General features: G+C 40.6%; 2 protein-coding genes across 15 annotated transcripts in view; both read right to left on the reverse strand.

Moving 5' to 3' along the window:
* Positions 1-3,281: 3,281 nt before the first annotated feature.
* On the reverse strand, positions 3,282-41,531 carry LOC119745701 (vesicular inhibitory amino acid transporter-like). 2 transcript variants are annotated; one of them, XM_038222252.1, is made up of 5 exons: positions 40,827-41,531; positions 25,437-25,529; positions 8,473-8,856; positions 6,709-6,860; positions 3,282-5,986 (listed from the first exon to the last, which is right to left on the reverse strand). In XM_038222252.1, exons 3-5 carry the CDS (start codon positions 8,681-8,683, stop codon positions 4,910-4,912), a joined length of 1,440 nt encoding a protein of 479 aa, XP_038078180.1. In that variant the 5' UTR covers positions 8,684-8,856; positions 25,437-25,529; positions 40,827-41,531; the 3' UTR covers positions 3,282-4,909. The 2 variants fall into 2 exon arrangements, with proteins under 2 accessions (XP_038078180.1, XP_038078173.1); XM_038222245.1 differs by having other exon boundaries at positions 25,437-25,532.
* A 3,894-nt stretch (positions 41,532-45,425) lies between these two features.
* The window catches only part of LOC119745717 (FH1/FH2 domain-containing protein 3-like), a 122,558-nt gene continuing 95,894 nt past the window's right edge, over positions 45,426-72,089 (reverse strand). For all 13 annotated transcript variants that reach the window (XM_038222264.1, XM_038222290.1, XM_038222318.1 and 10 more), the window contains 2 exons: positions 52,864-53,013; positions 45,426-50,695 (listed from right to left, as the gene is read on the reverse strand). In XM_038222264.1, coding sequence (XP_038078192.1) covers positions 50,604-50,695; positions 52,864-53,013 — 242 coding nt within the window. In that variant the 3' untranslated portion in view covers positions 45,426-50,603. The remainder of the gene's footprint in view (positions 50,696-52,863; positions 53,014-72,089) is intronic.

Raw genomic sequence — 72,089 nt, forward strand, 5'->3', positions numbered from 1 at the left:
ATAGAGGTTCGTGAGCTTTACACTTCGCTGGCAGATTGTTATGATCACGTAAACAACTTGTTGAACTGGTGAACGGGTACAAATCTGTCAAACAACAAAGATAATTATATATTTTTTTGGAGAAATAGGGCCGTGTCAATCCCTGTAGATTGCATCATTACATCAGCAGGCCCTTTAGATCAGAAGAATGAAAGCCACCGTGAATTATGTATGTGCGCTTTCTCTTGCACCTATATTGGCATGCGCATACTCGGGTATAAAGGGGTTTACATAATTGTGGATTTATATGTTTGTAAATTCATGATTAATTAGGGAACCAGATCCCATATAAACCATTACATTTCGCCTGATATCCGCCATTCATCAAGATAGTAATTTCTCAAAAATATAATATCTGCGTATGATTGATTGTGTTATGACAATTCAATACAAGCTGATTGCAGGTGTTGAGTTTTCGAGTTTTGACGACGGAAATGTGAGCCCCGAAATTCCTTCGGCATATTTATTACACGACAGTTTTCAAGGTGGAATTGTGTGCACTTTCATTTTTTACTTTTAAGTGGTATATTCAACAACTACAAGCTCGTTTTCAAGACGCAAGATTACCAATCCCAAATCTTTTGTAAAGACTGTCCTTTTGTATTAAAGTGCCTTTTTTTTCACCAGCGTTCTCCCCCCCCCAAATATTTATAGAGTGCCTTTTTTTTTTTATAACAAGTGCCCTTTAAGCGCACAAAAAATAATAATAAGATAGGGAGACTTTTGTATTCTTTGAAACTTACGGAACACACTGTACGTGTTCTCTTAATACGGAAAATGAGGTCCCTTCACGTGTCCCCCCCTCCCCTGCAAATGGGACACCCGCAATATGCTACTGCGCATGGGATGTGTCCATATGCCTGTGCAAACTCAACTTGCGACGTCAACATATACTTGTGCCTGGACATTTCAGATGGGTACAAGAGATATCTTGGTCTGTGATGGTCAACAAAAATCAGCCGACAAAAGGAATTAGGCCTATCTCTCCAACTAATCGTATATCTGATAACAGGCTCACGTACGTTTCCAGGGAAGCAAGCGGAAGTGCATATCGACCTTCCAGGGGTTGTATTTGATTGTGTAAAGAGACAGACTGTACTACCAGGGCAGGCACGTACCGGTACACCACAACCACACCCACGACACGAGCACTTAACATGGACAAGCAAGGAACCGTTGATATTGGCCCATGCACTTGTGGTGTATTGTAGATATATCTGTCCTTTCACTTTGTCTGAATTGAGTCTTTTACACACATAAGTATCATTCCGGGGTCCTTTTGTTTGAGGGAGGATCCACGCGAAAAGTGGGTCGGGTGCCAAAAGCAAGCTGGTTGTAGAGAACGTCTTAAGGTATCCTGCCATCATCCATGCGGTGCGTATGATGACCAAGTCATCGCAGGCGTCGCTGACCAAGGAGGACGTACATGCTGGGGATGTTTGCCTCTTCAAGGACCTTGTGGCTTGGATGCAAGGTCTTGCCATGCACGTGATGCCAAGGATACGTCAAAGGCAGAGCAGGTGAAGCCTGCTGGGTGTAAATTGTCCATGTCTCACTGCCATCTGAGTTCTGATTCTGTTGGTACTTCGTCCAGTTCTTCAAGGACAGGTAGGGATCAGTGGCATTCAGTGCAGTACTGGTGACAGTGGTCTGCCTGGAACAGAGTCCAAACTAATGCTCCACCCAGCAGTCCATTTGCAGTTGTTTTTTTGTCCGTAATGGTTTCCCAAGATTTAGACTTGAGCAGGGCAGTTCTCTTGATGCATGAGCCGAGCGCCAGGGCTTTCTTGATACCATCATACACTCCCCTGATGTTTCCGGTTGTTGCCAGTACATTGTAGTGGTTTGGGACTGCAAGTGTTTTTACTGGGATGTTCTTGTACATTTCAAAAGTACAGTTCGTTTTACAGGATATAACTGGTTCCATCACCTCTAAATGGGCTACAAACCAGTCTGCATAATGTTGTCTTTCACATTTGCCAACGACTACCATTGCCGTGTTGTAGATGGAATCTTTAATGCGGCTCCATTTGGTCGCAGCGTCCCCTTCAGGTGTGCTGTCACTGGAGGGCTTTGTCAAGCAAACTCCTGTTGCGAGGATGACTTTTTCGGCTTGGAGTGATGATGGACCTTCTTAACCCGTAGTTTGACCTTACAGTCCTTACTGCATACTGGTGGTCAGAGTCGCAGTCTGTGTTGTAGTAGCTGCGTGTGATAAGAACGCTGTTGATGGAGGTTTGTTTTTATAGTGTTGACGAGGTCAAACAGGCGCCACAGTGCTTAGATCGTGAGTGACGCCATTGTGGCAGGGTTTTTGTGCGAAAGAAGGTGTTGCTGATGCACAGATCATGATAAGCGCACAGTTCCAGTAGTCGCTGTTTCTTTCTCATTCCTTTTCAGGTAACTTTATACTAGTAATTTTTTTTTTTGGGGGGTAGGTCAATATTGCTATTACATGTAGCCTATACCTGCAATGCTTTGTGACGCCTGCGTTTCCTTCACAATATTTTGCGGAGCGGTCAGGGCCGGGCGTCATGGATAGGGGACTGCATGGGTCAAGCGAAATCAACTGAGACGCCTCTTTTATGAGCAGGCGCAATTCAACTTTAGAGGTGAGCCACCTCTCCCTTGCAAAAAAGACCTAAATTAGGCTTTTTAGAGAAAGCCCTATTTCGGGTAGTTTCTACGAAGTCACAACGGTTGGAAAGATCGTTTATCAAAGTAGAATGCGATCTTGAAAATGTGCTGTTTTTGTGTAATTACAGCTCGACGGAATTTCAGTGTAGAGCTGTAGGAGCTCAAGTAGCCATTCCAGCCACACATTATATGTGACGTTTCTTTTCAAAACGTTCCTCTGACGCTAGGTGTATGACAATCATCTGAAGCTAGCGTGGGACCTGATATCTCACAATGACTTGTTACGTACAGATGCGGCACCAGTCTTTTGTTGACACTTTGGTTCAAAATTCGATGCTTGAAGAAATTATGCCTGTAGACAAGGCCAAAAGTGCTGCCACGTCAAAAGTAAACAAACGCCGGGGTTTTAAACATTTTCTTAGATTTTCTGTGGCCCATACACCTTTGAAATGAGGCAAGCAAACAATCGAAACAACAAAACTATTGCGAAATAGGTAATGTACACCTAAACCATGCAGTAGCTAGGGTTTCAGTTCCTCCCAAAACAAGTGCTAGTCCTTGGTAAACTGATACCTTAACCCATAAATCACAAGGGAATTCTCATGTGCAGCTGCAAAGCTAAACGTTTTATTGAGATATAATTTAGATAAACTGCTATCATCAATAGCCTCTATTTGTCTTACGTTAGTTAAATAAATCTTCTAAAGAAAACTATGTTAAAAGACTTCTTTTTTTTCAAATTACAAAAATGATCGAACTCTCCACATCATATTTTAAAAGCCTCAAGAAATACACACAGGCTACAGTAAACAGTGACTTGTGAATAAATTGAACTTAAGAACACTGCACTGGACATCGAATTTCTCTGAAGAAAACACACTGGACAATACGCATTGTTTCATAATTTCTGAACTGAGTGGACCTATACTTATTAAACTGGTTGAATTCCTGAGCTGTGGGGGTTTCTTAATTAAAGCGCCCTCTGTTGACTTCACTCGGGTTTCAGTTTACAGTATTAGACTGTTTGCCGGCCCCTAAAAATATGGGACCGGTAGATAGCTCCCATTTATAGCCACTGATTGGATAACCTCTGCGCGCGCGCAGCACGATTGTTTATTTTTGAATCACTTCTCAGCGTTGTGCATGGACGATACTTTAACACATGGTATCAAAAAACTGACTTTTGTCTTACCACAAAAAGTAGGCGAAATCGCCAGTGTCTCTATGAAGGCAACTTTCAAGCATTTCAACTGCATAGGTTTTAAAATACTGAACAGTAGACCCCTAATGCCTCTCTCTATATTGATATTTGCCAGAGACACTTTTGACATCAGCAAAAATTGAAGCTCATCACCTCCGAAATTGCACATTCGTGGCCCATGGCCATTTTGCAATAGACTGGTTGCGCGCAAACGTTACTGTTCTGATTTTGAATTCATATCAGGGAGGCCGAATTCAGACCTATAGGCCTACACGTGATGCATATAACTTGCATACATTTGGAGGAAAGCAAAGCCTCCTTATGCATTCTGGATTCACTGCTAGCTACCTGTCACCAATATTTGAAGTCCGAAGGACAATGGGACAGGGAACCAGACTATAACAGCATGACTCTCGAATATAAAGCAATACATAGAAATTATTAACTCTTTGCGGCCATCTCTACTCACTGATTATTTACAACGGCAAGATAATAGGATTATTTACCAAAATAGGAACAATTTAAAATATGATTACATACCGTACGCACAAAAATGACGAATTCAGCCTCTCACTGGTGAATGGAGAAGGGCATCCTAGGATTGGCATGAACAAACAATATAGGACTTTGGCACATAAACATGATCATAAAATACGGTATGCTACCTGACAAAAATGTAATGATATTGCACAACAAAAATCTGACTATTATGAAAATATAGGTTTTCCCGACCAATTTTGCAACTTGTTCAATCAATCGGACAAAATGTGCATTCCATTTCATGAAGTTTATAAGGAAGTCGGTCAGATTGTCAGGTTCTAAATTGCAGTTATAATATTTGATCTCCTTTTTTTTTTAGTGTTTTCAAAGTAGTGTACGTTCAACTTTTTGTGTGTGTTTCAATTCGTTTATTGATTTTCAACTTTCGCTAAATTGAACCGAGTGTGCGAATTTGAATAAACATTATGTTTGATTGAACGAAAAAGTTGTAAAATTGGACTGGAAAACTTACAGCTAATATGATAATTTCATCTAGCTGAAATCCTCTGCGTAGGCATGAACTAATGCCTTCATTGAATAAATCAAACCGACAACCCCACCTAAGACCCCTACTCCTATAATGAGATAATTTATGACAACCTCCCAGCATTTAAGCGAGTTCCTCCTTAACTTCAGGTAGAATAAACAGGGGAAGATAAAATCAAGCCAGGGGCTGGTCAGGCTTCCAGTAACGCCCATCAGCAGCGTGAAGTGTGGTATGATCACGGCCAGCAACAACGTGAAGAGGACCAAGAGCGCGCGAAATATCATGGCCCAGACCGGCGGCATGCGATCGGGGTTCGGCCCGCTGCAAGGCGGTAAACAGGACAGCTTCATGGAATCTACGGAGTTGACGATCAGAAACAACATCAAGGGATAGGATAGGAGGGACTTGATGACAAACAGCATACTGACCGCTGCCTGGAGCGGTCCCAAGGGCATGTTGTACGTGATGAACTCCTTGGTCTCCATACCGAACGAGAGGTAGGCGAAGAGCGCGTAGGCGATATTCAACACGCCGGTGATCAGGTAGGTGCAGTTGACCATGCGATTGAAACGGGATCGGTTCTTCATGCTATCCTCCACTCCAGGCATGATGAACTGGGTGCCAAAGTTGAACAGGATGATGGAGGCGCTGACCGAGTATGTCTGGAGATTGAAGGCGGGTACACTTTTGATATCCCACACTATGCTCTTGCCGAGGCTATACCACACCACGCTAAAGAACATGATGATGAGGGACAGCACCGCGATGCAGCTCAGCCACGAGATCTTGGTCAGGTTCCTGAAGAAAATGGTCGGCAGTAAAAACACCGCGCACAGGACGGTCCACGTGAGTTTCGAAAGTCCCGCCAGGGAGAATGTGTCCACGAGGAGCGAGCCCGCCAACTCCAGGTAGAGCGCCGCCACGGCTATGACGTCAACAATTTGCATAACGTTCAAGACGGTGCCGCCAGATTTATAACAGGCGTCTGCTACGTCCGCATACGTGTTGCGCACGCGCACCAGGTAGGGTTTGCCGTCAGACTCCAGGTTCAGACGATCTTCATAGAGACAGTACACTAAAACCTGAGATGAGAGACAAAATATTATGTTCACAAAGCAATAAAGAAGTTTACTTTTAACTTCACGGTACTCATACACAAATGCATGCATGAGCTGGTCTCAACCGGCATTATGGCAGTAAAGTCGGAATAATGCCGGCTTTTTCACGAACCATAATCTTCAAAACGATAACCACTCGGAGTTATTTCAAACGCAACATACATGACGTCCGCTACCTTTAAGCGTTCACGATAGGCTCCCATTTACGTAGTGACAAAATTCCATATTCCTTGCTCTATGCCTATACAATTGGTCCCAACTGAAGTTGGGACCGTCCGAACTTAAGTGTTCCAGGTTGGTCGGCCCAACCTTAGTTGTCCTGGACTCAGCATGCTTTTCACAAATTATCAAAAAACGTGTCTCTTTGCCATTTTATCCAAGATGAAAAAAACCAAAAAAGTAACTAAATCCAAGTTGGTTACTCTGGTACTTTGAAGCACATGTGATGACCGACGTGTACGTATGGCATGGTTTGCAAAATGCGCGTCCTCCAAGGAGCCATCCGAAGTAGCAGAGTCCTAACTATAGGCCTAGTTTGGAATAGTCCAACTGCACCACTTCAGTTGGGACGGTCATAACTTAAGTTGGGACCGGCGGTACAGTTGGGGCGTAACATCGGCGTTAAATCACAGGCTTCCTCTGATAAAATACATTATCGAGAAAATAGGTGTCTTAAATTTCAATACCTTACTGGTGTAGTTTCCGATGATAAGCACCACGGCCATTGTAATGAGAGCAGCTAGCCCGCCCTCTCTCACCATGTACGGCAAGCTCAGCATGCCGATGCCTTGCATACAGTTGCCCACGTTCCAACCTGCCTGCCAAACCGAACTCGTCCCTGAAAAGTCCAAAAAAGGTCGAAAGTGCTAAATGTTAGACTTTTATTGCAAATAAATGCTGAAAACATACTGGATAAACTCGTCTAGGATTTTAAACTTTACCAGCCAACCGGTTCTACATTGAAGGCGTTATATTGTGCTTGGCCGGTTTTAAACAAGTCCGTTTAAGACCGACTGGGGGAATGGACGCTGATAATAGCCCGAGCCAAAGGCGAGGGATATTATTGGCGACCAGGCCCCCAGCCGGTCTTAAACAGACTTGTTTAATACCGGCTAAGTACATATTTACTCCCATTCATAAATACTTTTTTCAGTCAAAGAATCGAAACAAGCCAAACAAAATATACATTTCAACGATACTATTCAACAATTTACTTCATGTTTTAAACACCCCTCTAACCATGTTATGGTATGCGCCTCTCGCGAGCAGTCGTAAACAACTCCTTATATGGAAATTGGCGCGCACGTGGCACGTACTGGGCGATGTGACTCATTGGTAGTATTGTGCATGCGTTAGTGTGGATTGTGAACGTTCAACCAATAAAAGGGTAAACGGGACCAGATCCCATGGGATCCAAATTGTATGTGACACTGGAAAAGTCTTTAAGACCAGCCAGCCGGTGTTTCATTAAACGTTTAAGACCGGCCACGTGACGGGCTCTCGACCAATAGGAATGGGTTTGGTCTTAGGTATTGATGAATATCATTTAAAATATATTCTTTGAAGAATCAACAGTCACTTTATATTAAACGTGAAGCTCACGTGATTCAATTGACACTACTTTTTACGCTAATCATCTTTGTATACTGCACAGGGCTGTAACATACTTTGGGCTGTGAGAACTGTGTAACATTATTGAGAATTGCTCGAGTTTTAAAACTCACCGTGGCTTTCCCTATTCATTGAAGGGTTTATCAGAAATTATTCACGTCAGAGATAAGCTTGCTAATATTAAACTGACCATGTGATGTGCATCTGAATCCCCTAATCTACTGTTCAGTTAGCCAAACCAAGCGTGTAAGTTTTCCACCACCAACCATGCGAGCGAAGTTAAGTTCATATTCTTTAAGTTTGAGGAGTCAGGTACCTGGTTGGCGCAGCAGTTCTTTCCTCGCCTTCCACCGCTGTGCCCGGGTTCGATTCCTGCCCTAGTCACATGTGGATTGAATTTTCAGTCCCTACCTGATTCCGTGGGTTTCCCCAATCTTCTGAGATTTTCCTTCCACCTCTAAAACTCATTGTCCTCTCTCTATACACAGGTTTCTTCAGGCTCGCGAGCTACAGTGCCTATTTTGAGGAATCCTTGGTTTCATTACCAGAAATCAATAATAAAAATAATAATCTCTATATTTCCAAAGTAAAAAATTTCTCTATGGCCTATTCGAGGAGAATTCGGTCCATTCGATTAAAAGTAGGGACACGCCTATTTACGGTGAAATTATTTCAATTAAATTGTATAAGGGCCTATATGTAGATTAAGTTATCATCGAGTTTTCACAAGACTGGCTCTTTTCAAAGCATTTCAGTTTTACATTAGAGTCATTTTTACTCTAAATATCTGGTCATCCCTATAGTTTCATTCTTTAAGAAAAAGAGAAAATCTGATGTACCTCCGCTTTGCATATCTTGACTCGGTGGCACCCCATCGCTCTTCGCTTCCACCAGTGTGATGTGGCCGTTCGGCTGTAGACTCCCAAGAGTAGTCTCGCTGGCCGCGGAGTTACACAGCTCTATGTCCTCCCCTTTGGTCTCGTAGATGGGCACTCCGTAGCGCAGAATGGAGCTCCGGAGCTGGCTACCGAGGGAGCGGAGGTGGTCCATGGCGGAGGCGGAGGGGAGGTGAGGGGCTTGTGATGGGGGCTGAGAGAGCTTGGATGCCCGAAGATGCCTGCTGGGCCTTGGAGGAGACTATCAGGCAAGACGCTTACAACAGCTAAGGAAACACACTCCTTGACTTTAAAGATGATTACCGGTCCTGTGAAGGGCTGGTCAAACTGTGGGGTAACGATTATGAATAGAAGTAACATAAGAAATGGTTCAATTAAACGTATTATAGGCTACTGTCTGTACTTCTAATAAGCCTGACTGGGCACATCTCACGGCTACCGTGGCACTTTCATTTTTAGGCACTGCTATTCGACGATCTACGGAGCTTTTAAAGGGACATAGGTGAAAAAATAAAATTGAAAAAATCATCGTAAGAATGAAAAAAATCTGCGTTCGAACGAAAAAAATCTGCGTTCGAACGAAAAAAATCTGCGTTCGAACGAAAAAAATCTGCGTTCGAACGAAAAAAATCTGCGTTCGAACGAAAAAAATCTGCGTTCGAACGAAAAAAATCTGCGTTCGAACGAAAAAAATCTGCGTTCGAACGAAAAAAATCTGCGTTCGAACGAAAAAAATCTGCGTTCGAACGAAAAAAAATCTGCGTTCGAACGAAAAAAATCTGCGTTCGAACGAAAAAAATCTGCGTTCGAACGAAAAAAATCTGCGTTCGAACGAAAAAAATCTGCGTTCGAACGAAAAAAAAATCTGCGTTCGAACGAAAAAGCTGTTTCCTGTTTGCTGTAAGCTGTTTGCCCTCCCTGTGCTGCCCACCACTTATGTGGGTGATTTTTGTGGGTCAAAACATTCTTTGCCCTGAAAACTGTTGTACCAAACATGTAAAACGTATCAATCATGATGTGACTCATATCATGCTCTTGTAAATGCAACAGTTTCTCCACATTTAACTGGTTATCCATGGGCCACCAAAAAAACATGTCGGGCTAGCCATGGCTATCAGAATAGCCCGACATGTTTGTCAATTGCTATGAGTATGAGTAGGAATCAGCTAATTAGTGAATCCCGTATCTGAAAGTGAGGAAGCAGAAAGTACATGTACATGTACAAGTGTTAGACTAGTAAAATAGGCTTATTGAAAGCCAGAAATGATCAAACAATATATACATGTCAGTCGCTTCTAAAGTTTGGAACTATTACAAGGATTAGGAATGAACATTTATACTGTAAAGGATTTGTGGATAGACAAATTTTTGAAAATCACAATGACGACCAGTTATATTTTTTTATCTGAAAAACTTGAAAGATAATTATATAGCCTTTTTTAATTATTTTTTTGAACTTGCCTCACTTTATAAAAAGAAACCAAAAAGGCAAATTACTTTATAAAATGTCTCATAAGTGTGTTGCCTCAGCATAGCATAATGGGTGGGACTGATGGGGTGGGGGGGGGGGTTGTACCTAGTATTGTAACAGGATAGGGACTCTTAAAAAAAGAAGGACAATTAGCTAGAACTTCATTGCAATGGTCAAACGTCATGACCAACTAACAGCAAGCCCTAGTAAGACCGTTTGAAAGCTCATAGACTGCTTTAAGACCAGTTATTGAAATTCCTGTACTTGGGCCACGGACCTATATTGGGCACATATGTCATGCATGTTGGACCTGAAAAAACATGACCAAATCACCCACATAAGTGGTGGGGCAGCACAGGGAGGGCAAACAGCTTACAGCAAACAGCAAACAGCTTTTTCGTTCGAACGCAGATTTTTTTCGTTCGAACGCAGATTTTTTTCGTTCGAACGCAGATTTTTTTCGTTCGAACGCAGATTTTTTTTCGTTCGAACGCAGATTTTTTTCGTTCGAACGCAGATTTTTTTTCGTTCGAACGCAGATTTTTTTCGTTCGAACGCAGATTTTTTTCGTTCGAACGCAGATTTTTTTCGTTCGAACGCAGATTTTTTTCGTTCGAACGCAGATTTTTTTCGTTCGAACGCAGATTTTTTTCGTTCGAACGCAGATTTTTTTCGTTCGAACGCAGATTTTTTTCGTTCGAACGCAGATTTTTTTCGTTCGAACGCAGATTTTTTTCGTTCGAACGCAGATTTTTTTCGTTCGAACGCAGATTTTTTTCGTTCGAACGCAGATTTTTTTCGTTCGAACGCAGATTTTTTTCATTCTTACGATGATTTTTTCAATTTTTTTTTTTCACCTATGTCCCTTTAAAAGCTCCGTAACGATCCGATTTAGTTGTAGTACATTAAAATCCACAAGCATTACGAGCCAATGTTGATGCAGTATATAAAAATATTGCCAGATTGGCGTGCAAAGAAGTTTTAATATACAGAAAGACGGCCGTCTTGCATGGGATGTCAGTACAAGTGTTGTTTTAAATACAACTAAATTTATTTAATAAATGTTAAGGTTAATTGGAAGGCAATGTATCATCACTCATTCCGGCCGTGTAGCCCGTAGCCTTTACAAACAAAACAGTATCATCCAATATCCACTATAATTACATCTCGAAAACAGACAAGAGCATTTCTCAACGTGAATCCCATGATCATGCGTGGCCTACTTTCCAGCTGAAATGCTGAATAGACACCAACGCGTATAGTCTCCTCTCCAGAGGCATCAGCAGCGTAAATGGAGTGTGAAAACATCTCTCTCGTTGTCAGGTTACGGGAGGACATGTAGGCAGCCAGCTGTGCATTATTAAGAACCCACCAAGACGCCTGGTATCGACGCAGGCCATCGTGAATGATGAATTTAATATGGATCCCTACCCTGGTGGAAACAACGAATTTCACATTTATTTATTCATGAAGGACACTTGGTTTGCTTTTCAGCAAAGATCATGGGAGCAGAAAAACATGGAGACATAATTTCTCAATTTATGAGGCAGGAGTCGGTTCTTGTGTAGATGAATCCAAACAAAATATTAGCATTCACTTAAAATCTAACTTAAAAACCTCAACACCACCCCCTTTTTTGTTTGTTAAAATGCGAGCATTTTGTCGCAACATGATGTATGTTTTGCTATTCGACCATATAGCATTACCAACGGAGCGTAAACACCAAAGGAGCAATGAATGAATTCTATACTACACTTTGCTTAAACATCAATGTCCGTGTGCCTTATTAAAACTATGGGTCGCCCTTTTTAATTGAATTTTTTTAAAGTGCACCTTCCCCGACGATCAATATTCTTTCCCAGCACCTGGGGTATAGCTGTTGCTGTGATTTCACTCTAGGCATGATATGGATTACCATTTTCTGTACAAATTGTGAATCTAAATCTAAACAACGTTACTTTCTTCGTAAAGTTTGCCCAGGCACCAAATGTATACCCAGCACGATATGTGACAGAGGGGTTCCCCCACCCAACGGAATCAGGGACGGTCTGAAAACCCTATTCAAATATTGGCCCAGGCGGGATTCGAACCCGGGTCACAGCGGTGGAAGGCGAGGAAAGTACCGCTACGCCCTGACTCCCTCCAACCTGGCTTTATCAGCATTTTAAAGAATGAAGGTTAAAAGACCAAATCGTCGTTTTGCTTATGAATATATTAGATGTGAATAAGTATTAAAAACAAATACATATTGCATGCCCTTTATTAGGTTATGAGCCAACGAAGATCTCTTCAAGGCAAAAGGCAATGTTGCTAGCCGCGCGCTTTGCGTCCCAATAGCATTCTGGAATCATTGAAACAAAACAAAGGCAGCCCCAAAAGATTGCCTTTCTCGCGGCATCGAAAATAAATGATGTTTTCCGAAGATTTTGTTTTCTACTGGTAAATCAAATCTCGCATGAAAAGTGTCAGATGTTTTATTTACACAAGTGTGGGGCAGTATACCCTGAATGAAAAGCCCATGCATAAAGGTAACTCCAGGCCAAGTGAAAATAATACTATTGTATAAAGTACTCTTCATATTTATGAAAAGCACACAAACGGCTGATAAAATAACAAACAGAGCCAGGCAAGGAATCCCGTGAGGGTGGGGAATGAACTTCTACAAAAGAAACAAAACACCAGCTACAAGGAATTGACGGGAAAATATCTGCCATTTTCCTGTCAAAATTAATGGAAGACGCTCTTATCGAAAAGTACGGTTAAAATAGGTTTGCACGTGCATCAAAATTGCTCAATTCAATGAAAAGGTCCATCTGTTGAATTAACCAAGGTACAGCATTGACGTATGGAAAGTTACCTGTGCTATCATCATATTTTGAATAGTTTATGTTGCTGCTTTTATGGGGAAAGAAACATGTTTGTGTCACAAGTCGTGTGTACAGTCTACTGTTTGTGAGCGTTTCTTAGCGCGAAAGGTTGTCGAAAGAGTGAACAATTGCTCTTTCTGGCTGGAACCAGGGTAAAGACGTTTAGGGATAAATATATTTACTTAATTCGGGTAGGGCCTACATCGAGTTTCCATTGAAGTTATATACAGTGGCGCATGCAGGAATGTGCAGACGCAAAATTTAGAAAGCTTTTAATTTATTATTAACTCTTCCGAGGCACCACGCCCCCGTCCAATACTCAAGTGAAGTTATGTCTTTTTTTTCAATTTGCAAACAAGCATTGAAATAACATCTTAAACTAAAAAGTTCTTAGAGGTCGCAAACCTCCGCCAAGGCTGAACAATTCCCCGCCATATTGCCAGTACACCCAAAAGTGTGCATATTCACTGGACTATTTTATAGCACATTGAAAATGTCAACAGGATTGCTCATATTCTAAATTTATCGAAACATAGCAATGTTGGCCGCTAAGACAGTGTTAGTTGTTCAATAAAACAAATTCTTAAACTCAAACATTATATAGTCTGCATGTATATGCCTGTATCGGTATACCTCTCCACTCCCCCATTGTATAAAATGTTCTAGTCTATTGACCTGTGTGGTTAGATTACGTGGGTGATAAGGCATACAGGGTCACTGGTTTTGTACACAGAGGTTCATGGTCTAAAATGGCGAAGATTCCTTGATCCTGTACCAAGGACCACGCCTAAAAACTATTTCATGAAAATCCGTCCATAAGTTTTGGAGTTATCCTGTTCACAGACAAACAAACCAACCAACCAACAAACCAACACCGATGAAAACATTACCTCCCATTACGGAGGTAATAATTCATTTTATTCACTACACGCAGGTAGACCAAGGCATATTGGTTATTTTTCTCTTATACTATAAACATTTATGCTGTGAAAACGGGGACTTAAGCGAAGAGCCATGCTCTCGAATTCAAAGAAGTGAAACTTAAATCCATCTGAATGAAACTAGAAACCCAATAGAGTGCAATTCATCATCATCGACCAGATTGCATTTTCACTCGAGTTTCGACTGCAGTGATTGTTCATCACTCCAAACTTGAAGTGATTTTCACATTAAATCGTCTGCTCCCTGTTTTCACTGACAGAGTATACATCATACATGTATCTGTCACTTTACAGAAAGGCTTTTGATGTTGGGCAGGGAATGGGAAACGTGGGTGGAGAAGTTAATTTTAAAAAAAAATCGGACGTAGGGCCTAAGGTTGGAAGCAGATGCTTTGGAGGCAAGGGCCTCAAGGGTGGGCAGGGTGACTTCGTCCTTCGTTGCCATTTTCTAGTCGTTGCGTTGTTTGCGTCAATTTAAAATCTCACCAATTAACAGGTGTGCATGTAATTAGTACCGCACGTATAGGAATTCTTCCACATCAGAACACGTGTTGGCAATCAGAAATCATCACACTTGTCTCACATCAACACCGCCGTGCATGACGCTCAAACGTTGCTTCATGGAGCTAGCCACCCAAGGCCGGAAAAGATTACGAGTAAAAAGCACCAAGTTAACAATAGCGTCGTCATGGCAACAGGATGCTTGACTAGTGACAGGCAATCTTTTAGCAATTACGTTCCCGCCAATTTAGGAGTACATACTGTACTGATGAAGCGCTGAGTGCACGGACCGACACAAATGTGCGCTGGTATTAGCGTACGAGCGCAGATCACAATACAAATCGTGGACCTTATATGAATATTTACCTATTCAAGAAAAACTGGTAGATAAATCAGAATATAACTATACGGGCAATGTTTAAATTTAAGCTGTTTTTAAGCTCTGGCAGGAGCTTCTACATGTCACTTGGTGGTCGGTCGGTCTGTCCCCCGAATATTGGCCAAATGTATGGTGTTCCATATGTGCCTTCGGCGTCATATTTTTCGGCGTTACATTTGTAAGTTCTGGCAGGGATCATTGTGATCGATTTCATGCTAGACTTTCATGCAAGACTTCTTGCAACACGGCCAGAGCTTATTCTGCACTCGCACTTGCGCTGTACAACATCTTCAGGCCTCGAATAAGGTGGACGCCATTTTGTGTAGTGGGTTGGACGGTATCCAGAAGGAGGAAATGTCCCCAAAAGGTGGAAGGGGTGCGATTTTTAAGCTCTGGCAGAAGCTTCTACATGTCACTTGGTGGTTGGTCGGTCGGTCAGTCGGTCGGACGGTCTGTCTGTCCGTCCCGAAAATGGACCAAAAAGTATGGTGTTCCATATGTGCATCGGCGTCGCATTTTTCGCCACAGCTTATTGCGCACTCGCACTTGTTTTTAACGTGACCAGAAATGTTAATCTAACGATAGGGTGTCTCATTATGATCTTTTTTGGTGTTTGTGGGGGATATTGTGAAGGAAGGAATTTGAGTTATACAGTAAAAGCTGCATAATGTGGATTGTTTTTGAGGGGAGAAAAAAAAACTAGGAAATATTGCATGGCCGATATCAATTTACCGGTGAAACCATAACTCATCAGTTTCCGTTTTCTAGAGAGGTTGCAACAATATTTGCTCTTCGAAACAGGTGGTTCCCTTCACCATAAATTCGATCAAGAAAATAAGGGCGATTCCAAAATGAATCAAAACTCCGTTTAGGTAATTCCCAGTCAATATGCTACGTTCGAGGAAAACTCTCTCGACTGTGATGCGCAGTAATGACATGCGATTTGGAGAACCATTATCAATCATAACTGAAAGGAAGATAAAACCTAAAAGCCAAATCTTGGTGGAAAATTGATCAGGTGTACTTGGAGTAGCCGCACTCGACATGAGTACTGCCAACGGAGTATTGGCTCCACGTTGGAAATACAATCCCCGCAAATTGCTTACAAGAGGAACGGGACGGGGGCAACGCACCCAGCTTTATGCACGAGGCATGACCGGTGTTTTCGTTAGCTGCGTTGCCCGGGCTAACTTCGATCGGTCTTTCACCGATTTGCAAATACTCGTCCGGTCGTCCCATGCATAAATATGGCATTTTAACTTATACATCTTAAGCCTGGTTTATTCTTCGTGTGTATGCGCATGTGAAGAGAATTAGTGGCGTCAACGTAAAACACAAAATTCGAATTGGTCGCTAAGGTCCTGCTAAATATTCGATTTCGAAGAAACAATCAGCATAGACATAATGCATTTCGACAAAAATTGACCTTTGGAAACTTTTTTTTCGGGAAGGAATCCTGAAAGCTCAGACAGTTTAACAGCCTGATGCAATTAGAATCAGATATAAACTCAAGGTGGAGATACCAATCAATTATTTAATGACTCAACATCAGAAAAGCCTCTTCCTCCTGTGTGATTAAAAAATTAAAAAAAAAAGTATTTCGAGTACTCATTACGTGTTCAAGGACTTTCGAGTTGCGCCTCGTTTTGTGACGAAAAAGAAACAAATTTGTGAATTACTTGTCCTTTTGAAAAATACAAGTAGGACTGAGGCTTAGCATGTTAAAAGGAATTTGAGAGTTAAGTCAAAAGACTTCAATGATTTGGAGTATTTGCATCAGAACCTGAAAGATGACGGATACTACTGCAGCGGCGTTTTACGCGATATCGATGTCCGAAACACACTTCAAAAAAATATGAATAACTTGTCATGTGAATTTTCGATTAGCATCGATTTAACATCAGTCTTACAAGGATTCCGCATTATGACTAACGGAAATAACAATGAATGGCTTATTTGCGTTCAGTATTGTTGTGTACCCTAACGTGGTAGCGTCTAGCTAGAGCAAAAGTTTTAACTGAAATTTCACAGAAAGTTAAATTTTATCAAGTTCTAAACACTCCCGTTCATAAATCACGATTTTATCTACCCGTTACAAAGTTAGAAGAAAATTTTATATCGGCGTGATTTTCCCGAAGGAAATAGAAAATAATTTTCTGACAAACTTCTCTAATTAGGTATGTAAGTAGAGAAAATATTTGTTTATCAGAATTTATCAACTTTACAGAGATTCTTAAATGTTAATTTGGAATTTTCCGAAATTTATTCAAGTGCGCCACGTTGGGGAACACTCAGCCGATTTGTGCCTAATTTCCGGACGCCACCGTTGTTAAATTTCGGATTAAATCTCATGAAACCAAAATTGTTCACAGAGGTTAAATAGCAAGCATTAATAAGGTAAAAGTACCAGTATTTCACTGAATGAATTTGAAATTTGTCAACAAAGAAGTTTAGCAACACTGATGTGGAAAGTCGGGGTAAATGTCGAAGTGCGTCACGTTAGGGAACACCGCTATATTAAATCACTGTCATTGCCACTGAGTATTGCTTCCGTCACAAGCCAGGCAGTCAGAGAGCATGGGTTAGATGGACGATATTCCAGGACAAACGCATCAGCAACTTGCCCGAATTGATAGATTTGGAGGAATTTCCCTAACCCGATCAGTACTATCGATCGCGTGCTGGGTCATAAAACGAGGGTCGCCGACTGACGTGACTGCCACGAACCGGAGGGCGCTTTTGCAATGGTGATAACCGAGCAGGATGGGTGAATGGCATTAAGGGCTCTGGGAGGAACAGGTGTTGCAGATGGTACAGGTGGAATCGGCCAATCAGGGCCGCGGATTCCAGGCAATGGTTGATCCGTGTAGATACAGATCCATTATCCCTGTTGAGAATCTCTATGTGGAATTCCGCGCTGCGGATGATCGCATATAATCATTTCGTCATGGAGACGTACGTAAAGAATTAAGTCAAATGCGATTTTTTTTTTCTTGGTTTCTGCGTAAAAAGTGTCTTATTTACGCCCGATTTTGAGAGCTTTTCTCAACATTACACCCACCACAAAATGTTATAATAAACGCATCCTCGCTGGCCAGGGTAGTCATTATACTCTTGTACGTCACCGAGTCTACTTATTTACTATTTTGACACTCGTCGTCAGCCAATCAGATTGTCTGCGTAGACTATGGGCCTTATTCATGAGTCGGCCATATTGGATTGAGAGTGAGGTAAAATCTTGATTCTACGAACACGTGTAGAGAAATGAAAGCAAGTTAATTACTAATTAATTTCAGTCTGCTTCAATGAATTATTTCAAATTCGTAATTAAACGTTCCATAATGTTTAAAGCCAGATAAAAAAAATGACATTGAAATAAGGCTGTACTATGCCTGCATAAATAGTCTGGCGCCATCCCATTCAACAGTTAACAATTAGTGAATTACATTCAGGAACTCGACAAAAATGGCCAACTCGTAAATAAGGCCCATGTGAGGTTGCCAAACGAAGTGAGTACTCATGATTATACGAGGTGATTTATTTGTATGGAGCTTGTTAGCCAATAAGAGAGCCCGTAAAATGAGGCTTTGGTGCAATTTCTTTTAGTTTTGGGCAACAGGAATTTGGCGATCATTGTGTACGTACGAAACGAAATAAGCCTTATCGCAAATACACGTTGAATTTTTACAATGGATGTCAAGGATAAAGCTAGAAAGCACTCAGAGAGTGCACACTTCCTCCAAGGCTGAACAATTCCTTACCATATTGTTAGTACACCCATACAGCCTTGCATATCCATTGGACTTCCATATTTTATTGCACATGTAAAGCATCCTTAAACTCATTCATTTTGTATGTATATTCCTGTGTTGGTCTACTTTTCTACTCCCCCATTGTATAAAATGTTATAGTCCATTGACATGTATGGTTAGATTAGGTGGGTTACAGGTTGCCGTGAACTAATTCATGTGAGAATTTCTACGCCAGCTGATTAGCATAAAAAGTGACCCCACAGTTTCTTTTGAAAACGGAGACCGTTTGGCTTTAAAAACGGTGGAATTGTGTATAGCCAAGGATCAACTCCCTGGTTTGGGGCTTCCATCTGAGGGCAGGCTTGATAAAATTACGGTTGAAAAATGGGTCCTATTTGCCTGAGAAAGTGGAAGGATGCCACTTGTAAAACGGCTACATGCAGGCTTGGGAACTATCACTTTTCGGGAAGTGATTTTGTTTTGGTGTGAATATTTAAAAATGTAATCGGCTAGTCTACCCAAAACTGAAAAGAAATAAAAAAAGATGAAGTACAAGACAATAATCAAATTTTTGTTTGAGAAACCCCAGTGATGTCGGCTTGCGTGTTATTTGGCCCTGATCCTTGTTGATTTTACACTGTTTTTAATGGGGCTTGAATTGGTTCAGTGCACCCTACAAGGCATACAGGCTCATCGGGTCAGTGCCACGCACACGAACCTGTGCACAGAGCGATCTGGTGAAAGTTTTACGTGCATGTGGGTGAAAAATTCTTTTAAAAATCCCGTATCCACACGCAGATCCCGATCACTTCCAAAATCTAACCGATTTGTACTTGTACCAAGGACCACCCCTAAAACATTTTCATGAAAATCCGTCCAGAACTTTCTGAGTTATCCTGACACAGACAAACACACGAATGTTTACGTTACATACCTAGTGAACATTCCTTCGTTTTCGTGTAATTAAGAAAAACCTTTAAAAAAAAAATCATTTTACTCACACTGTAAAAACTCTTTCAACCCACTGTTGTTCTATGATTCCCTTGGGTATTTTTCGTCATTTTTCGACGGATAAACCTAACCCGCAAATTCCTCTAAACCTGTTTTCCAGAGAGGGGAAACCTTATGTGGAGGCTGGCTTAGTCCACACAAGGTTCACCCAACCTGTTTCGTGTGGACCTGTTTTGTTCACAAAGATGGCAAGGTTGGCACACTAACAAACCAACCAACCCACAAACCAACGCCGGTGAAAACATAACCTCATTGGCGGAGGTAATAAATGACGTCTACCTTCAGATATTTACGTGTATATGAACATGTATTATGGCTTCTTATCCCAAGCAAACATTATGGGCAAATGTCTTCTTTCATAACACATGTGTGTACCCACGACTTCCTGCGAACGTAATTTCTAATGACAACAAACGCTCTCTTTCCGTACGCTGCTCCTCTTCGTAATTCTTGCTCCCTGCGGGCATTCTAGGTGTTATGGTAGTATATAATATTCTGCACCTTACCTTACCTGGTGCAGTCTCTTTCATCTCTACCGACCAACACTGCTCACTAAGTATCAAGGCTAGTGGGGGCAAGTTAAAGGCATCCGCAAGAGCTCCTCCCCCACATTTTTTTCTCTTATACTTGCTTACTATGAAATTAAAAGCAACCACAATTTTTGAAGCAGTTCTTCATAGAAATTCCATAAATCTATTTTTATAAATTGTAAACCGTTGAATGGGATGGTGCCAGACAATTTTGCGCTCCAAAGCCTCAGTCAATTTGTTTTTTTTTAATGTGGCTTAAACATTAGGTAAAATTAATCACAAGTTTTAAATTATTCATAGAACAGACTGGTATTAATTTGTAATCAATCTTTATTTCATTGCTATCATTTCTATTCTCAAGTTTTAAAATGAAGAACTTACCTCGCTTTCAATTTAATATGGTCGACACGTGAGTAAGGTGTATTAACTACACTCTTGAAGAAAGCAAATAACTGAGTCACATAATGCTTGCCCTGAAAAGATGCCCAAGTATAAACACGATTCCTGCACTACAGTGTGTGAATGCAAGCGGGGCCAGCATCAGGTGGTTCGAAGATGAGGATGAAAATAAATGCAACATGGCAACAATTATAGTGCGGATTATACAACCAGCCTCCAGCATTCATAGTCATCATCATTCAGATCATGACAGAGTGGCATTTTAATTACATTCGAGCGGTGTTCGAGCAGAATTTGGCTTTCCAAACACCTTCGGGTTAAGCGGGTTGCCTGTGCGCCGGGGCAGCGAGTGTGCGAGCGGGCCACAGACCAATATATCTCCCCGGGAGGCAAAATGCGAAGAGCCGGCTCGAAACACCTTTTAAAAAAATGAAGAGATAATTGGGCGTGTATTCTGGGCAGTAAAAGATGACAGTACACCTTTTCATTACCGGTGTACTTTCGTCAGTGGCGTTTTTGTAGGCCTACAGGTGACAAGCTTCATCAGCCTTTTGTTGGTCATACTGTACTTGGATACATTATTGCAGCCAGGGTTTTATTGAATCAGGAAATAGCGGAGGTACTTCATCTTGTCTACACATCCTGCCCTTTCACTTTGATAACACGTCCGTACGGCGTTCGATGATGTTACATTAATTTCAGTAGCGTCAAAAGTTTGGTACCATGTTCCTGTCGAAGCAGATGGGTGCAATATCTAACAAGACAGGACACGGCAAGCCCAGAAGAGCTTGTCACAGAACTTACAACTTCAGGATGATCCAGCGAAAGCTGTATACTGGTAACGCAATGGAAACGAAAAAGACACTTTTGGCGTTCGCATGGAGACTTGACTTATTGCCTGCAAATGTATCGTGAAAGTGTGCTACGCAAGCGGCGCCAGACTAATGCGAATGCTACATGGCATACATGAATAGGCTCACAAGATAATTCACAAGTGACAGTCAGTCCGGGGAGTCAGTCAATTAGTCAGTCAGTTGAAGACACTATGACCATATCTGGGATCAGCAAACACGTGTATTGTTTGTTGCTGTAATAATTAGCTATCAAACTTACATAATCGATGATTTCGATTACATGTGAAATAAACAAGAACCACTGAACACAATGATGTTTAATTCCCCTAAGCAAGACCCAAATAAAATTTTGTCCTCGAGTCGTTGATAGTTATAATCCGACGCCATGTCAGAGTATCAACTACATACAGTAGAACTTTTCTACTATAAAACATATTCAGTCAGTTCACTTAGGAACCGAAACATACACTTGGAATCCTTCACCAATCATGATTTACCGTTGTTGTTTCTTAGAATATAGCAAGGAAAACAAATTAAATCTCAACGGGAACACCGAGGTCGCATTTCTGTTTGCATCCAAAACAGCTCTCGGCGTGTTCAGAAATCTGCCTCGTGTCTTTGTGGTCACCGAACATTGGAACTGCTGTTAGCAAACTTACAAGGACCGATACACTACATCCATGGAGATTCCGCGCACTTTCTGGCGTGATCGCATTTCACGTGTCTTGTGTTTTAAAGGTATACATCGGATCATTTGCATTGCATGCATTTTTTTTTAAAATAAAGTAACCAAATTGTTCGAACCCTGTTGAAATTTCAGATCAGTGAATATTATGCATCTTGAAAAAAAGAGAAAACCTATGCATGTCCTTGTTTGTTTGTTTGTTTGATTGATTTTCGTTTTGGGGGTGTCTCGTAGGTGAGATTGCGTTGCCAGCGCTACGATTCAAAGGATGCTGTTTGGTATTTTTAATAAGGTAATAAATGTGTGCTTGGCCGGTTTTAGACACTGTGCTTAAGACCGGTTGGAGTCTGGATGCTGATAATGAATCGAGCCGAAGTTAAAAATAAAAAATAAAACTTTTCGGTCTAAAGGTCAAAGCAATCCAAAAATGTGCGCATATGGAATACCATACCTTTGGTCAATTTTCGGGGACGGACACCCAGACCGACCGACACCCAGACCGACAGACAGACAGACAGAACGACCCCAAGCAACATGTAGAAGCTCCTGCCAGAGGATAATGCAAAAAGAATCTGAAAGAACTTACCATGACAGAAATAAATGTGCATGAGTGCACACACGTGAAAAAAATGTTTGCCAATCGATGAAATTGAATTCTTGACCAACCTCTCGCTGCCGGGCTTCGACAAAATTGAATGAACCATAACTTAACGACCATTTGAAAGTGAACGAACTCATTTGTCGAAAAAATGCTTACTAGTCAAATCGAATGACACCTTTAGACAATTGAATTCTGATGTAAGGCAGCATTCAATTTCAAATGAAATTTAATGGGCCTTGTATTAAATCGAAACACATTTTTAGTTGAAATTGAACGGAAACCTGATAGCAAAGTACTACGGACCATAAGACTTTCATGCGGGGGCGATGTAACAGGCAAGTTTACGAGCAAAGTGCACTTACACCTGCGAAAGACTGCTTCCGAAAGTCAACAGAATGGTTCATCATCACAGTGGATGCATGTCGTCGTTAATTAAGCGATCTAGATCTTTGCTATGGTGATGAAAAGGGCAAGGGAACTCGCGAATTAACTGGCTGCGTGGCCGATGGTTTTCGCGCCTTTTGCCCTGTCACTTATCACTGCAGCGTCCATGATTTTCCTCAACTTTTCAAGTTGGCGAGATGGATTGTGTTCGCTGCCTCTCAGGACTCGTATTTCCTGACATAATGGGGTTATTCACCCACAGACAGGTATTGATGTGACTGAACTCACATAATATGATACTAATGTGATGCTTACATAGCGCTTTATACCAAAGGTCTCAAAGCGTTTCACATCATGAAAAAAGCAATCTCGGAACCTTTTTTTTATTGTTGACCAAAACTAGACTGTAAATTTGAAAAAGAATTGTTCAAAATGTGAAGAAAAATGCAGAAATGATTCAAGACTCTCCTCGTACCATAGTCTTTGAAAGAGAGATTCGATTGATTTTTCGCTCACTGAAGTATTATAACGTCTTACAAGAACGCTTTTCAAACAAACCCACATTTTAACAGCCATTCAATAAAACTTAAAAATTTTCCTTGAATTGCACCTTTGAGTTCCATTCATTTAAAGTCTTCGTACGTGTATTTGCCAATTCTGAGGTATCTTAGGGCTTTCATTTTCTGAATAAAACAGTGATACATCTATCATGCTACTTTAAAGTTTTAGTGTTACTGCTGTCTAAACACAGAGAATTGCCGAATATTTAATTCGTGGTCAGTCGGTCAATTCTTTCCAAAAAAGATACTGGTAACGCTATTGCCTAAAGCGACATTATACAATAATGTAGAGCTTAAATTCGTCGGCCCTTCCCAGCGTCCTGTTTGCAGGGCGGGGGGTACGAGCGAACATTATACAACGACAGCGACTTTGGGTTTCTTGAAATCGCATGCATGAACATTGGAAATTGTACATTTCCAAGTATAAACCGCAAAAACAGTGGTTTGCATGCAGATGTGTGATAATTTGCACAAAATAATGTATGTCTGAGTGCATTTCAAAACCCCTTTGGCAATAAATTGCAAATAAGAACTGTGCAAGTCATATGATTTGGAGTAACAGTGAGACAATGGGTAACATTTAAAGCAAGCATGATCCCTGATACCATAGTATGCGTGATGATAGAGCAGTATTATTGGAAAATATTATGAAAGATTGCTGCACTTTTTTGTACAAAATACCGGGTTTAACGTTATGAACTTGTCGATGCCAGTTTGCTTGTATCGATACGGGTTTGTGTCATATCTGATAATGCCGACGGATTGCGTGAGATTTCTTCAAGAAGCCTGCCGATACCCTCAGATATTTTCTCTTTTGAAATGGATCATGAGTTATTAATGGGCGCATAACTGCAAGGGGGCATTTTAATAAACCCCACAATGTGCGGCCCAATTCAAACAGAGCGCTGACTAGCAGATAAACACGTTCTGAACGGGGTGCTATAATGTTGAACGGTACAGGAAGGCAAGCCCGGGGGAACATTATTCTCTGGGTAACCAATCGCTACACAACCCAATCGGGAATGGTTTTCACGGACAATAACTGCGCCCGCCCGGTTGCACAAACGAACTGTGAACGATCGGATGTGCCGCAGGCGCAGTGCGAATTCAATATTAACCTGCCAATTTGTTTTCGTTATCATAATCGCAAACAAAACAAAAATGCTGACGAAATGGTATTAAATGAGACATAATGTGGGTTTCGTTTGGGAGTTTCATTATTTAAAGGCTAGTGACGATCACCCAAAAATGCACTTTGTACAACAAACATGGCAATGACGTGACTTTACTCCTTGAAATGTCATTTTTTACGCTTGGTTGTCCATTTCCTTGTGGCAATATGTGGAATCATCCGTCTGTTTTGCTGTCATTTTGTAGAAGACGACATTCACGTATTTGATCAAATAAAAATCAGCTGAAATTATTATGCACTTTACGTTTTGTTGATAGTGTACCCAATTTAACTCGGCAAAATATTGTTTCGATCATTTCCGTCGAATACCGAAAAACTTTTTTTTTTTAACTCGGCCTTACTTGATACCTAAATTGGATGCTTCTGAAAAATGAAATGATGTGACAAATTTGACCCAATAAATAATCTATTGAACCACATTCTAAAATGTATTGAATTTGATTTGACTGACTTTTTGGTGCTATCCCAACTTCCCAAGTTATACCAAGGAATTGATGCAAACAAGTTTCCAGGTTTGGGGTCGGAGGGTCAGATTTTTTTTTTTCATAAAAGTGGCCCTTTCTTTCAAAAAATATTTATTAAATGTTAGAAGGTTGCTAGTAGCGGCTGTTATTAGAATGTCCAGCCCTTAAAAAGTAAGTCCGAAACAAGACTTGGCAGGTCTATAGGTAGTCATCTAAGTCATGTTTGGTTGTTGGGGGGGGGGGGGGGGGTAAAGGTGATGAGGCTCAGGACCGCTGAGTGGAAATGCAAGCTATTAGTTGGAAAATCTCATCTTACCTCAAACGAAGCACAATGATGCTCTTCAGTCTGCCTCACAGAATCCAGAGGCGAAGACAATCGGTGCACGAGGCATGCACGAAGCAACAATTGCTGCTATAAGAGAAATAGACAGAGATTGATGAGAAGTGCAACTTTAAAAGTGCAATATTTTTCTCATTCACCCGAGAGAAAAGACTTGATGTATAAACCAACGACACATATTCGACAGCTTTAGCAAGTGCACGTCGGGGCTAATGCATGTGTCACTTGAGCTCAATGACAAGTGCACATTAGCCATGTTGAAAGCGATTACGATGGATGCGATCTCTTGTCAAGGATGACCAGTCAGAGGACCAGGGAATGACCTCAGCCGTACATCCCGGCGAGCACTCACCATCGGATCTTACTTAGAATCTCTCAGAGGTCGCCTTTTACAAAGATGCTGAAACTAAATAAGGAGGATGGTCAAGGATTTCAATGGACATTGTAAGCAGGGAAATAGACTACGCATATTACTCACGGCACTTGTTCGGAAGTCACGTCAGTATCCAGAAAATCAATTACAGGAAAAAAGGTAGGCCTACGCCTGTACTGTCTAGGGTGATATTCTACTGGACGTACCAGTTGTTGGCATTTTGTCAAGGTAATGGCTAATGCTGCCCCATCGCATCAAGGATGTTTCTATCAGGAAAGATATACAAAGTTCATCTAATTTTGGAGTACACTGGCCACACCTTTCGAATTCACCACGCAAAGTGTTCCCCCGTCTTTCGTGTGCTGCATTTGTTTGCCATTATTTACAGAGAGTCTCGGGAACACTTCGTGGTCATAGACACGCTTGTAACATTATACAAGGTGAGGTTTTTGGTGTAAAAGTCTATCCCGGATTAGTTGAACCAAAATTAATAAACAGAGCCACGTACGTGCGATGATCTATAAAGGGATTCATGAACATCCCTTTGCTCATCCAATCTGCTAATTTTATCAAGCGCTCCTTCGCAGACAGTGACCAGTAAGACAAGCGTGACTTTCGAGCGGTCACGCCGGGTTGACTCCCCCGTCCTCTGTGGATTAGAAACGGTTCGCCCTCTCCTCGGGAAACACGGTGCACGTCTTTTTTTCTTTCCGGGAACCGGAAAATGGGGGTGTTCATATGAGAGAGGTAATCGATGGTGGGTAGGACTCGGCTTTCCGGCCAAGGAGGGCCAACCCGTGACTCGGAATTCCCTTTTCCAGCTCTCAGTGTTAAGTGTTGGGACTCCAGAGCTTAAAGCAGTTAAAGGGAAGTTTGCTTTATGTTAGGCCTACACTGAATTGGATTTAATGCAAAAGGCCCCTTGAACGCTGCGCCCTCAAGAAGACAGGTTGTGTCATTTAAATTAAGTGGCATGAAAGTTCTGTCTACGCATGCGTATCGCAGAGGAACAAAGATCTGCCCTCATGTGACTTCAGACGCAAGGGGTGTATAGAATTGCCTTATCCATGCACCAAGTGGCGTGGCCCGATTTTTTATTCCGGATTTGCGGCTGGGAATATAAAATGAGCGATGACCCAGAAAAATAAAATCAGATTTTTCAAAGGCCAGGGCAACAACATTTCCCAGCCCTTGAGCTATCCGGCTTTATGAGCGCAGGTGAGACATTTTGTGAGGCGACGTGAGAGGATTTTAGGAAGCACTTCACATTCTCTCGACTGTAGCTGTTCGCTCCAACAAGTGCTCTCCAAGATATAAATTGAGAGACGAAATGCGACATGTCCTTTTCCTTTTCGCACGGCAGACGCTCCCAGCGTCTATTGTCCGATCCGATATTTTGATCCTTGGCCATTTTATCTCGAAGACTTTTTAAGTAACGTCAACCTGCCAATACAGTGCCCCTAGAGCCGTCAAGCGATTCTTGGTCAACACTTTTCAACCAGATGCTAGATTTGAAAAAGTGGAAAAAAATAATCACTTCATTTTGTTGATTTTGTTTTATAAAATTTAGATTTTACAACCTCAGAATTTGCTTTTTACGAGCACTTGACAAGATTTGTAGGAGTTTTTGTAAAGAAGGTTTTTATAACAACTTTATACATTTCTTTTTAAATGCGCCAAATATGTCAGTTCATTCGTAAAACACGACTAATTCACAGGAAACTAAAACTGAAATTTCATCGATGATCCAAGCCCTTCGAGACATTTGTATCCACTTGGGTACCGCCGTATGCCTTGATTGAATCCTTCACAAGGTTAATATCTCTGACACGCTTTAAACACCTTCCAGGCTACACACATAATACAGTTGGCTAATGGTACAACACAATCCTATTAGCACGATGTCGCCCACGCCTTGATGTATCTAGGGGACTCCGTCATCATCGGTGGCACCTTTCTGTATGGAGTAACCGATGAGCGCATCAGAATGCAATTATTTGTTCTGCAACCAAGTATAGTCCCTGATCATAATATGCATGCGATAGTTGGGGAATAGTTCGTAGACTTATACCAGTTCGCGTCGGAGGACGTGATAACACGCACTGGCTGTTTTATACACAGGCAAGGCTGACGGTATGAAATGCCCTCTACTCGCCACCGGGTGACGTGTTAACACGTAAATCCCTCGTGTCTTTTGTGTACACACAAAGTCCATGAAATCTGTGGAGGCGGACCGCGTGTGGATCCTGAAATGGCCGTTGTGCACGGCCTATTGTTCTAAAATTTACTCTCCTATCCGGTGCACACCCCTGAGTATTGATACATATGAGCTTTCGGCAAGAAATTTCGTACAAATACTGTTGAAATGACTCATGCGAATCAGTATTTGTGGCCATTGGCTGTATATCAAAAGTTTGCTTTGTGCGAAACCGAAATTTTCGGCAAAAATAACCCCGGCGCGAAGTGGTTTTTAATTAACTGAATGTTAAAAAAGCCTCCATGATTCGGAAATGAAAGGGGATATGTATTTCATTGAAAAGTAGAACTTGTTCAAACATGATTATGGATTGAAAATGCAAATTTTCTGGGGAATTTGGATCTTTGCTCGAAATAGAATGGAAACCTTTGAAGTCATCTCAAATCACGTGACATCTTATTTAAATCACGTGATGTATTTCGCGCATGCGTCGTATATGGTAAGTGACTATACTTGGCTGCAGAAGAAAAATTTGCCAGCAGGTACTGCAGGTGGGACAACAATGACATGTCCGGAACAGATTTCACCTTTGCGGCATTCCACCGGACACAACTCCACCTGTCTTATCAAAGATTGACGCATTCTCTCGTGTCGCCGGCGTGTCATCGTCTTTTCTTTTCCCGGCAGAGCGTCTGTTACAAGAACGAGGCAACGCAACATTAATAATACAACTATAGAAGCAAAGAAATCAATGTTGCATATGGCAGAGAGCAAGGGTGACATGCAAGGATATGATAAAAAAAAAAAAATTAGAATTTCTCGCGCCGTGTTCGAACAGTGGCTTGAACCAACAAGAACTGCTGAATGAAAGGGAATATGACAGCTGCCACAACACTGCAAAAATGATGACACGATAGACAGAGATCGGCCGTAGGGCAAAGATTAATGAGAGATCGACACATCTGAAATATCAGTCGACCCGTCACACTGGCAACAGGAAGGAGTCTTATTAAACCCTACGCAATATGGTAAAACTTATTCCCAACACCATAATTCAACACCCACCCCCGTGTATGTATCTCGAAGTACAAACCCTCCTGGTGGGTTTGGCGTGGAAATAGGGAAGCCAAATTGTCCGGCACAGGCAGACGGAATTGGATCTTGGATCTTTTCCTCCTATACTCCACATGGAGTTTTAACTGGAGGTGATGGGTTTATTTTGAATTGATTGGTTATTTGCGTTGATTTGATTTTGTTATGAAACCAAGGGTTCCTCGAACTCATGAGTATCCGGTTCGTAAGTGACTTCGTCATACAAGCGCACGCACCACTGATTACGAGCGCCCATTGGATAAACACTCAAGTTGCGTTAACTTCCGGTTCCATTGGTGCCATGCTACACCATGTACAGTAAGTTGAGAAGACGTCACACTTACGAACCGGATAGGGGGCTGTACCTCGCAAGACTGAAGAAACTCAAAGGAGGTGAGGCAATGAAGGAAAGTTCAGTTTTAGAGGTAGCAGAAAAAAACAGAAAGATACTAAAAAGAAACCCCATGATAAAGGAATAAAAACCCTTTCAAAATGTGGGTCTGGGTCAACCTGAAATGCAGCATTGATTCGAGATATTTCATATACAATCTAATGCCAAGTGGCTCGTCGTTTCCGTGAACATGAGCCATTGATCCTGCAATAAAATCAAATGCTTTTCTGTCATATCTGAAAAGTAAGCATGGGTTGGGATTTCAAAAAATAGACATTCGATCGCTCTGGTAATTGAAAAGCTCACACAAAGCTTCCGGTTTTGGTAACTACACCTTGGTCTTACACGCCGTCTTGGTTTTCAACCACGCCGCAAAAAAGATATCCCGCTACCTGTCTATAAGACAGCACAAAGTCAATATTTTTCATTTGTGGCGGGAACCGATCTTATCAAAAACTTGCGTCCTCGCACATCATTGTGTCCAATGGATGCCTGGAACCCAATCGTAGCTCTTCAAAGCTACAGCCCCTGCTACTCCGTACAGACCTCACGGGGATGCCTTAGGAGGCCACACGTCCCCCTCAATTTATTAGCTCCGACATGGATAAATAGGGAAACTTGAAATTCTATATCGCCTGCCTGCCAGCGCTTTCCTTTATCGGCCGGGTCCCCCTTGCCAGTCGGGTCCAATATCCCTCTATATTCATCAAGAAGGACCGGGGAGAATGGAGACAGTCACGGGAGATGGGCTGGGATGAAAAGGGGTATGAATGCGGACGGGCTTTTGGGAGAGGATAGAGACAACAAAAGTGCCGACAATAAATGTCAGTTTTGGCGATAGAGACTTGGATGACGTCAGGAAATGAAGCGAGCAATCGAAGGAATTATCTAAACCTTATGACACCGGGAACTACAGAAAGATGACAGTATTGATGCATATTATATGGCATCATCAGATAAGAGCCCGCGTGGCGAACCTTTCAGAGAACATCACGTTATCTGGTTTTAGGTTATACCTGCGATCTGTCAGCTCGCTCTGTGTTTACCTCACACCAAATGGCAAGCAGGGTTAGTGGCCGCTTTTCGATGGCCGAGTTCTGCCGCTCATCTTCGTTTTAAACCACCGTCAAATGCAATCCAAAGCCTCGTTCACACCACAAGTATTTCCCAGGAACTTCCCAGGGAATTCGGTTGGTCTGTTCACACTGCCAAAGAAACTCCCTAAATAGCTTTTCCCCCGGTAAAAAAATTAACCCTGCTCGGAAGTAGAGTCAAGGGTGATAATGATCGCTTATCATTTTTTTCACAGGAAATTGTGAAGGAAACGCGGACGTTGCAAGGCATTGTGGGTAGCTTGTGCACATTCATTCCTATACCGGGGACATGACTTCATAACACATGTGTGTATATAACATGACAGAGAACGGTCTCATGCTCCTGCTATGTTATTGGTCGCTATGCGTCGTGGCTGTTTGATTGGCCTACTTCACCTGCACATCCCGGCACGCTTAAAGGGTCCATGAAATGAATTTTCTTGGGAACATATCTTTTACTCCTCTTAAATGTATGAAAACTATTTGAAATCCAGTTGTGGTTAAATTTATTGATAAGTGCTCCTTGTTAACATTTAAATTGTCCATGCTTTTCCGGACAACCGAGGGTGTTGTTGCTATGATGTCATTTCAGGAAGACTGTGTTCAATTTAGGGGCCTTTCTCATCAAATTGTGAACCCAAAACTTTGCTCATTGAAAACATCTGTGAGAACATTTTGCTCACTGGCTTAATTATTGCCATGTACTGACGAATCACCAAAGAACAAAAAAATTACGACCCACAGCAAAATATCCAGAATTCTGGCAACTTTTTGTGCTGAAATAACTGTAACATTGAGGTTTCTGCCTGAAATGTCATCACACTTTTGCTCATGAATATGGAAATGTGCATTAGCATAAAAACCAAAAAGGCAGCAAATACCCTAGAAAATGGCCAAACAAAACTCGAAAATAAGGTTAAATGAGATACAAAGGTGCATTTTCAAGGACCGCATTAAACAAATACATTGCATAGCCTTTAACGCAGCATCCTGTAGGCGCAGGCGGAATGACATCATCCGATGAAAACATCTATTCATTTAACACACCAATTTGTATCGGTTGCTATGTACTTGGTACTTGGTGGTTATCCTCTTCAGAACTCCTCCTATGTGATACCATTCAGCGCTCCAGACTCAATAACCATTGAGCTTCAAGAAAAGGGGTCTGGGAGCTAGACAAGCTGATGTAAAAAAAAATGGACGCAATGTTTGATTACTACCACAGTTTAATAACCTTAGAGGGAGAACTCTGAATAAGAGATAAAAGGACCTTTACTTTTCACTTACAAATCACACACAATAAGTCCCTGTTGTCAATAACGACTGTCACGTCAATGTATCCCACACGATCCAATAATTCTGTACCGACTTTTCCCGCCCCAAAACCTGTTGGTGTTTGCTGTACCGTACTGCATTTCACAATATAATGATGTCAGTGACGGGCGCGCAATTGGATTCCCGCCAAAATGGACTCCGCAGTGAGAGGCTTCTATTTGCGTCACCTTGTTCAAATTGACCGATGTCCCCATTTATCTGCGTGGATTCTCATTTTCTGAGCCCGGCGCGGTAGGGTCGAGAGGATCGAAATGGACGTTTATCGGTTAATTAATTATCGAACGAACGGGATCTTTTCCTACCTTCCATGACCAAACTGACAAACCTCGTGCACATTGAACGAGAAACCTATACGTGGTTCAAAAGATAGACATAAGGGATTTTTCATCATAATTTCTGCTACATGAATAAGGGTTAGACTTTCACTACGTTATGTGGAAGAATTTAAAATCTTCGCAGAAGCCCTTAAATTTAACCACAAAAGGACAAGGAAGAATACAATTTCCAGAAACAATAAATAACGGCACAAAACGAAGGTATTGAAAGGACGTAAGTGAATACGGTATTCAATGTAAAACACATTTGAAACATAGGGACATGAGTTAATTTTGAAGTAGGCCTATTCGGACCGTAAAAGGTTCTGGTAATTTATTTTTATCTTTATTTTCAAGATGTTCACGACCATTATGAATAAAACAAAAGAAAGTAGAATAGAATTAATTATCAAAACATACACAGACCCATTTACCTCTCAAGTAATCTGGGATTCCATTCACATTATAACCGCAATTCGTTCAGATGTTTCGTGTCCCTCTCTATCAAAACAACTGAATAAAATAAGTCCCGATTAATTCCAGTCAACTCTCGGTCTTGTCATTCAACTTGTCCCAACGAAGAAATTGTGCAAAGCCGTGTCCATAAACAAAGATCACCCAAGAAAGCCAATTTGTAATAATTAATTAGTTGATTGAGAAGTACCTGCAGTTGTTACATTTCTGTCGGGCACCTAAACGCAATAGCCGTAGGGTAAATGAACCCAAACGAACCCGATCGATCATAATGAACTGAAGCCAGGAGTAATACTAGACGACTGTTTCCCCCCTCACTATGCGTCCCCTACGGATGCCGCAAGCCAGATCTATTTTCATTATATCCTCCTTACTCAATCCAACGAAATACCCACAAGGCATTATTCATGATTAGTCAACGTATAGGAACCGTTCTATCTCCCTCTACCACATGTACTCTAGCGACAAATAATGCGCCCCAACAGATAGAGCACCTATTTTCCTATTCTAAAATAATCTCACAACCAAATGGTTGTGAAGGAAACCCAAAGCCTCCGAAAACTGCATTCACCATCGTTTTTATTTTTGGTACTCAGTTTTGGGGCTGTGTGAGAAGGGCTCCGATGTTTTGCCAACGGAACTCGGCTCATATACAGCACAGCTTAAAATGTGATTTCCTTTCGGAACAAACTCGCGCTCGGCGCCATCCCACAACACTCCAGAACGACGGACTCTTCCCCCGAAAAATGCATCGTTTCGAAAACTGTTTTCTCCATCTCGCGTTTCTTAGATTTTTTCCTCTCTTTTCATTTTGCAGTTGCAACACGACGCGTCCCTCCGGGCTGAACTCTTGACTATACATTCGAGAGGGCAACAGGTAGAGATGGAGAGAACCCCCCCCCCCCCCCCCGCCGCTTAGTGCCTGAAACGGAAAAACGTGCTCTGTTTTCTCTTCCTGGGTTACATCGAGTGAGGGTGACGTCAACCCCGATACAGGGAGAAGACGAATACGCTTTGTTTCAAAATACCTCGGCATGTTAAAAGACATGTGATATCTGTGAAATAAGTAAGCGACATAATTGCTGTAGGGCATCTTTCCTTCTTTCATTTCAAACTACACACTGCATGCACAGACGCAGTAATAATGACAATGATTTTTCTTTCAAATTCCGAACGATGCACTTGAAAAGACATTTTGATTCACGGCAATGTTTAATGTTAGCATGAATTTTACTTCAACTAGATACCGTACTTTCTCAATGGTAATCCTTCAATTAAACCATAACGTCGTTCATATCTCAGGCTCGGTACGCCAAGACAAGACAAGCCCAGTAAAGCTGGTCCCAGAGTGCACACAGTTCTATTCAATCGATTCCGCATGGCTATATTCACTGGAAGTTTTTTCATGCATCAGATGTGCATAATGGGTAGTATTTAGCTCTTTACGGAGTAATCCTATACAATGGTACTGCCCGGCTCTATAGAACCAGGTTAAGCACAGGTGACAGTCAGTCAGTCGCTCAGTCGCTCAGTCCGAGGTACAATATGATCTCTGGGCTGGCCTTCAATGGCACCAGCAAGATTGTCTGGTTAAGGGGCCATAGCACATTAAAACGTGCAAATGGCCTAAAAACAAGAGTCCAGCGAAGAACATATTAAGCACTTTATATCCGAAAAACAGGTGTCATATTAAAATCGGACTCCTATGAAAATCGGACTCCTTTACCCTATTATTGGTTGAACCCTCTCACGTGACCGGCCACTCTCCTAATTCACTTAGGCATGCGCATATTACCAATGAGTCCGTATTTCATAGAGTGCCAAATTCACGCTGTACACGGGTAAGTTATAGTCCCCGTTTTGGTAACTATACACTCTTTACCATCGTGGAAGTACTTGTTAAGATATAACCTGACAGACAGACTGAGGAGTACAGTTACACTTATACGAAATTTAGTACAAAAAATCAACAGAAATTGGATTGAAATAGAGCCTATGGGTTCCGGGTATCAGTGGCGTAGCCAGGAATATTTCAGTGGGGGGGGGGGGGGGGGGGGGGGGGGGGGGCTGGGGGGGCTGGAACATTTCATGGGGGGCGTCATGTAGATCAATGATAATTTTTTTAGAAACTCAAAATCTCAGTGGGGCGACTGGGGGGGGCGACAAGGTTTCATGGGGGGGGGGCTGTCGCCCCCACGCCCCCCGTGGCTACGCCACTGCGAGGTATATTCTGATTAACCCCAACCAGATGCAGAAAATGTTAAACTTCTGAGTACTAGGCCTGAGTACAGCTATCTCTTCACCACTTCAAAAGCTAGTGGATCCGATCCTGAACTAGTCTTATGGTAATGGTATATCTCATCAGAGTGTAAAACAGAAATAACTTAACTTAATATCATTCTCCACCACAGAAATAGCAAAACAGGTTTCTTTCTCATTTCAATGTTGGGCTCGTTTGATTATTCAAAATGCACTCCGTTCTCCCAAGATCTGAGTTATGAACATAACATAGGCCTGTAAGTTACTCCCTGCGTCAATGACATGCCGTATAAAACACAATCAAAACTGAATTATTCTTCTCATTATGACATGTCACGCATAGAAAATGGCCAAAGAATAGAGTCTGCGGCATTCCAAATCAAGTTTGGAAAGCGCTGGCTGCTGGCTGACAGCCCTTGAAACAACGCGGCACTTGCATTTCACTAATGGACCTGGCAAATTTTGAGCCTCTTCAAATGTGAATGACACGCGCATTATTCTATTAGAATCGCCCGAGTTGGTCCATTATATTCGGTTCATTTATCGTCTACCTGAGCCGACTGCGAGCCCATTGTCCTACGGCATAACTGCGGCACCAACGCCAGGGAGAACGCGCCCTTGAATGGCTACAAAAATATGAAGTATTTTTTTCAGGTCTTGATCACACTCGCCCTCCCCCCCAAAAAAATAATTACGCAAAGAATATTGACCGACTTGATACGTTGAATAAGATGCCTTTGTGATTCACGGTCAGATCAACCAGAAATAATACTTCCGGTTTGAAAGGAAATTGCCTCCAAATGAGACGTTAAAAAGCGCAAAGATACGGGGATGCTGCACGATGGGGATGTTATAAGCATCTGCACGAAATGGAAAGCCAATAAAACAAAGTCATTCACGGAAGAAGCGGTTGCGAAACGGTTCGTGTGCACTACTTTAGTGCCGTAGTTTATACCAACATTAAAACCAGAACTGAAATGCCAAATGTCTTTGTAATGGCTTATGTTTGTTTTATAGCTATATTTATAGCTATTTTCAATATCAATTAATATTTAAACAGTTCTTTGTTCAAATTTTAAACACATGAAACACGCACAATTGCACGGGCCACGCCAAGTAGTTCATGCGGTACAGTTTTCTCATCACCGTAGAAGAAAAAAAAATCGACTTTAGAACGCGCTTCGTCGTCTTTTTTTCGCCCCACAAAATTAATATAACCCAAAGTGAAATGAAGAAGATAAGAGAAAACAGGTCAATGCATAATATCGCGGAGGAAGGAGTAGTACATGTATATCGCACCGAGGATTTGTAAATCTGTATCTTTCATCTCCTGGCTTCTGACATTTGGCACATCGAAGCACTCTGAATGCACAACGGCATTTGTATTTTATTAAATTGTACCAGCAAACGCCAAAAGAGCCGTTATTGCGTGGTTATTGGATGTGGATGCGTGGCTTATCCTACAAAGAATCACCCGCATGTGTGTACACACTTTCCAGTTCAATAAACCCGAACGTTTACCTTATTAAGGATAACATTGATCTAACCTGGTTCAATTCAACGCAGCTGGCAATGATGATGAAGAAAGTGGTTGTATTGAGAGTTTTATAGGGTACACAAAATGTAGACTTTAATTTAAAACCTTGAAGTTGTATACAGCAATACATTAAAACCAATTGAAGAAGTAAACTTGTTGTTCATTGACTAGAACTATGTATTTGCTCTTTGCATGTAACCGCCATATTGAATCGACAGCGAGGCTGTACAAGCAGACAGACTCTTTCGCAGCGTTACCCAGTATGTGAAGCTATTACTTAATCAACAATTCAAGTGACTAAAGCTTGCAAGTAAGTGCAATCTCTCTTTCGACCCAACCGTTTCCATTTCGATGCATACAAAGCGTCATATGGCAATACTCCATTGGTTGAGTGGCTTGTCACGTCACGGCAAAAGGGACATTGCAACTACGTTATACAGACACAAACAGACGACCATATTAAAGATGTATTGTACAATGCCATTTCAAGGCATATGGAAATCATTTGCTTTTCAAGAATTGTGTTCGTTTTCAATAATACAACCACTCAAAATGCACAGAAGAATGTTGAAACCCAACCTGTTGAAGTTTCAGCTCAGTGGAAATTACGCTTTTCGAGGAAACAGTGAACAATCATGTACAACCTTTTGATCAGGAAACACGATTTCGTCGATATATAGCACTCCTTATTTCCAAAAATCAGTCAATTGACTGATCGTGGGAAAACACCTACGTTTCTTGATTTCTGATATTGTGACGTCATTTCCATCAGAAATGTGGACCAAGCTATTGATTGGTCAATTTGGCTGACATGTTTTTGTAATGCAACAACGGGTTACGGAAGACCCGACAGATCTAGAAGGCGCCCGCTGAATGGTCAGAATCTTCGGGTCAAAACGCAGCTCTCTTTTGCATAATTAATCGCCGAATCTACTCGCATAAATGTTCCATAGACTAGGAAGACACCTTTTTGTCTTAAATATTCAGGAAATAAATGAAAACCTTGCATATCCCCCTCGCAAGCCATAAGCTACACATACATTTTAGTTTTAACTTTACAATGTAGAAATAGCGCACGACACTATATATATACTTATAATTAATCCCCTCCCCTTCTTGAAAAACAAAATACTCGAGCCCTCTAATTGTCCCCCCCCCCCCGAAAATTAGGTTCTGGTTCCGTCCGGAATAAGTTCACGGGGTGTTTAGTGCCAGTAAAATCTTTTTAGTGCCAGTGCAATCCAAGTAAGCTTTTTGATTATAATTAGGTAGGTTACTTTAATTTGTGATAAATGCAAATGATCCTATGCAGCCTTTAAATCATAGTCGAGACGGGATTCCTTTGTTTTCAGTGTTTCAGATGTATTTTTCCAATGACATATATGACCTAGAAAAGGATGGTAGTGTTTACAAAAAAGTGTGATGGCGAAGTGCGGTCAAAGAGGTATTTTTTTTCGAATGCGGTTTTAGGGCACCTGGAAGACCGAAACGCAGAAGAAGCGTCCAAAAGAATCTGCAAGCTCGATCGAAACTTGAAGGAGGCAATTCCACCGAATCTTGATGCATCTTATCTCGTGTGTACCTTTCTGCGACTTAGAGTGGACAACCAAGTGCCCTCGACTAGCTTCCTTGGGGTCTTTTTGTTCCCCTTTCACCTCTTCAAATGTGACACAGCGCTGTGCTCGCGGGCATAAGATTCGGCAATGCCTGGGGGTCTCTCAGGGATAAAAACACCAGATCTGGGTCCGTTATTTACCGAGAGAAGAACGTCCCACGAGAGCTCCCGACCGATGAAGCCAATATAGCGGGTGAGCTGCAAACTATGGACGGGTGGAAAAGAGCATATGCTCCCACCATCATCACACAGCCCTCTCGCTGTCGCAGTCGATGGGACGGGAGCCATCTGTTTTGATTTACTCATTGGACCCAGGGGGAAACGGAGGGGAAAATGGTGAATAATTCTTTTGGTTTTAACTTGAGAATCGATCGAGTTTGACTGGAGTCATATATGATGGCGGAAAAGCAAAAATCACCTGACTTCATGGCTTATCTGCCTCAGTACAAGTAAACATAGGCTACTAATCTAAAACATCGTGTTAAGCCAAAACTGACTTATTTACCCGGACAATGCAGTAATGTCTTTTAGCCCGAGGATGTTTATCGAATCGAACCCATAACATCCCAGCCAGCCCTAAATCAGTATGTGCATTTCCATAGATAATTCCAATACGGCAATGAAACGAAACGTTTGATTGACTGCCACACCAATTTCTAACTTTGCTGACAGTACAGTGATGAATAAGTTTGTATCCCACACGAATGTTACGATTTGCAACTTATTTGTCGATGGTTGAAGAAGAAGACTCCATTTTATGGACAAAGAAAGAAACCCTATAATGCGCACAGGTTTACTCTAGTCAGACAGAGGCTGGAACAAAAAGAACCGAGAATTCCATTAGGAAAGACTAGTCAGAAAGAACACAAGTTATTCCGGATGCGATCCGCCAGTCACGGCCACCTGTTGCACATGACCCACGATATCTACTGGTCAAGTCTCTCCAAAGTTGCCGCGTGCATATTTTTTCCCCGTTTACTCTTGCAGCAAGATGTCATTCTAAGAAAGTAAAGACAGGTTTTCTCATTTATTGACCTGTAGACTTTTATGTCTACATTTAAAAAAAAGTTCGCTTGCATGATATTCGGGTGACTGACATTTGTAGGGAATGATGTCTCTGACACGAGAAACATTATCTTTGAACACATCTTTGCAGTCACTTAAACAGTCCCAAGGGGAAAGAGAAGCATGGGTCGTAAATATCAGTTAGGTAGAAGAGAAAAGTGAAGATGACTGAGTGAATGAACGGTATATCATTCTGGCAAATCCTCGAAGCTTTCTAGATGTTCCAACTCACAATTCTGACATTATACACTAATGAAATCAATCGATCCAACACTCATTTTTCTAATCATATTTTCAGCCTGCCGAAACAAAACCGGTAATTTAGCCAAAAGAATTTGCTTTTAGCGGCCCACACTTCATTCGGTCTGTAACAAAATTACTTGTTAAATTTCCAACAAATCTCCCTAACGCAGAAAACGAATTCTATACAGCACCACTTATAACAAATGCACCGAATACTGTACAGCCCATAGATCGTGTATCGTGCTGAAACAGACGAAATTGGCAAAACAGATCATGTTTTCTCTCAGGAAGAAAGGCAATACTTACGATCAACGTAAGACGATATAACCAAGCTCGTGTCGTACATTTTTGTCTTTGGAATTGGGATGCTTTATTGGTTGCCTTGGATACTAATAGCCCAAAGACGTCTTACACAAATCTCGATTGTCACAGTGAACCATCGATACCTCGAAGAAGAGAACTTCAATGCCTCAAATTACGGAGCGTTGTAACCGTGACAATTTGGAATAAACTTGTGTGAAAATCGCAGACACTGATATGCGCTTAGTTATATCTCTCCAGTTTGATAGTAATCTTCCGCGCATATGCAATAGACACATAATCATCGCGACCCTCCCGTGTTGTAATCGAGTGCATTTATATGAATACGAGTACGAGTACGAGTCGACTACGATACGTCTACTTTGTCATGAGTACCAGTAGGAGTACTAGTACGTTGTCACGAGTACGAGCACGAATACCAGGCATTCTCACGAGTATGGGTAAGAGTACCAAAAAATCGTACTCGAGTACGAGTCACGAGTCGAGTACGTGTACAAGTACGAGTACTTTCCACGAGTATGGGTACACGTGTTTTCAAGAGCTTTTTGCTATCAAACTAGGCATTAAACAAATACCGCACAAAATACTTCCAAACAGTAGAAATCTGGTTCTTTTGCTGCATGTACCGCTTTGTAATATATATGTATATTTTAAAGATTCTTGAGGGAGAACATAAATTCTGCAAGAGTACGAGTTAGAGTACATTCTCATGAGCACGAGTTAGAGTACGATTACCAAACAATGTTCTCGAGTACGAGTACGAGCAATACAAAACTGCATCACTTGACTACCAACACGTTAATTTGTTGTGACAAGGTGCCTTGTCTAAATAGGCTTGTTGCTACATCTTTGATAAATAATTATCTTGAAATCCAAATTATACATTTCATTTTATTGTGAGCTTGTGAAGACATAAAACAAGCAAAGGCTGGGCCCATGTTAAACGCATCTACATCTATCCTTAATATACATATTGTTCATTGTGCTGGGGAAACCAAATCAGAACTGAAAAATGTTGTTGACGGCATCGAATGGGAAAATTAGCTCCTTTCTTACCTTCAATTTGCCGGTGGAGCAGGCATCACCGTTTCAAGGTTTTCTGCTCGGTGGAGCTGAATGAACCATGCACAGCACACAGGATTCACGGTGTAATTTTTTCAGCTCAGCCGCGCAGAGTCGCTCAGGGCTGTACTGAAACACTAGGCTGTAGCCGAGTTGTTGGACACGGTTTAATCCCGGCACACGATCGATTGGGTTGGACGCTCTTGCCCAGCGGTGCTTGGCCTCAGCTGCAGTCGTTCCCCTTGCCTCTCCGTGCTCGATTCGCGGCTTTGGTCAACTACGCTAACTTTCCTACGACCACTACCTCACCAGGTCTGAACTGTAGGTGAGACTTGATCATGCACACCTCCAACTTCCACCGGAAAGCTGCGAAAGGAGAGTCAGAGTTAAGATCAAACCATGCTGGTAATAAGGGATACGAACGCGTCGATGGTGAGTTGTGATTGGTGCAGGACTGTCGTGACGTATCGTGACGTCACCTCAACCACGCGTCACGCGCAACGTGAACAGTTAGTGATGCAGAGAGATGTGTCCTTTCTCTATGGTAAAAACTGCGTGTACAAACGATTTCAGTGAACAGGGCTTATCAAAGTTGAGTTTAAAAAAACAGACATGATATTTTTATGTATAAAAAAATAATCTCACCAGAAATTCCAGTATTTTCAGTCTCGGAAGACCTAGCTACGCTTGTCATTATTTTGTACTGTATCCCCAGGTATTGATTGGCCGATATTACAGCCTTCACGGCTGCGGTGATTTTTTTCGCCTTGGTGACTTCTGACTTTGCATTGATCCAGCAAGATAGGATAATGAAGCTAGGTATGGTGTGGCAGGGGACGGGAAGACAATATGGTAGCGCGCCTGTTGCAAGCCATGTTCAAAACCGACACATGCATTAGAGTCAAGATGCGAGTGCAGATAAAAGATATATCTACGCTGTTATGATGATTCAGCATTTATCAAGGGAATGTGTCAAAGGAAAAACATATAGGTGACATCTCCCTTGTGATATGCGTCTGTATATATGTATATTTCGATATCAAAGTACACCAGGATGAAGGCAGCTGTTAAAGGTACAAAGACGGAATAGAAGCGTGCCCGAGGGCACTCTATTCTAAAACCACCTTTAATGTTTGTTTTCTTCCAACCGATTCCATTTAAGGCGGAATAATTTGGTACCAGTCCTATTTTCACTTTGAGTAAGCTTTTCCTCGTTAAATTGGTAGGTGCTTTTACGGGTAATTGCAAATGATCCAACATGGCTTTAACCATATGCTTTAACAAACGCAACTGCACTTTCTGTGAACTTATCTCCATGCAGTGTCTCCATGAAGACAACTTTCAAGCATTTCAACTACATAGATTTTAAATACTGAACAGTAATTTCCCTCTCTTTATTGATATTTGCCAGAGACACTTTCGAATTCAGCAAAAAATCGAAGCTCATCACCTCCGAAATTGCACATTCGTGGCCTATTGCCATGTTGCAATAGGCTAGTTGCGCGCAAACATTACCCGTTGCGATTTTAAATTGAGGAGGCGAGATTGAGACCTATACACGTCCCGAACATAATTTGCATACATAATTTGCTTGTTATTCTACCTAGTACCTACATCTATTCAAATGACAAATCTGCAATGGCCCTAGAGCCAAATATCTTTCTCATGACATACTCTGACTGTGCGCCAAATTCCATGCTTGTGTCATCAAAGGCACAATACTATCATCTGCTGTACTATACATTGTAGTGAGATAGATATAAAGAAAGGGGACTGAAGGCTGGCAAAAATCATAGTACACTGTACTAACAGTTGTCGATTGCTTTGTTATACATTTTTGTCTTCCTATTTATGTCCCCAAAGCCTAACTTCTCAATTCTAAGTGTTTTTTTCCCTTCCATAATAAGAACGGATTCGGAACGTATAAAGTTTGAGAGAAAGATAATCAAAGCAATAGGGAAGTTCTACCCGTCTCAAAAGATCTTCCTTATGGTTCATCCTCTTTCCTCCGAAGACCTTTGTCAAAAAGAAAATATTGACATAGATGCCTCCTTTCACGGGGAACCGCCACTAAATGTTCATAGCTGTATACGCTGTATTCAGTGTACACAGAAGCTCAGAGTTTGTGTCAGTGCCAGACAAAATAATAATAATACACAGACGCGAAGCCAAGGTAATATTGAACCAATGACTTAAAAGGGCTCGACTCATAAAACGAAAGGGCCATCGAATTCTAGGGAAGGCCGACTTCGATCAAATAAATATGTATGGTCATGACCGCTTTTCTGTACACCGCGATTGCATATACTTTTGTACAAAATGGTAGGTGAATAGGGAGAGCCACTAATTATTTTCTCCGTCGTGAAGTATCGATTGCGGTGAAGTTTTTTTTTCGGTCACAAACGTTCGGTAAAGGCAAATCGGTTGGTCTCATGAAAAAGTGGTTTGGTAGTAAACAACTTCCTTTAATCGGTTGAGCAGTTTGGAGGCTAGGTGTGGCTAGGGGCTGACTGAATTTATAGGGCAAGGGTCTCGGGTTGTAGGCCCCTATTTAAGACAAAAATGTATTTTCCGAACAAATAAAATATTGGTATTTTCCTAATATCCGACTTGAAAAGATCCTTAGGTAAAATCTTGATCAAGGGTACCGTGAGTGACCCGTGTCTCTTTGGCATCCATGCATAGTGATCAACGTTACGTGCAAAATCATATAAGGTACCACCAAAACTGAAAAAGGTCTCACTGTATATCACGTAAATCCTTTTTATGATATAACATCTAGACCTTTTCGTTTTCGAAAACAGAAATAACAGCCATGGTATTAAGCTATAAATCTTTATATCGTCTAGGTACAATACAAACACCTTTTCCACAAAAAAGATCAGTGACGTCTGGACATTTTATTTTTTAAATATATAACAATTGGTGTGGTTTTTATTTCAACAAATAAACCTTCTGCAAAGTAAATGCTAAATCGACCATGAAAGAAAAAAGTCAATCAACTCACTATTACACTGTGCCACCACTGTTAAGCTATTGCGAAACATGCCTTGTTAGCACTACTTTGCTGAAGTAGAAACAGAACTAATACAGGAAGCTCAGTCTGGAACATAACAACTTGTTTCAGAGTTCTGCCATTTTGATAAAAATGTTGGATCATGGTGTAACTGTAGCTGGTTCCCCGCTATCTCATATCATTTTCACGGGAAGATCTACAGTGTGAGTAATGGCCTGTTCCTTATATACTCCGCAGGTACCCGACGCGCTATCAATTAAGCCCCGCCTACTGGTATTTTGCGTGCACGCGCGCACGACGCGCGCAGCTTGCACTTTGGCGTTGGAGATGCGCACGTGTTATCCACGTGCGCGCAGTGGGCGGGGTCTAATGATCGGTCTACTGCTGCAGGCGCTCGTGACGGCTAATTTCTGTGAGCTCTTATTGGTTAGAAGAAAATCGATGACCCTGGGTCAACACCGTCACGTGCTAATGGGCATGCGCATGCATTTATCACGGAGGTTATTTTACCCCACAACTCTGTATTTCCTTTACAATATTTTGTGAAACATTTCAAACCGTCACCACACATGGTATTGGATACCAGCCTGGACCAGTTCAAAATGGCAGAACTACAAAAACGGGTTGCAAAAAGCACCTTTTATCACATGTATCAAATAAATAACGCCCTCTCTAACATCAAACTCAAAATAGATGTACACGACACATAGGCCCTACTATATTCAGAATATATATAAAGATTTTTTTTAAAGATATACCGTATGTGTCCGAAACTGCCGCCTTTCACTATTAGCTCTACAGTTTCCACTAACTGACTAAAGAGTGTATTTTTCATCACTTTGCTCCTAGAATTTCTTTCTTGTCTCACCTGACATTCACGAAGTGTGGTTCCTTGTCCCCACTGTCCTTCGGACTTCAAATGTGGAGACAGGTACAGGTAGCTTGCAGTGAATCCTGAATTCATTGGGAGGCTTACCTCCTAATGTACGCAAGTTATATGCGGGACGTGCATAGGTCTGAATCCCGCCTCTTGAATTCAAAATCACAACGGTATTGTCTGCGCGCAACCAGCCTGTTGCAAAATGGCGATAGGCCACGAATGTGCAATTTCGGAGGTGATGAGTTTCGATTTTTTGCTGAATTCGAAAGTGTCTCTGGCAAATATCAATAAAGCGAGGGGCATTACTGTTCAGAATTTACAACCTACGCAGTCGAAATGCTTGAAAGCTGCCTTCATGGAGACGCTGGTGATTTTGCGTACTTCTTGTGGTAAGACAAGAGAGTCAGTTATGTTATAACCATGTGTTCAATTATCGTCCATGCACAAAGCTCAACAGTGATGCAAAAATTAACGATCATGCTGCGCGCGCAGAGCTCATCCAATCAATGGCTTCAAATGGGAGCTAGCTTCCAGTCTCAATATTGTTAGGGATGGGGCGGGAAACAGTCTAATAAACACGCTGAGATTTTCCCCTGAATAATCAGGTTTCCCCGGCAAAAATTAGACTTGCTCTAGTCAAAAAGACCAGTTCATACTCCATGCGAAATTAATTTGACAGCAAAGCATATTGGCGAACTTCAATGTGCTCTCCCTTATACCGTGCGTATACTTTTTTTTCCCGGCACAACGATGAAAGCTATTACACAAAAGAATAAAGATATGGCAAGTGCAATAAATTTAACAAAATTAAGCTTATTCGGATCACACACTATACGCATCATCTAAACATTATACAGGCAATCAACTTGTACAAGCTGCGGGCACGGAACCCCGTATCCAATCATATTGAACAAAAAAAATACATTATATTACAAGAAAATTAATACTTTCTCCTGCATGGATGAGGATGCATGATGCCGCAAAATTTACATAATGCTTAACATACAATGGCTTCTACATAACTAACACCAGATTTTGTATACTATGACTTAGATTTAGTGTGGCCCTTTTGTTCAGAATTCTGCTTAAAGTAAAGATGCATAGCCTGTACTGCGAATGAGAATTACTACAAATTGCACACTACATTTGCATAATCAGTCATTAATAAACATCACGTCTTCCAAAATACATTACATGTCACTTTCTGTAAAAGGTACAGGCACATTACAATTCAGTATTAAAAACACACATTCCAGTTCATAAAACTTGAAATCGAAAGCATTGGTGAATTGGTTGGTATCAAAAATACTTGTACAATTATTCACATTAAAAAGCTGTGACCAGTTCTCCAATTTGGATAAAATGCCAAAAAATGGTATAAATATCAGATCTAAAGTAAATTTGTATTTGAATTTTCTTTCTGTACTCGAATTTTGTTACAGTTGTCATTCATTATAGGCACCGTTTTAAATGCGATTTCTCAGCAGCATACTAATACACAGAATGGTATCAGCACTACACGCAGCTGAAGAAAAACACGTTCGTAAATCCGAATTAGAATTCCAAAGTAGACACAATAACATTCCTCCCACTTGTTTGCGTACAACTTATGCACCCATTGTTACAGTTGATACAACCAGCACGCAGTACCCCGAACGATATTACAAATCAGTTCCATAACAGTGTCCGAGCACAGACTAGACACCCATATCTCTCTACACAAAATAAGGTTTCTCATTTCGACTAAAAGCCCCATGCATCACTATCACATTGCCACGTGCAATTCTTACAATTCTGATGTGCGCTATTGTCACAATTCATTTCACCTCGGAAAAGTCAGTCAGGGACAGTTATTAGGACACAACGCGCACTGATTGAGTGTGGCATTGAGTGGACGACAAGGCTGCATGCTTTCTGAACACATAGGGGGAAAAAGCAGTGTTGACAAGAAATCAGTGTAAATGCGGAGATTTTGTGACTTTTTTGTGGCAAAACTTAATTACTCCCAGATGTACCAAGGTTATATGTCGATGAGATATCCTAGTAGATATACCAGTGCCGTGGGCGAAAATTGTGGACAAATCTATTAAACTCTCATGATTACAACGTAGGTATACTACTAGTGAAACTATTGGTTTTCTGACATTTTGTGCATTGTATAGGCCTAGATGAGTCAAATCTAACCCGAACGCAATTTGCCTCAATAAAAAAATCGGCCCATTACATTGTTACACATGGTATTTAAAAACATATATTGGCAAACCAAAAATGCAAGTAATACCTAAAAATCAACTAAAAATGGTAAAAAAAACCCCACCAAATTGTTGGGTGTAGTCTCAGTTACAGTAATAATCACGCAGTAATAAAGCATCTAAAACATATATTCAGGACACTAATAATACCTGCAAATATTAATTAACATACATGTAGTTCTTGGCCAGTTTTCGTTCCTACATCTCAACCAAGGCAGTGCAGTTTCAGCCAAGTTTTGTGACTTATTTAGTTTCCCCGACATATACACTTACAACAAAATCACAGCAAAATCATTTACAATTGGGGAGGCACTTAAAATGACCGCCTCTGAAGACACCGTCAGCAGTGAATGCTGTTCATTTATGAATATATTAAAATCTAGCAACAAAAATATCATCTCCTATGCAATATTGTGAAGAACCTGCTCCAGTATGCCAACATACAAAACAATTATATGCTTTATGGGCGTTGACATGAAAGTGCACAAATAAATAACACAACTGCTGATCTATATACTGTGTAGAACTAATTTCAAACCACGTCTTTAAAATTTCAAACTGTTTAACGCAATTTAGGTTAGAAATAAGTTTTTCCCTGGTGGTTTTTAGTGTGCCGATAAATATTGAGGTTTTGAGCAAATTTTCAGATGCTGCTCCACATCTGTACATATTTTGGTACTAAATCACAGACATACAGCTGTGAACTTCACTTTCTGTACTTTTTTTTCTTACAAAGGCAGATTTTTTTTCACAAAGACAGATCACAAGTTTTGAAGAGGGGTGACCAGGGACGGCAGTAAACGGGAAACCAAGATTTAGTCAGGGCCAGGGGTGTCAGGGTGAAAAACCAAACTTACTAAACATCACTGAGTAAACAATATAATAAATTCACCGATACACTCAAGCATAGATCGTGGGGCAATTTTCTAGGCGCCGCCATACACAAAATTCTGTTAAGCACAGAATACCTTGCTCAGCAAAAACAGGTTACCAACTGAAAGGCCATGGGTTAATATTGTTTGTAACTGGTTCCCGGTTGTTTTTGCTAAGCACAGACATGTGGTAAGCACTATTTTCAGCTAAATCGAGGGCAAGATGTGATTGAACATCATGGGGTGTGCAAGTAACATGCAAAAAAAAAGCCGAATATTTTTTAGACACAGATGAAAGTCAATAGAATTATTGAAAAGGACATATATTCAATACACAATATCTTTGAACACTGAAAAAATTATGTATTTGCTAAATGTGTAAATTCACTGGATTAAAAAAAACAAACCCAAAACAGGTTTGCAGACAATAACGTCATAAGTGCGTACTCTTATGTTTGTTCATAAAGAAAAAAAAAAATAGAGTGTCAAATACTAATACATTGTATTTTTATCCTGGCTGAACCTTTGTCAAAGGCATTCATCAAGTTGATACATGTAGCATATTGTTGTTACACTGCGCCAAGATTTATACAATACTTGGACCTTCCAGTTGAATAACACGAAGTTGTCTGACCGTTCTGCCCCCTTTAATTGGCCAAATCTGAACTTAGTCATCCCACCACTTCGATTGTGGCCGGCAGGAAAGAAAACTCCTCATTGCACTGGCTGGCAAAACACAACTCCTCGTTGGTACTGGCCGGTACAGCAGAATGCACTTAACTGAACCCAGAATACCTGAGGGGGCTTAGCTGGATTATCGATTCACCCACCCCACCCACACGGCATAGACCCCAACAATGAGTATAATACCCAGCCCCTGACAATCCATGTCATGCAAAATCCATCCCTTACAAGGAGCTGGCTCATTGACGTCATACAACACATGCAGTACAATGAGGTGTATTTTTTTTGTAATACCTTTCGCAATCATTCAAGTAACTCTATCGTACTTTTTGTGTCTGCGGATCTTTGTTCCTATTCGGAGTTTTTGTGTGAACGATTAAAAAGGCTTTCGAGCCGTCAACATCTCGCGTTGAATCGCCGACACCGAGAGATACTTTCTGTTGATTGTTTGAAGTGAAACGAAAGGCAGATTCATCCGTGGCACATTGTCAAAATTATTGTGACAAATTGAATCCACAGGAAAGTGATACTCTCATATAGGGATTATTTGCTACTTGTTTGTCAAAACATGCCTGTGGGCAGAACATTTCGATAAAACGAAACGTGAATTCAAAACGACAAACACTCTTTAAAAAAGAAATATACAAAAATGTGACCACAAATGCTTGTTTGATTCGCCTCTAAAAATCATTAAAAAATAATTATTTGGGAAGATACGGATGCATGAGATTGTCATGTACAATTTGATAATAACGAACACAGTAAAAATCGTTTCTTATATACACGAACAGTAAAAATGACATTTATATTTTACATTAGTTTTTAGTTAAATTAAGTTCATTTGAAAGTAATTAAAATTAGCTTGTGCTAGTAGCCACATGTAGCTCACTGGGAAGCTCAACATAGGAATTGGATTCAGACATATCTGACGGATCAGAATGATGGCCATATTCATGAGATGGAACTTGATAAGACAAAAAATAATCCCACACTGCTAAGTTACTGCCCACGCACAAAAGTAAATAACACCTTTTTATGTTTCAACGACCATTCTCAAAAAACAAATCTTCCTTTGATCTGATCAGATGACCAGTTTGTTCCCAGTTAATCATGACAACTGGATCTCAACATCTGGGTAAAGTCTTGATTTATTCTTTGTATGAAGATTGATTACTCAAAATGTGGGGCAGTTGAAAACATTAACTGAGTGACTTTTTGGCACTGCATACATGTATGTGGCATTAAATTTGTCTGCAATTTGGTTTAAATATATTATTTGTCAGGCTTGTTGAATCTTGATAGTTCAGGTTTTCATGTCAGATGTTTCATTTTTATTCAACGCAAATTTTAAGTATTCATGTTTTTAAGCAGAAAAGGAGAATTTTGAGGAAACAATGACTTAAATGTAGCATTCCGGTACAATTCATCGGTAACTGAAAGTATCCCACGTGAAGCCCTTATTGGCTAAAAATGCTTGTTTAGCGTGACAGCAGATACATAAATGCCATTTTCAATTTATTTTATATGATATATTTAAAAATTCTAAGTAAAATGTCGTTTTCCACTGACTGGGTGAAAGGAAAAAAAAAGTTACAGTAAAATGTTACTACCGGTATAGTAGACATAGTAAAATATTCTCTACAGGGAGAAATGCAATAAAGAAGGCAATAAAAATACTTATGTCATTTTTTTGGCATTCACAGATTTGCGCAGAAATTTATGTTTATTAATTTGTGTTTATGCATATATTGTTTTAATAAGGCACTACCCGTTCCTGTGTGATTCTCCTTTCAAACTATTCCTAAGATGGTAGATATTTTCCTTGCGGAAAGTTTGGTGACCAGCAACATCCCAAACAGCCCTGGTGTTAACGTTGTCAGGATTCCAGACTTTATGAGTGACCAATTCTACCCTCTTGAGGGCAGGCGTTGCCCCGGTATGGCAGTGAGCATCAACAGTACTGAATCCACCCCTTTAAGAGGATGTACTGTTAAGTTATATTTACGATTTGGTTTTTCTTTCGATGCAGGGAATTGGCCTCGATGGTCAAGTCTCTCCGCTGGGTCTTCAGATGTGAACTGTCTTGGAAGATGGGTGTAGACCCAGAGCACGACTCTCCGCCTCTGTCAAACCAGTACCACCCTTTAGCGTCCGCCGTACTGTGTGGGAAAACCAGGCAGAAAAAAATCTGTTATCTATATCAGAGCAGTGTTTTCCCACATGAGGTAAAACTTAGCAGGCTAGCATAGCTTGTGTAAGTTAAGTTCATACATGTAGCTTGTGAAAGTTAAGTTCATTAATCCTCCTGCTATTTAAACAGTCACAAAAGTTAGAGTACACAGAAGCAGTAAAGGCAGTCAGGAAAAAACAATGCCAAACAACTAGAAGAAGAAAACATAACATCATTCTAGGAATATTGGAAAGTGGGAGAGGACCCAAAAAGCATAATGAAATCAGACAGCAAGAAAACAAGAATCAGCTAACTCAAAAACAAGGATGGGACTGCTACATCAGATACATGTAGATCGGAAATACTGGGAATCTGCCCTGACTTTTACCAAGAACTTTATACTTCAACAAAGCCCAACGTCACGAGGTGACAAAAAGATACAACAGGAACTGAATTACCTCCTATACTACCAACAGAAGTAGAAGAGGCCATAAGCCAAATGAAGGAAAACAAGGCACCAGGACTTGACGAAATAACAAGCGATATCATGAAAGCCGGAGGGGAGACAGTGAAGCGTTAACAAAGCTGTTCATCCAGATATTACAAGAAAAGAAATTCCCATCAGATGGAAAGAGACCAAAGTAACCCTTCTGCATAAAAAAAAGATGACAAGACAGATGTCAAAACTATCGACCAATCAGCCTATTATCACACACGTGTAAAATATTCACCAGGGTAATCCAGATAAAACAGGCTAAATGATATCATGGATAAAAACCAGCCAAGAGAACAAGCCGGCTCTATAAGAGGGTTTTCAACAACAAATCACCTACAAGCAGTAAACCAACTCATTGCCTTTGCCTTTGTTTCATCGACTATCAGAAAGTCTTTGACTCCATTGAGCATAGCGACATTTTTGACGCGCTGAGAACAGTGGGAATCAATGAGGGATACATCTGTATCCTGGAGGACATTTACACCGACGCTACTGCTAGAATTCACATAGATATAGTGATGTCTCAAAAGAAGTGAGGATAGAGAGAGGTGTCAAACCAGGAGATACACTATCACCAAAGATCTTTACATTGACACTAGAGGAGGTATTTGAGAAGTCCAACCTAGAGGAAACAGCTCACTGATCTATAGATTTGCAGACGATGTAGTTTTGACCACATCATGGGTTAAAGACATGGAACATCAGCTACACAGTCTAAATGATGAAAGCGAGCGGGTTGGATTACAAATGCACAGGGGACAGACTAAGTTCATGACAAGCTTTGAGACAACAGAAGAAATAGCAAGAGAGTGTCATCTGATAGAGAAAGTGGACATAAATCAAATTAGGTTTTGCCCTTCACCGACGTTTAAACACTGTATACTTAGTGTGTTACCTCCCGAGTGAAAATTGGAAAAAAATCACTCGGGTGGGACTCGAACCCACGACCTCCTGCTCATACATTTAAGAGGAGAAAGTTGCACAAAATGTATTCCTAAGAAAAATTCATCGCATGGACCCTTTAAATGAAAGGCAGTAAAACATTCCTGCAGGACATACATTTGTAACAGGGCTGCCCACCATCCTAAACACGCTGCAATGTCAAACAATTTGAAGAGAACAAATGACCGCATTGCAAATGCTATAATTCTCCTGGTATTTGTATCACTCCTAGCTTAACTTTAAAAGGAAGTAGATTCTCCGCACATGTCAAAGACTGAACGAAAATCGCAGAGAGAAATTGCAAGGAAAGCTAATAAATGCGTTTCTCCCTCGAGAAAATAGGCTTTAGTAGTAACTTGACTGTCTGTCATACATTTCATATTATTTCATACTTTCCGCTGTAATATTCTTGAGTAACTTAATTTGAAAAGTCCCATGATGTCCAAATGAGATGAGTGTAAGTTTCATTGTGGAGGAAAACTGTCAAGCAAGATGAGCAATATGGCTCACAATGCTCATGGCTTGCTCATAAAACTGCAATTGTGATGTGAACTTGAAATCACAAAACACTGATACTGATATTCACTGTAGTACATCTGGGCATTTGCGCTGTGAATACTTGCACCATTGTCTCAAAATCACATTTCCCTTAGCTCTCCCAATGAGAATGAAACAGCCTTTAGAACCAAACACCAAGGAACTGGCGTTGGACTACTCACGTGATTTGCGGTTCGTCCGTCCACCACGTTTTCTCTCCCTCGGCGTATTACGCGTCCTGGTGTTCTTGGCCGTGTTGACAAGAATTTGAAGCATTTCGTCCGTTTGTTCGTCCCCAACGTCCTCCATGTTGGATGTGCTGGCACTCGTGCCTAAAAGGACAGGACAAAATGAAGTCAGACTTTGGATGTTATCGATACAAAGCCGTGTGGCTACAAAATGTCAGTACATGTAGATGACTACTAACTGCCACTCAAGTCAGGAAAGATAATAAATTTTAGAAAGTTCATTGATTTCATTGAGTTTAAGTAAAGTAAGTTTGTCACAAGCCAACATGGCCCGTCAGGCCGGCGTTTAACTCTGGTTTCCTTGGCATGAAACAACTGAGAGTATTTCTATTCCCCCTGGATGGGATGCCAGTCCATCGCAGATTACTCCCCAGCTAATGCTGGTACCCATTTGTACTTCTGGGTGGAGAGAGGCAAGTGGAGGTTAGTAGCTTTCCCAAGGACACAACAAATGGATAGCAGTAGGATTCGAATCCCTGACCCTCTGGTCACTAGGCCACACTTCCCTTAAGTTGAGGGAAACAATTAATGAGCGTTAACAGAAATAATTATAAACTTTCAAGAACTTTCAGACGAGCTCAGTAATGGAACAAAGCATTACTGCAGCTTTCCATTCACATGACAAATATATATAAGCATATAATTTGAATCTATAGTGTTGATTTTTTCATTTCAGCGAAAATGTATACGTTTACAAAACAGACATGGTACATATTCAAAGGAAACGAATAACACTCAATGTAGAATACATTTATTCACTACATTAATTCTCGCCATCCTTTGCAATATGCAAAATCCAACATGTTACAATTACATGCACACTATCTCTAATGGCAGTCTTCCAATATCAATTTCTAAAGACAATTACTTTGGAAAAAACAAAGCCTCTGCTGTGTTGTAGTTGAGTGCTTTTCCAAGTCCAAGGAGTATACTGATAGACAAGGAACGTGGTCAGAATTAATCTTCAGAAACAAGAGAATGTGCTCTGAGTGCTTTTAGGCTTTTATTTCTCAGTATCTGAGCACCCCGACAAAAGATGAAAAGGCGTACCCGACTCTAAATCTCCATCTTTTTGAGAAAAAGAAATTACAAGGCAAGCCAAGTTGAGCTTGTCCGAGAGCGTACAATATTCTATTCAATTGATTCAAAATGGTTATTCATTTAAAATCTTCACATGCATCTGGTGTACACAATGGGCCAGATTTAGCCCATATCGGGGTAATCCTATACAACAGCATTGCCCGGCTCGCTTTATCAGTCAACAACCTGGCTAAGTCACAAGTGACAGTGAGTCAGTGAGTCAGTCAGTGAGATATGAAGAGGAATGCAGGCTCACTAGGCCATCAGCCTCAGTCCAAAATTTTGGCAGCCGGTATCAAATGGGGGGAATAATCGTCATAGCGATTTTTGGCAAGGTATACACAATCCAGAGTTGGAAAATATGTGATAGCATTGCAGTGGTGGCAGCTTTTTGGGTGTTATCACCCTTTTTTTCCAAAATGTCCATCAAAATGCTTGTTACCACTCTAGGGGCCGTATACCTTGCGCATGCGCACTATAATCATTTATGCCCTGATTTGATACTGACCAAACCCACAGGCTGATGGCCTACATGTACACTAGTCTTGGCCAGGAAAGGTTATATTCCTTGCATACATGTGTCCGCTGAGCATTAAAACTCTTAGATTCCTACTTATTCAAAGTATTCATTCAACATACATGTAGCCTTGGCGCTTAGGCGTAATTCCTACGATGCCACCTTTTCCTATAAAGCCAAATAGGATCATTTGCTCAGAATTGCCCGGAAAAGTACCTAACGATTTACTGAGAGAAACGTTGCTCAAACTGAACATAGGACTGGTATTAAAAACCCTGTGAAATTATTCCGCCTGAAATGGTATCATTTGGAAGAAGACTAATATTGAAGGTGGTTTGAAAATAGGGTTGCAGCAGGCACAAATTGTTTTTAACGTGTTTAACCAATGGAATACACTAACGAAACACAAATAATTATGCACATTTTTTTCCTGTTTTCTCAGAACGTATAGTATCCATTGAACAGAGACTTCAGCTGGTTAGTTGTTATGCACATTATAAAGGGAATATACAACATTTGCAAACATCAAAAACAAAACTACCAAATTAATATAAAATATCTTTATACTGGACTGTCAGTAAATGACAGCCTAAGGCATCCTGTAAAATCATGGCACCTTGTGTGCTGTCATTTTCAAGAAAGTGGCATTTTTTTATCGGCCAACCAACGTTGGAAAAAAACCCAGGCTTTTTCCTTCTAATACCATGAATATTGCCCCCAATTTACCATTATTTAGTTGGTCTGCATTAATGCAATCGATTACACACCTATGAACGGGTACAAGCCACCTATAGACTGGTTCCCTGACCTTACAATTCCCCGACATCTATAAACTGCTCTGTTTCAACCTGAGTGGGGTCAAGGAACCAGACTACAAGAACATGATTGTTTTCTTGGTTTTTCAACACAAACCTTAAAAAAGTCAGTGTAACAATATTTGCTATAAAATACTAACCACCCAAATCCTTCCATTTCTGAAAATTACAGCAAAAACATATGTTGTATATTCCCTTTAAGATTTTGAACAATTCGAGTAGATGTTCTGTCACATCCTTTGTAGGCTACATGTGCCTTTAATAATGTGTTGTACAGACAGTCACATCACATACATATTAGGCAATTTCTTTCCAGTGTTGGGAGAAATGGTCTCTAGTCTTCAAGTGTCACATTTGCCCCGGGGCACTTGATCACGAATTCTTCCTTTTAATGTGCCTACGGGAGTTTAAGAGCACCATTATTCATCCTCATTCACGACCAGTCCTTTCATCCACATTTACAGCATGGGAGGTTTTTTTTACACATTTTGATCATCCTCAAAAGAAAGGCTTCTTCTGGTTGTGTGTGGCTTGCAGGTTTTTTTGGACAGGTAACGGCAAACACTGGTGAAAATCACAATGCTGTAAAACAGCAAACTTTGAAAAGGAAAAAAAACCCTAAATTATACTTTGTCCTCAATTTTGCGTAACATACCTCCCCCCCCCAAAAAAAAGCAAACAAACTTGTCTAAATTTGTTTGTGATATCGCTGCCCAAAGTCCAGCACTAGTTACAAAGTTGTCAGATTAGTGACAGCCCACCCCTACAGGGCAAAGTCTGCAGGTGTTTTATCTATTTGTCTTATATCCGCAACTGTCAAACTTGATGTGAACAGACTTATGGGCAATGGGCAAAAATCAGGTGGATTTGTCTAACAACTCAGAATTTGCAACTTTGTAGAACATTAGTGAAGAAAAATGGAGGGTTTTTTCCCCCAAAAAACAAGGAGCACAGCTAGTGGGAGGTTGTGCGGGATGTTGCAATCCCGCCCTCCATTATTCTTTATTTATTTGGTCGGCAAAACTGTAGTCCTGTCAGCAAAATCATGTTTTCGTCAGCATATTATGCCACAACAAATACCACAACCTATTGTTAGATAGTGTCCAATCTTGTCTGCTCTGAACAGCACCTCCACTGATCACATTGTGTCCAGCCTCCCCCCCCCCACCCTCTTTTTGAAGCTTTTTCAAAAAAAAAAAATTGTTTCCTACAGTTTGAATAACACCCCATGAGAAAAACGGATGTCCAAAAGCTCGGGTACTACTACTAATCCGGTGACATTAACTATTAATTTTTCTATGCTCTACGCAGTGCTACGCAGCATCTCTACATTTGTTCTAAAATGCTGTATTTATAGTTTATAAGACGGCTGGCGTTGCAATCTTAACAAGATCATCTTCAGAGGCAAATGCAGAGTTTATGACTCGTGACTTGGACTCGAGTCTGAGACACAGACTCGGACTCGAGTCACCATGACACATGACTCGGACTCGGACTCGAGCCTGAGGACTCAGACTTGATCTGCGTGACTCGAGACTCAACCAAACTTATCACAAATCACTAATTTTTTTTAACAAATTATTTTGAAGACAATCCTTTCTTGAGCAGCGATACAGTCAGTGTGGTGGAGAGAAACTTATCTAAAATCTACATACGCAGTGCGTGCGGCTCAATTTTTTTTCCAACAGGTGACTTGTGACTCAGACTCAACCTTTGTGACTCGTGACTCGGACTCGACCTGCATAACCCGGGACTTGGACTTGGGAGAAGTGACTCTGACTCGATGTTTGGTGACTCGAATACAAGTCCCGGCAAATGACAAGAAACAAACATGAGCTCCTCATCTTTGTTTCTTGTACCACCGTCATTTGCCTCCGAGGAAGATCCTGTTAAGATCCCAAGTCATGCCGTCTTACGTTGTTTTTTTATTTGTCTGTTTTATATAACAGGTCAATCCAGTCAGAAAGCAGTTTGCAGCAGTTTTATTCGTTTTCATGCTGTGTTTTGAGAGAATGCCGACTGCCATCGGACAAACTCTCCACTATTTTATTAAACCACTTTTTTCCCCAACAAAGTGTGAATCCCAAGAACATTTCAAAGCTGACTAGATTGTCTTTATCTTTTTCCCAAAAAAAGAAGAAGATGATACAAAAAGCACACATGTAACCTTTGAATTCGATTCCAAATTCTGAATGCCCTCGGAAATTGTCCCAATCATTATCAGTTTGACCTACTTCCACCGTCTGGGCCCCAGTGAGTAAACACAATCCTTCCACTAACCTCCACGAACAATGGTCTTCCCTCTACTTGGTCCTTGTCTCATGGCCTTAATCCAGCGATGAACAAGATTGCACGGCCTGATTATATTGACATTGAGGTGTATTTTTTTCACAGAACAAATAACGGGCACAACAATCGCTTCTCCTTTGTGTGATTATCCTTCGGAAACAAAGGTCTTGTTTTTTTTGCTGAGGTGAAGGCAAAGTAATATCTATGGGCCAAGATTTCAAAATGTGCTAGCCATGCACATTTGACATGCATTCAAACTGGATATCTAGAAAAACCCTGATTTTTGTGTCTGTGTTCCCCTTAATATTGGTGCAGTACCATCTTCCTAAACAGTCAACTACGGTATAGACCATAGCTGCCGAGTATCCGAGTGGCCCACATTTTTGTGTGATTACTGCGCTGGCTTTCTATCATTACTGGGACACTCCAAAGCTTGCTTTGGTATTTCACACCATGCCCTCCCCTTTGTGACGTCTTTAGAGCCACGCAAAACAAGTCCCAGTAATGACTACCAGAACCATCTCCGTAATTTCACAATCGGAGCAGTGGATATCCCAATGGTTCGGGTGCAACTTTGGAGTGACAGAGGGTGAAATCCGACACAAAAAGGTTGCTCAGGGGCAATTCCAAGGAAAGTGGACATGGCTGAAAAGTGGAAAATTTATAAAATCTTCAGAACTACAAGCATCACAACCTCAAATGTAGTATCAAATGAAAGGGGACAACAAGGCATTTTATTTGAGTGGTGCACCAGTGGTATAGAATGTAGTTAAATGAATATTTTGGTCAAAAGAAGCTGTTTTTTCGGTTAAAATTATAGATTTTAGGTAGTCATTTTGGAATCTTGTTTTGTATGAAAAATGCAATTGTTGCTATGTGATTCAGTTTTTAAGGCAGAGTGAAAGGTTCATATTTTATAAAAACAACACACAGAACTTACAATAACATGATTAAGTATGTTGTTATCACATAAGTGAAGTTATTTTCTGACATGTACTGTCCGTAACCTTTTAATGCAACATCCATAACAACAAAAACATGATGTACCCATAACATCAAAGTACTTTTTTTGCCAAATTTCATTGGTGTTTTCATAGCGTGAAGCTATATCTCCCACAACATAGTTATTTCATTGAATTCTTGCAAGAAACTTCACAGACTTTCATCCGCAATGGTAATTTTCACAGCTTATACCTTAATTCAGCTAACACTGCATTAATAATGTCATGTTGTACAATTAAGGCCTAAGCTAGAGTTGCACCAAATATATAAAATTTTCTTTCACTGCAAGCATTTTACTTTGTTTCCAATTGGTTTTAGGCTGTGAATGTAACTTCCGTAACGATGGAATTGCCCTTCACCAACATATTTCACAAACACTGTAGTACTACCAAGTGATTGTGAGAAAAATTCCCAAACTCTCCGGGTGGGACTCGAACCCACGACCTCCTGCTTACTAGTGCAGACGTCTTACCACTCAACCACCGAGCTTGCTGGGGTCAGCTGGCTGGTTTGAATCTGATATAGCAGCGGGTACCGCAACCAAACTATTCACAAGATGGAATCTGCGTCGGGATGATGTAAATTCAATATTGGGTTTTGCCCTTCACCGACTGTATACTCTGTGTCCAGGATTGTGTCTAGAGGTCCAGAATTGACCTCAGGTCAATGCACATCAAACCCAGGGCGGTCCATTTCCACCACAAGAGGGCGGCATAAGCAACAAGTAGGCATTCAAATCTCTAACCTTCACAGATGGAAGGGGTGACCTATGTGAGAAACACAACTGAACTATCATGGGTGGGCTTATCAACAAGTGTCCTCAAATGACCTTTCTAGTTGTAACATTTTTTTTAATCTGTGGCACGGTACATAGAATGATGTCCGTCCAATTTGATAAGCTTAGCATTTGTCTGTGATAGCGGAAGTCATTAAAAACATGTGCATTTCTGCATGTACATTTATTGATACTGAAGGTCATTAGGAGAGACATTCATGTACCTAGACTAGATAACACTTTTTGATTAAATTATTGACCTTCAAGAGAGGGCGATATTCACTCATTTGTCAACAAGAGTTTGTTGTACAAATGGCTTGAACGCCCTACTTTGAATTAATTATAAAGCATTACACAAATGTCACCCACCCAATTATAACCTAATTGGCAAGTTACATGCAGTTTCAAGATCATCAGTCTGTTCTCTACGTGCATTGATACTCCTGGATGAAGAATTATTGTAAATTGTCTTGCCCATGAACACAATCATTCAATTGGAATCATGACATTGATCCCCATTGAAGACTGAACTTTGGCACTCTGAAAAAAAACCCCACAAACTCCAATATTGCTGAATCTCGAAAGATCAAATAACAGACAAGTTCTATTGGTTAGAGTGGCCTAAGAAGTGAATGAAGGACCATTTATAAAAAATAAAATTATCCGATCAAGGAGGAACTTCTTGCAGTACTTCCTAGAATTTCTCTAAGGAGCGAGGCAAGAATTGTTTACTTGAACAAGGAACGTCCCCCCCCCCCCCCCCCCCCGTAATTTAAAATAAATATTAAGCAAAAAAGCAATTATTATATTCATCATCCCTTGGGTCACTGAGGCTTGGGTTTTAATAACTTGCATGACTTTGACAGACAGTCCATTCTAAATTCTGTCATTTTTTATACCAGAATACAAACTATTTGATTAAAATCTGAACAGCACGGGAAGGAAAAGATCTCACAAGGGAAAAAGGGGATGGCAGTGTACTAAAGAGGGAAAATAACTAGTCAAGAGTGTGTCATACAAGTGCAGGGTAGAATAGGTGTACGTTCTATCAAAATTCATGCCATTAACCCTCCTGCTGTCTGAACAGTCACAGACAATCAAAAAAATCAATCATCTTTCCCTGCCATGCCTTTTACATAGGCTAGTCACCAACAGTCAGATCATATTTCAAGCAAGCACTGTGACTTAGTCAGATTCAGTCAACCGACAAAAGCAGGCAAGTGGTAAGCACAGCTGGCTTATCAATCACCTACAGTCAAAACACAGCTGTATCAAGTTACATAAACAGTCACAGCCAGTCAATCCTGCTTTATGTAGGCTGGGAGCTCTTAACTGTTACAGACAGTCTCTTGACTGATTTTGACTGCAAGGACAACTTTGTGCAGAGTGTACCGGTTATGTTTGCATAGGAGGGTTAATGTTAAAATATTCACACATATGTATCTATTTCTGTCTTTTTCATTGTCATAGCTTGCAGGCATGTTTCAGTCAGTTAGTTGGGAAGGGGGGGGGGAGGAAGGAATATAGGGCATCAAACTCTTAAGCAATCATCTACAATATACAATATCTGAGAAATCTATTTACCTAAATAGAATGATTTGTACACTTCTGAAACTCTTTTCGTACAGTATAAGCTCAGTGTGTTATGAAAGCGATGGCGGGACAAAAGAGCAGTGGAAAATGTTCGTTCGCAAATGTATGCTTTGGATTTGGCTCATGGCCAGTGCAAATTGGGTTTGGGATACATGTACTTACATCACCTCAATTAAAATTAAAAAATTGTAAAAAGGAAAACACATCCACTCATTTAAAGTTTCGATGTATACACAGAATTAAATGTAAATCATCGGAGATTTTGCTCTTTTAAAACTCCAACTCCATGTCCTCTTTCTTGGAATGTAGGAGATTCTGAATGTGTTCTTTTAACTCTGGAAAATCTTTTTAACACTGAGCAACAAACTTCCAAACTAATCATCCATTGTTATAACATGCTCTTTTTCTGGTTTCTTCAAGATGGGGGTAAAAAAAAAAATCCCCTGTGCCCACTGCAAACGGCATGCAGGCATCCACCACACTAAAAAAGTCTCAGGCAAATTTGATACCTGCGTCGATGTCGTCGTACGGTGAATCCATGGCGGGGTTATCACTATATACCTCACTCTCTATATCCAATCCGCTCTGTCGAGCTAACAACAGGAATACAGGCTCTTAGCATAAATGAATACACATGGCTGAATTAAGTTTTTTCAATAAAAAATATATACCCGGTACTGCTGAAATTATTTTGGTAATCAGTAAATTGTACAATTGAAGACTTCTTGCTCCGGAGGTGAGAGTCTATTGTGCTTTGAAGAAGGAATCTCATTTTCGTGTCAGGCTTCACAAATTCAAGGATATAATCAGTGGGAAGGATAGGACGCTCATATGAAGGGTGACTAAAGCTAGGATTCAGGGACTGAAGGTACATGCACCTTGGGAATCTGAGTACTGAGAAAAGGACAGATACTCTAATACCAGCCTTTGAAACCACGTTCAGGATGAGAAGAAATACAGATTTTGGGGTGGCTGATATAGTTCTTGGTGAAATCATGACAATAGCTAAGATTTCAATCATACAATCAGTGGGAAGAATAGGACGCTCATATGAAGGGCGGCTAAAGCTAGGATTCAGGGACTGAAGGAACCTTGGGAATTCGAGTACCTAGAAAAGGGCAGATACTTTAATACCAGCTTTTGAAACCACGTTCAGGATGAGAAGAAATACAGATTTTGGGGTGGCTGATATCGTTATTGGTGAAATCATGACAATAGCTAAGATTTCAATCAAAAGCTACGGAACTACCTTAACTTTGCTAGTCTCTATTTGATAGACCAAAATAGGGAGTCAAAGGTAATACACATTTTTGCTTTTGCTGTAATTTTTAGAAATGAATGGATTTGGGGGTAAGTATTTCATAGGAGATACACTGATTTGTTTGAAGTTTTCTGTTCATAGATGCTAGAAAAACCAAGGAAAAAAGTTCTTCTTCTTGTAGTCTGGTTCCCTGACCCTACATGTACTTCAGGTGAAACTGAGCAATTAATGTCGGGGAACATTTAGGTCAGAGAACCGATTGCAAAGTATGTTGTAAATCTGTAAAGATTGTAACCGATTGCAAACGAAATGTGGATTTACTAAATGTGGTATATTAGGCGCAGTATTTGAAGAAAAAAAAGCTTTGAAAAGGCGCAAGAACATAACCTGTTTTGTTGTTGGACTAGTTGTCGACATTTACTTTTAGTTTTAGAGTCACACAATTCTTGCAAAAATTACATTTCAACCATTTTTAGGGGGTAAAGTTTATTGTTTTCTTATAGTTATCTCCTGATTTTTCCATAGCTTGTAAATGTTATAACTGGCTTTGAAACAGAAATAAAGTCCAATTAATTTTTTATTTCAGAATGAGAATTTTAGAGTTTTTTTTTTCAAGACAGTAGAGAACTACATCTTCCTCCTGAGGCTATTTGTCTCACGTTCAGTCATCAGAAACGGCTAATGTTTTATTTCTGTGTAACCTTATCAGGGTTTAAATAAAATACGCTGAAAAAATAAAAGGCATGTGAAGAAAGCTAAGGCTCCTGTGGGGTTGATACTAAAATCTTCCTGAGGCTGCAAGCTGTAAGAGCCTTTAGTGTTCTGAATCGGAGGCCTTGGGCACTCTAAGTAGACTGAGAAGGTTCATAGTTCTTTTTATAAATGTTCCTTTTCTCTAAATCAGAGAATTACTTTAGATGGGCAGTGCGTCATGTACTGTATGGTACGTGTAAGGGGAAATTCAGGGGTAATCAAAGGAAGATACAACATTTGCAAACATCGCAAAACGAAATGATCAAATTATCACGAAATACCTTACTGCATTGTTAGGGAATGACAGTCTAAAGCGTCCTGTAAAATCGTGGCTCCTGGTGTGCTGACATTTTCAAGAAAAATGGTATTTTTCCAACGCTGGTCGGCCAAGGGCGGATCCAGGGGGGCCAAAGGGGGCCATGGCCCCCCCAAAACGAAACCAATTTTTTTTTTTTTTTGTGACATCGCAATAAAGGCACGCAATGAGTACACCACCATCTTTTCCTCAAAAATACATTGGTTAAAGTGGTCAGAAATTGCCTCAGATCGCACCACAGAGCATCTAGAATCCAAAATTTTTTCGGGGCCCTTAAGTGGGCCCCCGAACCCCACGCCGTAATTTTTTGACCCACTTTTTGGGGGGACAAATTTTTTTTGGCCCCCCCTTCCCAAAATCGTGTTCTGGATCCGCCCTTGTGGTCGGCCGACCAGCGTTGGAGAAAATTGGCTTAAAAAAAAATGCTCCTAATTTTTCATAATTAGGCCTAGTTATTCCGCATTTTTTTGCAATTGATTACACACCTGTGGAGTACAAGCCTGCTAGACTGATTCTCTGACCTTACAATTCCCCAAAGTCCATAAATTGCTACGTTTCATCTTAAGTGGGGTCAGGGAACCAGACTACAAGAACATGATTGGTTTTCTTGGTTTTTCCAGCATCTACATGTACAAGCCCAAAATGTGAAACAAGTCGTTTTAACAATATTTGCCATAACATACTAAACCTCCAAATCCACTTATTTCTGAAAATTGCAGCAAAAGCAAATGTTGTACATTCCCTATAAACAGGCAGTAACTTGAGGTTTATCTCAAGCTTTTTTGGGGTTGGACACACTGCTAAAAATGATTTTGTAACATTTCTTAATATAAGAAAATAATTCTTGTTTCTTGTCTCACTCCCAATTTTCTAGGGAGTGAGACAAAAAAGTTTCTTGAAAGAAGATTTTTTTGTCTGGTTTTAAGAATACCATTTTTAGCATGCACACAACGCAGTCATGAATGTATAATAATCTTGTCCGCAACGTATTATTTGAACGGTTCAAATTGGTAAGGGGCCATTCAGAATTTTCAATGTTTTAAAATTTCGCCTTTTTGACCCACCCACCCACCCCTAATTTCGATTAATAAAAAACTGAACATGTATTGTAGCCTACATGTACATGCACTTGCATGTACAGTGTACATACACTTGAACATGTATGTATGTACATGTACATGTGTACCCATGTACATGTGTGTCTAGTTCAGTGACGGCGTGAAGTTGTCGGTCTTTCTCTTTTGCACTGGTGGCCTTCAGTTTTCTTGTGTTTTGCCAGCTGATATGCTGTTGGGAAAGACAGGTTGCAGTCTTGGAAGCCACAAAGATGACCGTGGTTTTGTCATTTTCTGGATTAGCCCCATAAATGTGGCCAATTTACTGGACTGCCTCCGTAAATAAAGGTTACACTGCCACCTTGTACAAAAACATGTGTCTATTTTTCGTGAAATTTCCAGATTCGTTTGCACACATTTGCGTATCAAAATTTCAACATGAAATTTTACGAAATATAGACATCTGAAAAAGGCAGCACTTTCTAATTAGCCTATAAAGGGGTTGAGTATGCTTCTAAAGCAAAAATAAACTACAAACTAAGCCTAAATGTGAAAATCAAAATTTGACAAATTTCGACATGTTTTTGTATATGGTGGCAGTGAGTGTGGCTCATTTTTGGAGGCAGTCCAGTAAATTGGCCACATTTATGGGGCTATTTCTGGATGAGGTGGATGACATGTGACATACGAGGTTGTGCCTGTCACGGGAGGTAGCTGAGAAAAACATTCCCTCGTACCCCCGCCCTGTTTGCAGGGCGGGGGTACGAGCGAAAGAAAAACATCAGGGCCCAATTTCATGGAATCCGTAACGCCGAATTTTGTGCTATAAACGGCCCGCAATTTTGTGCTTACAGCGCTAGCACAAAAATTCTGCGCTAACCTTGTAAGCACAGAATCCTTAGTTACGGGAAGTACGCATGCGCAGAAGCCAAAATTCCTTGCTAACCCAGGAAATACGCTAACCGTTAGCGCGGAATTTTCCGCTATAGTTAGCGGCGATTCCTTGCTAACCGTTACGGGTTCCATGAAATTGGGCCCAGGTTTGGGCAGTCATCACATCACAAGGCTGCGGTCCTCGTAGTCTTGGAGTCCAGTGGTTGAATAGTCCAGTTTTTATAGCAATTGGTCATCGACACCCGCGGCGTGTTATAGAGCCGATCTAGTACACCTGGTACCCTGCTGCCTCTGCACGGCCTAACCGCTACAAGTACAAACGCCCGGCATCCGGTCTACTGAAAAACCTCCTCCCTCTCATGCCACAGTACATGTACAGTACATGTACATGTACAGTACATACAGGGGACCAAGTTGGAAAAGAAACACGCATTGCGATATCGGAACGCTTGCGCGTTGTTCAGGCAAGTCAAAATATCTATCTTTCTTTGTTTTTTTTATCTTTTTTTTCCATGGAAAGTGAATTTCGATTTTCAATTATTTAGCTTGACCCACCCACCCACAATTTGGAAAAAAGATCGAAATTTTAAAACATTGAAAATTCTGAATGGCCCCTAAGTGAACAGCTGAGAGTCTTTTTTGGTTGGGAGTGTGTGTTACTCCTATCCTCAACTCTTCCACAAAGTTTCCCTTCAAAGGCCACGCCTTTGAAGTCACCATGGGCACTAGGGCATTAGCAGAGGTGGTAAAGTAGTAGTAAAGTCTGTCCCGAGCCAATGTGGCTCATCAGGCCGGTGTTTATCTCCGGTTTCCTTGGCATGAAACGACTGAGAATATTTCTACTCCCCCTGAATGGGATGCCAGTCCATCGCAAGTTACTCCCCAGCTAATGCCGGTACCCATTTATACTCCTGGGTGGAGAGGGGCAAGTGGGGGTGAAGTGCCTTGCCCAAGGACACAATATATGGCCAGCGGCTGGATTCGAACCCCGGACCCTCTGATCATGAGTCACGAACCCTAACCACTAGGCCACACACTCAGCAGAGGTGGTACACGGCATATAATGTGGCTGTATCGCATACATTCCTGGCCAGACCAACCAGCCAGGTGCTGTAGTGACAGCGCTTCATGATGTGCATTCACCTGGAGATAATGAGCTCATTATAGAGAAACCGTGCGGTACGTAAGAAAACCCCGAGTTACCTCGGGGTTCAACCTCAAAATTTCAAAAAGAAAACATTTGATATTTGTGAAACAAATTCATGTAGGAGTTCATGATTTACGAGTCAGACAAAAAGGGAAAAAGAAAAGTAGGAAATATATCATCCTTAAATTCCTTAAGGATGGCAGCGCATGATTTGTATAATCGTTGAGAGTGCCTCTCTGACAAGAAAGTAGTCAATCAAACTTTGTCTCCATTTTTTCCCCATGTTAAAAGGGGTTGCAATAAGGCTGTTGGAGGAAAAAAAATAAAAAGCACAGAACAATTTTTTTGGAAAGCGCTCACGCTGCAACCTATTCAGGTGGAATTAAGCTCATATTTTGAGAAAACTGATGAAGCCCAATGCCATCTGCATGGCTTGATTAGCTGGGATTGGCTTCTAATTGCATTGTGGGATAGCGATATGACCGTTGCCATGGTAATTCGAGGAACTTGCCCCTGGCTGTGTGCACAATGGACAATTTGGTTCCCATCCTTGTCATCTAATGCCACTGAAGAAAATTCAATCAAAAAACAAAAAAATCAAGAAATACCGATAACAAAATATTGTGATATACACGAAAGGATGTGAGGAATGACTTGAGACTTTTTTTAAACAAAATTTACAGATGTTGTGAGACCTATAAGAGTATTAAATTAAAGTCAAAAAAAAAAGTCGCCGGTTTCTGGTATGCGCGCACGTCGTTGTAGCCATGCGGGTCGGCAAAATGAAAGGTTTTTTCAATGTAAGATGATGTCTAAAAACTACCAAACTCACTGGTTTGACGGAATCCTGCTGCTGCACAATTTTAATGTGTTTTCAGATGGGGTTACAATCGAGAATGAGCTTTATGTGGCCTCTCTGGGCTCCCATATATTTTGCACTAAATTTAGTCGGGCACCATTTGCAGTCATCAGCCGACATTTGAAGAAAAAAAAAAAAAAAAAAAAAAAAACACAGCCCTGTCGCCGCACCACTTTGGGGGCAAGCTCCATACCATAAACTGGAGACTTTTTTTGGGGGGGGGGGCCTAAAGGGATGTTTTGTACAGTTAAAAAAATATGTCCTTATAACAAAACATGCCTGTAAATTGCTTGATGAGTTGTTCAGAATGCAGTTGCTCACGGCTGTCTATTGTGCACATTAACGCTAACCCTCCAAAATCCTTTAAATAATCCCCTTTAGGATTTGGAGGATTTTATAGGACTCCGGTAAAGCCCAGCAGGTGTGGTACTGTACATGGGCCTGAATTGTGAGGATTCAGCAAGTTTTATGCAAAAAAAAGCTCAAAGGAGTTAGCATTCATGTCTATAAAAAAACGGTCCTTTTAAAAAAAAATGTTGACATGGTTAAAAGCATGATTTGGTCAGTAGTTTCTGACAGGAAAAAAAATAAACAAAGATGTACAATGGTGCTGTGCATTTTCAAACAGTTTAGAGTTTGATTGTTGGAACGTTGACATTGAGATTGACATTGACTTTTTAGGAGTTTAATTTATGTCTCGATACCTTTTTTTTCCCGAGATGCCTGACTAGTTGACATTTGACAGATTCTATGCAAATTAGAGCAAATAGTCCTCACGAAAGCTCTCACAACATCCATGTATTAAAAGTGGCAGTCCACAAAAAAAATGTGGCATTTGACAAACAATAAAACCACTTAACTGATACGAATAAATTTACATCGCGGACATTTTTTTTGTCGTTTACTCCAGATGGCTCACACTTCTTGAATATTCCATATGGTAACATGATATTTGGATATTCAGGGATGATTGAATAATCACATATTCGGCACAGATTTAATGTATGGGAGCTTGGCTATGTGGGATTCAAACCCACGATTGCCTGTCTGCAAGAGCAGATGTCTCTATCACCAAACTTGCCATCCGGAACAGCAGCGATGATCTCAATCAATGGTAAGGATGTGACTTTGTGTTTAATTTTGTAAACGGTTAGCAAATATTTTAAGAACCGTTTAAACGTTTAGCCATTCACAAAGGCTGATGCGTGCTCATTATGTCTGCAGACCGGTGCGATTGACAAAATAAACCAACAATGGCAGTCATTGAAAAAGTAAACACTTTACTACGTGTGCCCCGAATGTAATCAAGTACCGAAGTGCTTCGAAGGTTGTGAAAATTACATAGGTTTGAAAACATCGTCAATTATTTATGCTATGCAGGTTTAACTCAAAGGAAGACAGCGAGAATGGTGAACGTATAGGTCCCTTTTTTATAATTCAGGTTTCGTTAAAAACGTTTTTGGAAAATTTGTAAACGGATTTAGAATTAATTTCATTTACAGGTTTAAATGTATAAACCTCACATCCTTAACCAATGGCCTTGAAATAATGCTTTTTTAACTGAAGCGATCTAAACTTCATGTAAGACTTGACACCAGGAATCAAATGAATATTGAATTTCTTTTTGTGCTTACTATTCAAAGGGTACCACGGTGTACGCGTACATGGTGACTTGGAAAGTCACTGTGTCTTAATTGTCACCTTGGCAGGTAGTGAGTTGTCTCAATGCTTGTTAGAGAAATGCATACAAGAATGAACACAATGTTTCTATTGCAACTGTAATTAGATTTGAGACCTACTAAACACCAAGTTGATGGCGACAAAAACTGCTAAGAATAGCATTATATAATGGCACATAACATTCCACCGCGGTAAGGAAATCTGACGCACAAAATATTTAATTGCATTAAGGGCTGAGGCCACTCTGGTGATACTGCGCCAACTTATTTCTAATTTAAGATTTTTTGTGTGTGTTGTATTTCCAAAAATATTTTAAACAATTACTGTGGAAATCACAAATGAATATTTGCATTATATAAATTTACAAAATTGCATTACAATCACTTGTACTCCTTCAAAAGGATTTATGCCGTTTCATCAAACCAGACAAATCTATTACTGGAGATTTTTTCTTCTCGACAGCCACCGATCTCTGCCTATGACAAGTGAAAATATTCTGTGAAATCCAAATCTGAGGTAAACATATTTTGACCGATATGGCTGAGGCACTTTTCCCGCTATCCTACACTTGTCACGCTTTTCTCAAATTCAGACAAGTGATCCGCTGTATGTGTTTGTGTTCTGAAAATTTTGAGCACTTTTAACGACGACCTCAAGTGATCCCAAGATGACCTTTGACCTCCATTTCGGAGGACTTTGTGATGAACCCCACCCAATTAGGATCACTCCATCCAAGGTACATTAAAATCCATCAAATTCTGTAGACAACGAAAAGTTGAAGCATACGTGAACAGTAACCTCTAATAACCCCTACATGACCTTTGACCTCAGTAATCCGATGAAAAATTGTCTTCCTACCCAAGGGTCACTGTATCCAAGTTTCATCAAAATCCATGAAAGCATGTAAAAGGCTATATATTTTTTTCAAAAACTTAACCTAAACTTTAAACTATACATACAGGGCTTCACGCACAATTTAGGACTAGTTAGTGTCTCCCAAAACTTTGTTTAGGCGACACAAAAAAGGGGAAAATGTAATGAATTGTCTTTCTTCCCAATAAACTGATCACAATGATAAAATAAAGAAAATTTAGAATATCGTCCGAACAAAATTCAGTGCACAAACCATGGTAAAAAGCCGAGTGACATCTGTATGAAAATTCCACATTTGTACCGTTAGGCCTATATATTAAAATATTAGGCTGAACAATTTCAGTGCAGATTTTTCATTATTAAGTCAGAGGCATGTTTGTGCACCTGTGAGAAATAGGTCAATTTGTACGGTTCAGCGCCGTGGACTAGATCTAAACAACTGCATGTTTTACATGATTCCTAAACGGGGAGTTATGTAGGATCTGATTAAGTTTGAGGTAATACCTATGCTACTACATGTACTCAATTGGGTCTTCTAGCTCCTGCATTGTGGAGCATATAAGATGGGTTTTGATCCGGCATCAACTCTCAGCCCATTCAAGACAGCTTTCAAAATACACAACTTTAATTAAATCTACGTGTATATCAATGCATTTTTTCTTCTCAAATTTGTACATTGGTATTTTTACTACTTATTCTTGTTGGTTTCACGCGTCTATTTGTAAAGCTATGAGTGTGTATCTCATAGGGGTTGATGTGGACACATTGCCAAAGCTCACTATTGTTGTTATTAATATGACTATCGTAAATGATACCATTTGGGAGACACTTTAGCGTCAAAGTTATACCTTTGGGAGACATGGGGAATTAGGGAGACGGCATTTCAATGTCTCCCTAAAGCCTCAGCCCCAATTTAGGGGCAAAATTTTACCGCCGCAAAGAAGCTAGATCAATTGCTCATGGTCCAATTAGTAAAAACACCAAAATTTGTGGGGGTAGGATAAGGTAAAATTGGGGTTAGGGGTCAAGAAAGTCAGAAAATAAAAAATCCTAAGAAAATAATTGTGCACAAGTCTATAGGAATGTCTCCCTAATGGTATATTTCTCGGTTATATTATTATTATTATTATATTTTTGTATCAACAAGTAGAATTTCAAAAGGCAACAGTTGTTAATATTAGGCTGCTGCTAACGGTAGTTAAGGTTTGAACTTGCCTAGGCAAATCAGGAAGTACAGAGATGCTGCTATAGAGAATTTACAGAAAATGTGTTTTCAAGTGTGCTGGTCTGAAACTGCAAATAAGCCATGCATGGGAAACATTTGAATTAAACATCCTGTTCAAACACATGACTGCAGACACTGTGCTATGTTTTTTTTACATTTAGCATGACTGAAAAACTGAAAGTGCATTATCTAGCAACGGCATAGAGTAACAAAGTGTGACGTCGTTTTGAACCGGGAAGTGTAGTGCAAACGAAAGGAGTACGCGTATGTGGGTTCACGGGCTGAATCACGCGCTAATGTCTTTCACACACATAATTGTGCATGTGATGTATTCACTTCGGTACTCTATTGCTTGGCTCTGCTATGTGTAAATCTAGCATTCATTTCCAAAATATCCAGGACAGTTGCACATGAACTTTTTCAACTTTCACTTTTTTGGCTGTAAAGTACAAGCATCACAACCTCAAACGTGGTATCAAATCAAAGAGGACAACAAGACCTTTCATTTCAGTGATGTGGCATTGTAATTGAATATGGTTAAATGTTTTTGTGTGTGTCAAAAAACAGGTTTTTTAGTGATAAAATTATAGATTTTAGGTAGTCATTTTAGCACCTTGTTTTTACAAGCAAAATGCAATTGTTATTGGGATTTTTGATTTTAAGGTAGAAAGAAAGGTTCATATGCTATGACAAAAGAGTTTTTCTGTTTATCAATATGTTTTAACTTGTAGCAACGATGGGCAGACAAATTGTAACATGTTACCATAATGTGAGTTACTGCAATCTATTTCTCCTCAAGAGACTTTATGATTTATTATTGTTTAATGATTGTAATGGTAGAATATGATTTATACCCTAATGATGTGAGGCACGAAAAATATTATTTTTTCATCAGTGCGCAGTATGCGGAAAACTTTCAAATGCAATGTATTTAAATGTTTGGGTAAACGTGAGTGACCGATAAAAAAAACTTATTGCCAAACCAACAGAAGTTTATTTTGTTGGCCTTTATTGTAGTTTAGTAAC

This window comes from Patiria miniata, unplaced genomic scaffold, assembly GCF_015706575.1.
Source record: "Patiria miniata isolate m_02_andy unplaced genomic scaffold, ASM1570657v1 HiC_scaffold_12, whole genome shotgun sequence".
NCBI classification, from domain to species: Eukaryota; Metazoa; Echinodermata; class Asteroidea; order Valvatida; family Asterinidae; genus Patiria; species Patiria miniata.

Bases quoted from the DNA above. Each gene is read 5' to 3' on its own strand.
- LOC119745701 (XM_038222252.1), bottom strand. From the start codon at position 8,683: ATGGACCACCTCCGCTCCCTCGGTAGCCAGCTCCGGAGCTCCATTCTG. The intron at 6,861-8,472 runs GTACATCAGATT...TGGACTTTTCAG, and splicing joins TCAAGATATGCAAAGCGGAG to GGACGAGTTCGGTTTGGCAG. The intron at 5,987-6,708 runs GTATTGAAATTT...CTCTCATCTCAG, and splicing joins TCGGAAACTACACCAGTAAG to GTTTTAGTGTACTGTCTCTA.